This window comes from Triturus cristatus, chromosome 10 (genome assembly GCF_964204655.1).
Source record: "Triturus cristatus chromosome 10, aTriCri1.1, whole genome shotgun sequence".
NCBI classification, from domain to species: Eukaryota; Metazoa; Chordata; class Amphibia; order Caudata; family Salamandridae; genus Triturus; species Triturus cristatus.
This window is the reverse complement of record NC_140593.1, coordinates 1,163,636,957-1,163,709,045: the sequence shown is the minus strand read 5'-3', so window position 1 is coordinate 1,163,709,045 and position 72,089 is coordinate 1,163,636,957. Positions and strand designations below refer to the sequence as shown.

At 42.3% G+C, this 72,089-nt stretch overlaps 1 protein-coding gene across 1 annotated transcript; it reads right to left on the bottom strand.

The window, feature by feature from the left end:
• Window positions 1–62,613: 62,613 nt before the first annotated feature.
• LOC146796843 (olfactory receptor 1S1-like) lies at window positions 62,614–64,373 on the bottom strand. The gene is made up of 2 exons (XM_085631383.1): window positions 63,462–64,373; window positions 62,614–62,637 (listed from the first exon to the last, which is right to left on the bottom strand). The coding sequence occupies exons 1-2, from the start codon at window positions 64,371–64,373 to the stop codon at window positions 62,614–62,616; spliced, it is 936 nt and encodes a 311-aa protein (XP_085487509.1).
• Window positions 64,374–72,089: the final 7,716 nt, after the last annotated feature.

Below are 72,089 nucleotides of genomic sequence, written 5' to 3'. Positions count from 1 at the left end.
AAAACACTGATCGTGGCAACAAAAGTTATCTTGCCTTGTCAGAAAATAAGGCCGGTAAAAACCTTACAGAACCGGCGCAAAGGAGGGCAATCTGATGGTTTATTCTGTACCTTTTGAGCGTATTAATTGAAGTCTCTCATCATCCACCATTTTGAAACTTCTCGTTTTTTCGTCCGACGGGAATGCAGTGGTGATTCTGCTTGAAACAGTGCCTTCCATCAAGCTACGATAATACCATTGTGGCTGTGCTCCACACATCGGTGTTGTGGAGAAATCCGACCCCAGAGTGAGTGTTTGAAAAGTTTCAGCACTCCGTCCATCATCTCCTTGTGTTTGCTTTGTTTGCTCTAAGTTGGCAGGGTATGCCCAGGCGTGGGTACCTTGCTCACTGGTGTTATTAAAAACAAGTCACTACAACAACCATGTGGAAGAACATCTATTGGACCAACACACATATATGAAACTACCCACGAATCCCACAGATCAATTTTCAGAGGTTTTAAAATTGATCGTACAAAAAGTCTTTGAACAAGGGGTAATCAATGAAAAAACCAAAGGATATCCAGTATCAACCAATCCCAAAAGTCCAGTAATATATATGGTACCAAAAATTCATAAAGATCCAGTCAACCCACCCCCTCGCCCTATAGTTTCCACCAGAGGAAGCCTTTATGAGCCGGTAGGAAAATTCCTGGACCGTTACCTACAACCGACAGTGACAAAAATGAGATCTTTCATAAAAGAGACAACCAACTTTTTGAATAGGATTAACCAAGTAACCATAACTGAGAACGAGAATATACTTATGTGGTCAGTTGAAATGAAGTTCCTATACACCTCTATACCACACCAACTGGCAATTGATGCAATAGAACAAACTTTGCTATGCACAGATTATGATGAAGAGCTAAAAATATTCCTAATGGAGCTGCTACATTTTACACTTATGCATAGCTACTTCAAATGGAAAAACGACTGTTTTTTACAGAAGACAGGAACTTCTATGGGCAATTGTGCAGCCCCTTCATTTGCAAACATTTTATGAATCAGTTTGAGGAGGAGCAAATATTGTCAAGACCCACATTGAAAAAACACACTAAAATGTTTCTGAGGTTTATAGATTACATTTTTATCCTTTGGAATGGCCCAGCCATGGAACTTGAAAATGAACTAAACAAACTTAACGAAATTGATGGCAGAATACAGTCTACCCAAGAGGTGCAAACACATTCTATAACATATTTAGATGTGAGAATTACTAAAAAAGATACAGGGTTTGCCACAGATCTGTTCAGGAAAGAAACTGACAGAAAGAACACCTTACATTATGGAAGTTTCCATCAACCCGCATTAAAACATCATTTGCCTTTTACACAACTACTGAGAGTCAAGAGGATCGTGTCGGATCCCACGATAAGAACAGAACGCACAGAACAGATGATACAACGATTCAAACAGAGAGCATATCCAGATGAAATATTACAACAAGCCATAAATCCTAGCCAACAAATTACAAGGAAAGAGTCATTAACGTGGAAAGACAGTCCAACACAAGATTGTATAATTGTAGTGTCTAAAGTCATAAATAAATACACACTAAGTCATAAATACAAAAAGGATATTAAGAAACATTGGTCTGTACTGAGACTTGAGCCTGATTTCAACTACATATTTGATCAAGAACCCATCTTTGCTTATACACGAGGGAAGAACGTAGGAGAAATAATAAAACAAGCTAGAAATGAGCTCATCCCGAAAATATATAAAGGAACGGTCCCATGCTGGAACTGCAACAATTGCAACAATGTTATCCCAGGATCTAATATACCACACCCAATGAAAGGTTACAACATCAAATTAAAAGTGAACGCCAAGTGTGACTCAGCCAACGCCTTTTATCTACTGAAATACCCATGTGGGATGGCATATGTTGGACAAACAGAAAGGAAACTAAAATCTCGTGTACACAAACATAAAAGCAACATAAGAATGAAGCAAATGAAATCAAAAATAGCACACCACTTCATAGACGCAAAGCATAACATCTGGCAACTAAAATTTTTTGTCTTGGAGACAGTTGAAAAATATGAAGGCAGAGATAATCATACTCACCTGCTGCAACGTGAAAACTATTGGATCCGTCTTTTAAACTCACTCAAACCCAATGGGTTAAATGATTGGTTGGAGTTCCAATGCTATTTGTAAATCCGCAGCCCCCAAGCAAACTTTGACTGAACCAGCAGTCTCTGATATAAATATTCCTTGATTTATTCTTTGATTTACTTACCTATAAAGGTGTTGATGTAATGTCTTAGTTATGCTTCTTTAATAACATTACCTACACAATGCATATTCCACCAATACATTAACAATTTTCTTTTTTTCAAATGATTGCATAAAGAAGTGCCCACTGGCTTGTGGCTGCCGCTAATGTTTATAGTTTTTCACCTTCTATTGTGTTTTAATTGTGCACGATATTTCAAAAACACGGATACTAATCATTACACATGCATTGTCAATAGTCTTTCTTTCATGCTAATTACTCACGGGGTGGAGCAGGGAGAAGTCCGTCACCTATTTTTGGTAAATAGGGACTCACATAGAATGCAACAGCTGAAGAGACGTCATACGCGATGTGAGCCAAAGCTACATTGTCGAACTAGTAAGTAAGATAGCAAATTGCTATGTGGCATGAACAATTTTTAACCGTGCACAGTAGGCACTTCACCGTTTTTATTTATTGAATCAAGACAAGCACAGAAGCGGCATAGACAACTTTTAACCTAGCACAGTAAGCACTTTACCATTTTATTTATCGAATCACGATGATCACAGAAGCGCTCACAGAATAACATATAGTCAGGCACTTTGGGATAAGCACACAGTAACGCAGTAAACTTTCTTTATTGATAGTACCCCACGAGCCAGACACGTGCACATAGTTTGCTTTAAGATATATGGAGTACGCTAGATCACTAAACAGTTCTCACACAATCGATAACACTATGATTAAGACCACGAAGCACAATGCAATAATTCTTTTTCATTTAGCAAACAACAATTACGAAATGTGGTCCCTTCAGTATATTGAGCGAAGGTTTTCATTATTAATTACAGATTGTCCCCAGATGAAGGCCAGAATGGACAAAATGCACTGGGATTAATGAAATGTATTCTGGGAGATGTAGTGCCTAAACTACACATGAAGTTGACATTGAAATTGAATGTTATTGAACAAAGAATAAACCAATTCCAGTGAAACACTTGGTTTTATTTCTTCTTTTTTCACATTTGAAGAAATGGATTAACCTCATAGAGAGGACTACACACCAGTGCCCTGGGGACATACCCCACATCCGTGGGAATACAGCCAACTTATATTTGACTCACTCAAGTTCAGGGAGTGATACCCAGGAGGCACGGAACACATTAACTACACTAGGAATAGAAACATTTGGTTGTGCGCACACTAGAATCGAGTATATATCCCTTGCTCACTTTGCCACTGGATTCAAGCTAGCCTGGCTGATGAGGGTTGTTAGCCCGAAACCGGTCCCAGGATGCTTGTTTTTGGTCCAGGGAAGACATGGCTTGGCAGTTGGGCTGGACTGTTCCCATGAGGCACAGGGTCAAGACTGATTTGCATATAGCTGTGTCTGAACTGGGATGGCAAAGTGAGCTAAAGAATGATGATGGATTCAATCCAGATCTGTGACTTGGGGTGAGTGTCTGAAAATTTTCAGCACTCCGTCCATCATCTTGTGTTTCCAGAGCTCTAGCGGCAGCTCTAGTGGCTCCACCAGGAGGGGAAACTGGGCGTCACCACTCTAGGACCATGTGGCTTCTTCATTGCAGAGGAGGGAGGCAGGGCGACACACGCACACTTCAGGGAAAGAACGGTCCTGCAAGTATGTACGATGGCGCAAGAACATCAGTTTCAATCAGCCTGGGGGTGATGGAGTTGCCGATCATCCGAGTTGGAAGGCTCAATGCTGCTGAAGGGCGGAGAGGCAGTCGAGGTGGGGGACGTTGGAGCCCAGGAGGTCATTCAAGCAGGTAAGCTGCTTGGAAATATTTGATCCGGAATCAAGTAGCGTTAGATGTGGGTATGTTTGGGGGCGGATGGTAGGGTAGATAGGCGGATATCTACCGATTTGGAGATCCCCAACCCGGGAGTTCCTGAGAGGAGCTCCTACTAGGCGGCCATCTTGCCTTTGTATTTTTTAGGTTTATTCTCATATGTTCTTATTTAATTCTTTTATTCAGCCTCTCATTGGTATGGTTAGTGTTATTTTTTAACTAGTTGTAATTCTGTCCCGGTTTTCCCAAGTGTACCCGCTGGGACGATGGAAGGCTGCACAAGCAAACACTCGGAAGGCGGTAAAATGGATGATAACAAATAATAAGGGATAATACTGACACGATTGGGAGAGAAAACCTAACAAAGACAAGGAACTAGTTGGGGTAACTGGAAAGGAATTACAACTGGTTAAAAGATAACACTAACCATACCGACAAAACAGCCCTGAGTAAGGCGCGGCCACCTGCCATGGGCGACAAAACATGTGTTGGCTAAAAAGAGGCTAAAAAAAGAACTAAACAAGAACATATGAGAATAAACCTAACAAATACAAAGAAAGACAAGAATTGTTGATATCTGTTATTTATGTAATACATGTTGACATTAGCGTGGGCTGAGGAAACCAATTTTTTGTACAAACTGGGTGATTTTGGTCGTCCAACTGGGGAGTGGGTGATCTCTCCACCTCAAAGCAACGCACATAAATAGGTTGATGACAACTGTCAAGTGTACTTCTGCAGAGCACCACAAAACCTTCTGCAAACCTCACCCGCCCTAGCGTACCATTTGCAATAATCGTTTTTAGATTGAAAACGTTTTGACTACATACTGGATACTTTAAGGATGGGGCCTACATGCTGACATTCCAGTACACTCGTTTTGGAAAAGATGCATCTGTAACGGTAGTCAGGACTATACTAAATTGAGGTGGCAGTATGCTGGAGTGCCGGCGCTCTCAATCAATCGATCAGGGTTCCTATAGAGCATGGCTAGTCACAAATTAGGGTCTCAAGGCATGGGGAGTGTTTCTGAAGTTCATTTGAAGAGCCAGTTCAGTTAATGAGCCAGGTCTCGAGGTCCTTCCTGAATTGAGGCAGCAAAGGTGATTGCCTGAGAAGTGGAGAAATAGGGTTCCAAGTTTTCACAGCAAGGTAGGAGAAGGATCTTGCTCCTGCCTTGGTCTTGTGGATCCATGGGATCGTGCCCAGGGACTGCTGTGTCTGTATCAATTTAGTGGGTAAGACAAGCCAAAAAGGGTGAGGGGCCCAGCGGTGTGGTACCAAAATATCAGCTATAAAACATCATTGTGCAACAGTGTCAACTTCAAAATATCAACTTGCACATTATTGTTATGGGAAGAAGATGTCCAGCATAGTAACTCTGTACAGCCCCATGTATGATGACCGTAAATGATGTGGTTGCAAGGTGATATTTTTGTAATGATATTTTGATGTAGATCCAGCCCGGTGGCAGCAGGACATGGAATGGAGGTTCAGAGGTAATGGAGAGAAAAGATACGCAAGGCACATTTAGGGATAATCAGAAAAAAGCAGACAGGAAAGATAGACAGAAATGTGCTACGAAGAATCACAAGGGTCAACACTGTGCAGAAAAGAGATATGAGAGTTGAAGGAAAGGGAGGAAATATGCTTCTGCCTAATTGTTCTCCCTTGACAGACACATAAGATGAATACATTGTGTTGCCACATTATCCTATAGGCTTGGAATCTCTCCCATGTAGAACTCCCATGACTGGTGCTTTTATCTCTCCTTAGACCTTTGTTCAGTGCCTTCGTGAACAAAAGCGCTTGGTCTATGCGAAAAGAATAAGTATATACAAAATATAAAAATGTTACCCTTAAATGCTGAAAAACATTACAAACTGGCCTGATGAAAATAAACATTATTGTCAGTCCATGTATTGAGTTCACAGCCAATAAATGCATGTCAATTACTCAATGAAATTAAGGGATAATGTATATTTTGCTAAACAATTAGTGACAAAAAGGTTTCAAAATTGGATTTGCAGAAAGAAAATGCTAATATACGTGTTTTGATTTATTTCCACAAAGTTAGTGAAGTACCCTTATGAGCTTTTTTTTGCGTATTTTGATGGACAATGTTTCTGCAAAGTAGGACCACATCTCAAGCTAGCAGAATTATAATTTCACGCACAATTTATATTAATTTGCAAAAGTGACAGTAAATTCAAACATGGCTTACTGAGATGCATAGATCAATTGGAGCATGATGTTAATGTTCAGGCAGGTCTTTCTAAGGGCACTTTCGCTACATATGTATTCTCCTGTCACCTTGCATTGCAGTTTGTGCTTTGCTCCAGCAACATGATTGAATAAGGTGTCTTAAATACAACCAATTCTAAAATTATAGCTAACCTTATCAAGGTCCTGTCTGCTGCGAATTCCCAAGAAGTGATATCAGTAAACCAGTCAGTGCTGGCATGGCTGATGGCCAGCAGAGGAGAGGAATGCAAACCCTGCAAGGAAAAGTGGAAGAACAAGAGGAAAAGACTAAGAGGCTTCCAGCCTAAAATCAGCCAAGGGTTCTGAAAGGAACACAAGCTGTAAGCATCATGATAACATCTCACTTCATCTAACTCCCCTTCTCCCATCCTTTGCTCATATGAGGACATGGCGGCTGCAACTGCATGAACTCAGGCCAGGAGTGGGGCTGATTTAAAGGACCAGTCCTTGTCCCACCTCCCCACTTCACAGCCTTATTAGGATACCTCAAACTCACAAGGGTCTGCTACTCCCTGATGGATCCCTCTGGGTTGGAAATAAATTGGCCCCAGTGGAATTCCATGTTGTCATCTTATGAGTGGAATGAATCCCTCTGGAGAAGGGATGCAGAATCCTGAGTTTATACAACGTGCATATTCGAAAGATGTTATGAAAAGATATGCAAAGCAATTACATTTCCTAGTACAATTTAAAGGTAGGGCATGTAATTTTCGTCAGCACCTGATCTACAAAGTCCTTATGCGATTGCAAACTCTGTGCTTTAAAAGGGTGTTTTTACTAGTTACTAATCCACTTTTGTGAGTGACAAATGCCTTTCCTATTCATAAAATGGGTTTTACAAGTCAATGCAAATCAGAATTAGAAAATACCGTGAAAGGAATCATCACTCTTTATTCTGGGACAGAATATCAAGTATCGACAATGTGATGACCGTCTCCCAGGCTAGGGTGCTATCTGATTCACAAAGATGAAATTGCCATTTTCGTTTGATAATCATGGCAGGGCAGCCTCGAGGTCAGTAGACAGTTGTTGATGAGACCACTGGCTACTTCCCCAATGTCTTCACAAAAGGGAAACATTTTATTATTATTATTATTATTATCAAGGTTTTGTAAAGTGCATAGTAACCCTAGAGCATCCCAGCGCTGGAACCTGAACTCAAGGTGGGTCGGCGGTGGCGGGGGTTAAGGGTCAGGGAAGAGAAGAGTCTTCAGAGCCTTCCTAAAATGAAGGAGATTGGGTTCAGTTCTCAGTCTCCGGGGGAGGTTGTTCCAGTGTGTGGCCGTGTGGACCGAGAAGCGGCGGCCTCCGGACCTGGCTTTATTAACTCTGGGGACTGTGATGAAGTTCTCTCCGCTGGAACGGAGGGCCCTTTCCGTTTTGTAGGGGATGATGAATTCCTTGAGGAGGGGAGGGCCGTTGTTATAAAGAGTCTTGTGGGCCAGACAGAGGGCCTGATTAGCCCAGATTCTCAAAAAATCACACAACTCAGCACAGAAGCCAAACATTTTGCACTGCGTTGCGTGACAGGGCGGGTAGGAGGGCCACTATCTACAAAGATATAGCACTCTCCTCCGCTCTCCCTACCACTGGTACAACCTTCAACTTCCGTGCGCCAGACACACACCTTATGCCTGAGTCTTCCATAGGTTTTGTACAGGAAAAGCCCCCTCAAGTACAAAATACTATGGCTAGATAAGTTTAAAACCATTTCCTACTGTGTAAGTGTGCCGCACAGTGCAGCACACATGAAAAGTTGGAAAAGCAAGGAGAAATTTCTCCTTTTAATTTTAATTCCTGCTGTTCAGCGGTATTAATGTTTGACGCTAAACCCTGCCTATTAATATAAGTAGTTAGGGTTTAGCATCTAAAAGCATGGATGGTTGTATGGGAACACCCATGTTCCACCCATGTAACGCCCCATTGACGCAAAGTGAGGGAAAGCAGTGTTTTAAGTTTGAGTTACTTTTTCATACAAACCGATGCAAATACCAATTTGCGCTGGTCTGTAATACCCAAAAAGGTTTACAGTCGTTTAAGTGTTAGCAATGTGACGCTAAACACTTGTACCTTTTACAGTAACACCTTTTCCTTTAAGGGACAAAGTCTGCCTTTTTTTATTTGAGTTTATTGAAAACAGCAAAGAACAGATTATAAATAATGAACATAAGCCACAATAAGGAATAATATGAGTTAAACGTAAGAAAAAGTGAGAAAAAAAAAATAGATACAAATGCAAGATAGAAATTCTATGCTGGAAGCAGTTTTATAATGTTAACAGGAATATGGAGAGGCGCAGGGGAAAGGAAAACAATATGCAATTCACCACAAAAAAATAGAGAACTATAAAACCCACTAATAGACTGCAGATGTTTACAAAAAAGAAAACATCATATGCACAAGTTTATAACCTATTAATATGAAAGTCAGTTAGACATAATTCATGCTGGTCTCTTAACTTCATCTGATACAATAATATTTGTATTGACCCCTTGCCTGCTCATGACGGAACCACTCCGTCATGAGCCACGGGCGCCGTGTGCTCATGACGGAGTGGTTCCGTCATGCTGCGGCCGTTGCGGCTGCTCCGCCCACGCGGCGCTGATTCCCCGCCTGTGCGGGCGAACAATGCAAGTGGGCGGAGTCGTGACGGAACCACTCCGTCATGAGCACAGCGCGCCCGTGGCTCATGTCGGAGTGGTTCTGTCACGAGCATGGCGGCGCCGCGCTCACCCCGAACCCCCCCAGCACCGCGGCAAAATTCGTGCCGCGGCGAAGGGGTTAACAGATGCAGCACAATAGGATATGTATGTGGTTAATAGAAGCCATAAAAGATCTCTTTTTATAGCAAAATATAGAGGTGAGACATTGTTAGTGTCTAGGCAATGATGTAAGCCAATGGCATTCCACCAAGTTAACTTTCTGAGTGTGTTTACAATTTGAAGTAATTTAATGAAATTCGGTAGCTAACAGTAAATCTATTAACTTGTAACCTGAGATTAAGTAAGACTATTGAGGAGCCAAACTACCTAAGCATATATTACCTAAGGAGAAAGGAACATCAACATTAAAAATAGAGGGGGCATGCCCTGACCAAGCACCAAGATGGCGGCTTGATCTTGGAGCGCCGGAGCTGCCGCACCCGAATAACTGCCTGGCTCCATTCCAGCGAGGTGATCTACACCATTGACAGCAGCCGCGAGTCACTGAGATCGTGCGGTATGCGTGGAGACCTGCAAGAGGACTGAAAGCAGTGGGGAGCCCTGTGATGGCAGCAGCCTGACGCAGCCCCCAAAGGCCCCACGACAACAGGTGTTACGGGCGGGCCTGGGGGCGGCATGGTGCAGATTCCCCATAAATTGAGACCGGGAATACCAGGCCCTGGGGGACACGGAAACGGACCACTCCATCCCAGCCCCCTGCTTAACTGTACTGTGGTGAGTCGGTCCGCAGTCCTTGGGAGGCCTCAACACATTGCCCACCTTCTCTCGGCGACTCGCTTGGTGGAGACACCAGCAAGGGCCTTCAAACCTCACACAATGGCAAAGTTGACTCCATCCTGGACCATACGAAGGGCTCATAACGGCAAAGGGACAACATTAGGCTAATGTGTCCCATTGGTATACTGGTCTGAGCACCCTTCTTATCGCTTTCACTGGGGGGAGCGACTGAAGCCGCGCATGCAGTCCTCTTTCACAGCTTTCAACATTGACCTGGCCTATTAACAGCACTCCCAAGCTACAGGGGTCTCAATATAGCAGTCCAGTGCCAACAATCCCACCTCTCAGGCCAGAGATGGATGGGCAATATCCACTCATACCCCCAGAGGCTTGCATCACGGTCCTTCCACTTGAGACAATCCGCTAATAAACCCCATAATCTTTATTAGCTTCCTGCGATCCACAAATTGGGCGGCCATTACCAAACCACTCCTGCCTCATTATGGGTTAGGGGTACCCCTAGCAACGGCAGCTACCACTTGAATTTACCAAACCTCCTAGGTGGGAAGACAGCGACGTCATGGCGCATGACGATCCCTGAAGGACGTGGCCCGCTAGGTCCACGTGGGTACTTGTGACCACCTGCTATGCCTTCCCAAATGAAGAGTCGATCAGACAGTAGAGAATACAAAAAAGGAGTTATTACCGTTACTCTGCAGAGGAGTCCATCATAACCTGCACCCTGGAATGGCTGGAAAGTGACTGACTCCCCAACCTTTGCTAATACAAGATAAACCCTTCAGGAGACTTCGGCCATGCCCCTTGGTGGAAAAGTACCGGCCTGAGCCGGACACGAACAAAAGAGGCACAGAAAGATGAGCTAACACCTGCCAGATGGGTACATTCTCAGCAGCCCAAGGTTACTGTGCCGAGTTGCATCGCCTCTTAACGTGGGAGCAGGACTACATGTACACAATGGAATGCAGAGCAAAGTAATCATACTGTTAGCAAGTCGGGTTGCAGCCTTGAACATGAGCGGAAAATTTAACAAGATGCAATGTTCTGCTGAGGCAAGCGATTCTGAAATCTAAGGCCTAGCACGAGCATGACACTGGCAGTCTTGTAGGAATTGTGAAATATAAAATGGAGTCACAGTGGCTAATGGGCCTGCATACTGCGATGAATACTGGACGGGTTACTGAATACGAGCATGAATACGTGTAATTTAGCCACATACTCCTAATCTAAAAAAGCATGGCAAAAGCATCATAGGTAAGGGAATTTTAAATCCAACATCCCCCGGGCCCCACTGACCCACCAGATGCTGAACAGTCCCCCTTAGAGGGAGCGTCTTCTTATTCAAGTCTACAGTAAAGCCCATTTTCTTTACACCCCCATGGACGCCACTGACTTTTGGAAGCAGCACAAATCGAACACAAATCTGGCCCCTAGGAAATAATCTTTTTCTTCCCTCTTCTGATTAATGTACATGTGATGGACTAGTGAACAACACACCGATATTAGAGTCCCTATTATGTCTGCACTCCTCGATACCATGACAAATGGATGGGATGGAATATCCTTTATCTGAGTAACTTTGTTTTCTACTTTCCTCAATTGCAGTTACATATAATCTGTGCAATGTTTGTGTTACTCTAAGTGACCCATTCTGGGTGATACCTCCCCCAGGAGATCTCCTACTTTGTTGATTGTGTGGTATGGGGATTCACCGTTGGGTGGTTATCCGATGTGGGAGGGGAGTGTTGGGGGGAATTTATTTCTGTGTTTTAAAGTTTGATTGGAATATGCAGGATATCACACTACACAATAGTTGGCTACCTAGTAGTGTATACATAGACACCTTCATAGGTTTGATAATACAACTCCTGGAACAGGGTCAAATAGAAGGACGGGGCGATGGAACTGCAGTGCATGGCATGGAATGTGAGAGGTATATCGAAACCTTGGAAGGGGAGACAAGTCCTGTCCTATCTTACCCCACACAAAACACATATAGTTATACTGCAGGAAACTCACTATGCACCGCTCTCTGACAATCATGTTTCCGCTAACTGGGGCAGCAATAGATTTTTGGCCAGTTATAGCACTTACTCCCGCAGTGTATGCATCCTGATTCACAAAACACTGCCATTCACAACCCACAAAAGTAATTAAAGACCCTGAAGGAAAATACATATTAGTGGGAGGAAGCCTGTGTGTGAAGCAAATACTCATAATCAATATATACGCCCCTAAAGTAGACATGCCCGGTTTCTATGCTAGTCTATTCTCTCACATTTCTGCAATTCCCACTAACTCTATCACATTAGGGGGCAATTTCAACTTGACCTCACAGCCTTCTTCACACACTACAGGCGCTAGCCACGTTGCCAAGCCGCACTCCACGGAGGAGCTTAAACTTCGGCACCACCTGCTGGCTGACACCTGGCGGCAATAATAACAGTGGGAGGAGTACACCCAGGAGACAACTCAATGTCTCCAAAGTACTGCGAGAGGTGCACACGAAGGAAAGTTCTCCTTTCTTAAGAAGACCATTCACTCACCAACCTAGTTGGTGACATGCTTCATCATTGGGGTCCCACCCAAATAGCCGAATGATATCCGGGTGTGCTTCGACACCTGATTACAGTGGAGCAGGTTACTTTTTGTGGTGCAAGTGAGTGAAAAATAGTGATTTAAAAATTGGCCAGATTTAACTCCCTAAAATGTTTTTATACTGGAGCAACTGGACAATATTAAAAATGTTGGTCAGATGCCGTTCTTGGTTAAATTGACCTACGGTATCTATGCAGTGACAAAACGTGCATAAAAAATGGTCTACATGTTTCAACCTGAGGATGATAATACCAGGTTTTCATCAGGATCAGTGAACGTGACCCAGGCGGTACACACTCGCTAAGGTGTACCCTACCCTTGGTCACTACAACCTAACCATGTACTCACAGTCAGGATTCCTTTCGTCCAATTGTAGAAAGGAGGAAATTAAATACGCAACGTAGCATGCCTCATGGAAGCCGGGGTCGTGGTGCTTGCTCGGTTTCACGATTGCGTGGAGCCCAGTCACCGGCTGCTGCACCTACCCTAGGGACCCGCCACAGCTTCCCGAGGATCCTGCCTGGCGGCACCAACACCCGGCTAACACAGGGTTCTCCTTCTACTTAGCACCACACGGTATATGGCCCCGTATAGACCACTGGTATTTAACTCCGGACCTCCTGAAAAATGAGCAGGCGACAGACTATTTACCCTGCACGCTGTCTGACCACTCACCAGGGACATTGACATTAACTTGGCCTATTATTGCATGCCTATACAGGTCATGGAGATTCTCATCAGATGCTCTACTCGACGCGGCGTTCAAAAGAGAGGTGCAAGATACAATTGTACAATACTTCAAGATTAACATGGGCTCTGTGTCCCAGCATGCTACTCTTCTGGAAGCATTCAATGTGTACACCTGAGGCATTTGTATAACTAAGCAAGCAGGACATTTAAAGGTAGTACTTCACGTTTATCAGTGTTATGTGGGTAACCAGACACATGGAAAAAAGTGGTAACTTGCTGAAGAATAGGAGGGAGGAAAACAGTGGGATTTGAACAATATAGAAGAATTTCATCAGCTTAAACTGTGATCTTAATTTGTTGAGACCCAGTTTAAATACTTGAGAAAAAAGAGGTGATAGTGAACAACCTTGGCATACCGCTCTGAACAAAGGGAAATAGTCTGAGAGCATGCCACTAACAAAAAGTACAGTCTTAGGGCCTGTGTATAGCAAAGAAATTAAAACAACCAGCTTGGGTGGAAAGAAAATCCATTTTAATCCCTGAAATTTAAAATCCCAACCAATCCTATCATAATCTTTTTCGGCGTCCAAGGCAACAGCAACAATAGGATGGTCCAGAATAGTGGCTTTGCTTAAGATATTTAAAAAGACTTGAGCATTGTCAGGGGTCAAACGACCCTTAATGAAACCAGACTGTTCAGGGCCTATGATATTGGGTAGAATAGGGTCCATACGCAATATCGAAAACTTTCCATGAATTTTGCAATCAGAATTGACCAAAGAAATTGGATGATAATTCTTACATTTTGAGAGATCTTTATTATCTTTGGGAATTAACCAAATTATAGCAGCTTGAAAGAAGCCTTGAGAAGCACCTTTAGTAATAAATGAGTTCAAAAAGTGTAAAAGGTTGGAAATGAGAAGCTTTGCGAAGTGGCTATAAAACTCAATATTAAAACCATCACACCCAGGAGCTTTCCCTCTCCATAGTATTGAGACTGCATGGGTTATTTCTGAAAGTGAAATATTCCCCCAAAGGTAATATGAGGAAAGAGAGGGAATCAATGGACTGAAAATGTTAATGTTAATGTTAAAGGTACTTATAAAGCGCAAACAATCATCCCAGATAGGATATCACGGCGCTACTGTGGCAGTGAAGGAAGTGAAGGGTAAGTACAAGATGGTTAAATTTTAGTCAGGTGTAGGGAAGAGAAATGTTTTCAACTGCTTCCTGAAGAGCAGGGGGCTGTTTGTTAGTCTAAGATTCACAGGTAACTCATTCCAACTGGTTGCCGCCAGGTGGGAGAAGGCTCGCCCGCCCATCTTTGTTGTTTTCACGCGTGTGGTTCTGGCACTAGCTGTAGTTTGGGAGCGTAGATTCCTAGATGGGACATAAATTTTGACTTTGTTTTTTAGAATACCGGGGCCTGTATCATGTAGTATTCTATGCGTTATGTACAGTAGCTTAAAGATAGCTCTTTGTCTCATCGGCAGCCAGTGTAGTTCTCTCATACAGCTCTTGGCTGAGTCGTATTTTCTTTTGTTGCATATTGCCTTGGCTGCAGCGTTTTGTACGACCTGTAGTTTGGAAAAGAGATGGTCATCCATTCCTACAAACAGGGAGTTTCCATAGTCCAGCCTACTCATAAGTAGGGACTGAACCAAGATCTTTCTACATGCAATGGGAATCCATGGAAAGAATCTTCTGAGCATTTTTAGTAATGCAAAGCCTTTACCACAGATTATTGATACGTGGGTTTTCATACTTAAGGTGTTATCTAGTGACACCCCTAGATTCTTGGCCATCGATGTAGGGTTAGGGGGGGTGCCTAGTGTTGCGGGCCACCAGCTGTTGTCCCATAGCTGTGAATGTCTGCCAAACAGCATTATTTCAGATTTGTCTGCATTTAGTTTAAGACAGTGACTATGCATCCAAGTGGCTAATTCCGTAAGGCAATTGAGTAATCTATCTTTAGGGTCATCCTCCTCGTCCAGTGTGATCATCAATTGGGTGTCGTCTGCATAGGAACACATATCGACACCCCATTTTCGTCCTATTTTGGCCAGTAAGGAGACAAACACATTGAACAGGGTCGGGCTTAATGACGCCCCCTGTGGGACCCCATACTTGATGGTCCGGGGAGGGGATAAGAAGTCACCCATCTGTACTGATTGTGTCCTGTCTTGCATGAAAGACTGTAGCCACCCTAAGGCTTTTTCCTGGATTCCTTTCGCTGCAAGGATTTCCAGTAACCGATTGTGGGGTACAGTATCGAATGCCGCCGAGAGGTCCAGTAATATCAGGGCGACTGTTTTCCCTTGATCTACCTGGGTTCTGATGTTATCCATCACTGCTAGTAGAGTTGTCTCCGTACTGTTGTTAATCCGGAACCCTGTTTGAGATGTATCCAGTAGATCATTGACTTCCAGGAAGTTAGACAACTGTCTGTTGACTAGTTTTTCCAACACCTTAGATAGGTAGGGTAACTGAGATATAGGCCGATAGTTTGCCGGGTTGTTAACATCAGTCCCCGCTTTTTTTAGTAGAGGGGTGACTATGGCGTTTTTCCAAATTTTAGGAAATTCAGCGGAGTTTAGAGAAGAGTTCAATGCTTTTGTAACGGCAGGACCTATTGTCGAAGTTAATTGTGAAAATATGTGATGTGGACATGGATCTGAGGAGGAGCCTGATTTTACTTCTAGCATAACTTTGCACACCTCCTCCTCTGAGAAGGGGCCGAACCTGAGGCAATTAGCCTGGGTTAAAGATGGTACATAAGGTTCAGTATGTTTCAGATCGGTATTTGAAAAAGAGGCATAGATTGTGTCTATTTTCTCACAGAAATATTTGTTTATTTTATTGCAATTTTCTTGCGAGGGAGTGAGATCACTTGAAAGAGTCGTAGGGCTGCATAGTTCTTTGACTATTTTGAAAAGTTCTTTTGAAGAATTTTTATTTTCTGTTATTCTATTTGAAAAATAATCCTTCTTCGCTTTTCTAATGGCTTTATTATAAAGTGAAAGTTCTTTTTTGTAAGTGGCTCTAGTTTCATGAGTTTTATTGAGTCTCCATTTGTGTTCATAAAGTGTGCATTTCCTTTTCATTAACTTTAGTTCAGATCCATACCATTTCTCTGATCTAGTGGATTTATTTTTGTGTTTAGAGTGTGAGACGGAACAGTGTTCCAGTGCACTGCTGATGTTGTTCTGGAGTAGTTGTATTTCATCATTTGTGCTAGTGGATATTGTGTTTGTGTGTGAGAAATGTTGCTGAAATTTTTCTACCGAGAATCAATTCCAACAAGATAACCTTATCCGTAAAAAGAGTACTCCCTGTATTATTTCCCAAGGATTTAATTTGATCTATCTCTTCTAATTTTTAAATAGTTTGCAAGCAGTTTTCCTATTCTATTTTGACCTTTATAGTAATGCGCACTGCTCTTCAATAATGAAGAGGAAGCTGCATTTGTAGGGAATATATTAAAGGTGATCTTGGCATCAATAAAATGTTGTAAGGAGGGCTCATTTTTTTTAGTGAAACTAGGTATATATATTTTTTATTTTATTAAGATTTGATTGGGTTTCCATAGATTTTGTTCTTTTGTGAGACATTATTTACTATAAAAACTCTTGTTGCTGCTTTAAAGCAATCCCAAATCATTGCAAAGGAAGAATCAGTTATATTGTTTATCACAAAAGCTTCAAAAGCAAAAGTTTCAAATTGGGATGTGAATTTGGTGTCTAAAAGTAGTGAAATGTTAAAACGCCATCTACCTGCTTGTGGTGAAAAGGGGATAAGGTCAAGGTCTGTGCACACTGGTGCATGATCGGATATTAATACCAAACGTATTTCTGATTGAAGGACATGTAGGACAAATGGTTTACTGAGAAAAAGATATTCTGTGCTAGATTGTGAATGGTGAGGAGCCAAATAGAAAGTGTATTCTTGGAGATCCAGGTGACATAATCTCCAAATATCAACTAGTGACACTTGAGGGTGGATTTGAATTGTAAATGCATTTTAGTATGGACAAACTAAACCGTTGAATACCTATCCAATATAGAATCGTGAATTTCATTACAGTCACCACCAAATATAATATAATCACACAAAAGCAATTTATCAGAAATTGTGGTCCAAAAACTATTATCAACATAAACTGGACCATAAACATTAAAAATAGTTAAAGGTAGATTATCAACTAAAGGTTTAACAACAACCCATTGACCTTCAGAATCAGACACTTGGTTAATAATTGTAATATGTAACTTTTTGTGGCAAAGTTCCCCTAACCCGGAGAAGCAAACACACTATCTACACAAAATCTTTTTTTGGCAACCTTTATTTCAGAAAGGTGTGTTTCTTGTAGTAAGGCTACATCCACTTTTAGTTTGGCTAAATGAGATAACTCTCTCTGTTGCTTAATAGGATTACTTAACCCTGTAAAGTTCTAGGAGGTGAATTACAGTAACAATAGTATGTACAATGAATACATCTACAGAAGCAAGGTTCACTAAGAGATGAGTCAAATACTGGGGAGAATAAGATTTGTTTCTTAATGTGGAAAGAAATGGGGAAAAGGATGATAGGACAGGAGACAGAAAAGAAAAAAGAACAGAGTATGCCCATAGCAAGAAATATCACTGGGAGGTTTGGTGTTGGCCGAGTAACATATATACAAAACACAGAAACAAAAGGGAGAGTGGCAACACGAGAAGATGATGGCAACAACATCCAAGGATGGCCGGGTAGCCTTGACTTAGGTGAAGACATCATACAAATTGAGATTATGCAGGAACAAGACATATAGCTGTATCATAAGAAAAGAATCATTATGGAATTATACTGTGTTATAGTGAGAGGAAACAAACATCATAATAAATTAATCATAAGAAAAACAAATACTTGATTTTATTAAAAAGAAAATAGTCAAGAGAAACAGATAACAGTCCTGTGTTTTTCAAAGTATGCATATCTTCTCCTCCATGCAATTGAAGAAATCTCTTAAATTCAACAGGTTCCTCATTAGTAGTTGTCTGTTTTCCTGATATGTCACATTTAACAAGCAGAGTTGAAAGAGACCAAATCTAGCATTCATTGCTATCAACTGAGGACACATACACAAAAAATGTTTCAAGTGATCTGCAGTAGCTTTAGCTACACTCTAAGAGGAAAAACACTCTTCGACCAGCCCAGATAACTAGCTTTTTTGCTTAAACAGCAGACATAACTTGTAAGTGGTCTGTATATTTCAAGAAGAGCAGAATAACTCGTCTTGTAGAAACTCTAGGACCAAGACTATGCACCCTTTGTATATTAAGAGGAGTGGTTGTAGGCATATCAAGAGGTTTTGGTAGAAAAGAATGAAAGTAATTGGTCAGATCATAGCATTCAGTGTTTTAGGAAGCCCATATATGGGGAAATTATTCCTGAGATTTAGATTTTCAAGGTCCTCTGTGTGTGTTATAAGTAAAGACATTTTCAACTCCTGATGAGAGATGCGTGAAAATGCAGGTTGCAGACTTTCTATTTGGTTTCCTACAAAGAGGGGACCATTTAAATGTTCCAATGTCTTACTAGATTCTTCCATGAAGGGTTTCAATGCACAAACGACTTCACAAATCATATTCCTTGATGCCGGAGTAGATTTCACTGGAGATGGAGGGTCTTTTTCAGGTCTTTTATTTGGACCTGTCAGCATTTTATTTAATAAAGGCGTTTTCGGAGCGGCACCTGAATGAGATTCAGATTTCTGAGAGATTGAGTCATCCATTTCATTGTGAGTAGAATTTGAATAAAACAAAGTAACGCTGGTGCACTTGTTAGAATTGAAATGTATCATTGCCATATTACTCGTATTTTACCCAAAATTATGTTAGTATTTATGTAGCTAAATCATTATATCTACTTGCTGTGTGCATACGCAATTCGTAAGTGCAGATGTTACGTTAGTGAGGTTGACATCTGTGCCACCATTTTAGCTGTTGAAGACACCATTTTGTATTATAAATCAAAACTGTTACTTGATCATTATGATAAGTTAGTTTCTTCAAAGCTGAATCTTGCTCATTAACGCATGCCTTTTCTATTACATGGAGGCCTTCTCCCACCTGTCTAGTGGGGAGGACAAGCCAGTAGACCTTGAGCAGTAGATAACTTGTGCCAGGCTGCGGAATTGAAGCTTCTGTTCTGTACCCCCATTGTATTACGACAGCTACCAGTGTTTTTCCATGGTAGACAGGTCTTTATGGGCTCCGCAACATACATAATGTAACTCTATGATTGTTAAAGTCAGTACCTCGTTAGCCATCATAGAAGGCTGGTCGACCGAACTCCACTGCAGTGTATCTTGTGAATAAACTAGTTTGCTTGTATTCCCTACTGCGTTATCGACTCTTCATTATTGGAGGTCGAGAGTAACCCCGGTGGCCCTAATTGGGTGACTTTCTTCAGTTGCCGCCCGAACAGGGACTCCACCAGGTGACCCATCCGGCCTGCAGTTGGGCTGTGGGGTCGGGGTTGCGTCCGGTCGGATGGCCTGATCGGGGATCCCCATATGATAGAGCCTGGTTCTCGTGGCTGCCCCGCCTGTCTGATCGGGTGGCTCTTTGTCTAGTGGTCATCTCGGCTGGGGTCCTGAAGAGGCGAAACCTTTGCATCTGATTGTTTGGTTCAAAGAGTCGGCCGTGGAGAATAATTGACCTATGTGCACCAGGTGAGTTTATCTTGATTTCTGGTAAGAACTGCGCCATCTTGATTAACTTGGTGGGTCTGCCGACCCTTGTGATACAAAGCATTTTTGAACGTTCTGTCAGGCCACTTGTTGAATTTGGCTTATTCTTGAAAAGGCCTGGGGCTACAACCTATCTTGTCTTGGTGCAGTCGGAGGGCTGTTTGTGAGAGCTCCTGTTTGTGTGTGTGTGTACGTGCTGTGTGAGTGAATAGTGAATGTGTTGCATGCTAATATGCCTTGTTGGAGTAAAGTATGGTGCTTGGGGTGCTGCTGTTGCTTTGTTGAGGCACCTCTAGAAGGCACTCTGAGTTTCGAGATGTATGTGAAGCATGGTATTGGCCTATTATGTTTCATACATTATGGCACGAGTATATGGGGGACAATGCTGAGCGTCAGTGGCCACTAGATGGCACTTTTGATGAGCAAAAATTTAATTATTTACAGGACAAATTATTCGCTAGAAGAAGTAGACAGTCTATGTTTGATTCTTTGCAGGTTGGTACAAGAAATCTAAGCAGAGGTGTATATGAGCTGAGAAGGAGTGTAGGAAAAGGCAATGCAAACAGTGGTTCAGAAAGCTGTAGCTTATGAGACAACAAACTGAGAAGGGTATTGAGTGTGCAGATAGGAAGGTTTGATTACAATGTAATAAGTCCTACATTGTTCGAGAGGATGAGGATCCTTTTGTAGAGGATCTGCTGGAAACTAGCCCCCACTTCCGTTCCGTTGTCTAAGTCTTCTGTTGCTCCTCTGTCTTCCTCATATCTTTCTCCAGACTCAACAGCTTCGGCTCCAGCCCTGTCTGTCTCCCCTCCGGTTTCGTAACCTGCGAGTGTGGTGACAGCAGGCACCCCGTGGTGTCTGCTGTTTCTGCTCATGTTTCTCTTCTCTTACTCCTACCACTCAACCATTGTTGACATTGTCACCTATGTCTGTATTTCTTGTGTCCTCCCCAGACATTTCATCCGCAGTGTTGTGTAGTGTTGGAACGCCGGAGCGAGGGCCATATGGAGGGAATTAGGCAGCAGCACAGGAGCGAATGGAGCAGGTATTGATTCTATCTGATGTGGGTGAAGAAGAGAAAAGGATGGTCGCCCATCAGGCAGCCTAATGGGCTCAAAGTTCAATGTATAGTGGGCAGGATATATGGAGCATGATGAAAGAACATGCCCTTCAGCATATGTTGGCTACATTGATAGGATTGTGGGAACAATGTATTGGCGGCACAGCTCCTCAAATTATTTATGATATTCAAGATCGTGTGTATTCATCTGGTATGGTCCCTGCAGAAGTTCTTAGTAATGTTGGGACACTACTTGGTTATCAAGAAAGATTATATCACCGTACTCTGACTAGTGTGTCCCAATTTCCAATGAGGGAGGTGCATAATATTTTTCACCATGAGATTCCAGAGCAGCGTAACCAGAGAGGAGATTTGGTTCAATAATGTGTGGCGGCTCATTTTCAGGAACAGTGGGTCTATACCTCATGTAAGAGAAGTGAGGTGCTAGCTCTTAAGAGTCAGTTATCGGATCCTAGGAAAAACCCTACAGAGTATTATAAAGAGTTAACAGAGGCGGCTTCCTCGTCAGTCATGACCCTAGCAAATATTGAGATGTTTTTTGGGCTGTTGGTGCCGGTGGACCACTCTACAACATGAACTCTACTCACTGTGTATAAATTATTTGTGGAGTTCAACTATATTTTTGTCAATGCAATGTCTTTTTAAAACTCACTATCACTACTCACGTCACGCTTTCTTTTACTTAATGTGTGAGCACCTGAACACTAAGTACATTTGACAAATACATTTTTCTGCTCTTGACTGAATTTAAATCTCATACATGTAATAAGTAGTGCCCCCTTCTGGGTCACCATTTTCGTTCTGAAAATTTACTTCATTCAAACAACAGTGCCCCGCTCGGGGTCACCTTTTTCGCTTTGGACCTTTGAGGCCACCCCTGAACCATTGTTCTATAAACATATGGTGGATATATGGAGGCAGGTCCATACACAGGACCACAGGGTGGAATTGGGTGGCTCATGGGATGAGATTAAGGCTAAGGGTGGGCGCAGTGCTCCGCTCTGCCCGCGGAGTGTGCGTAGTACTGCCCACTTCGCGCTTCGCAAAGTAGGCGTAGCAGGGGCAGACTACGCACACCCTGCGGCGGAGCAGAGTTGCCCGCCGCCCGCCTCCCTCCCACCCTCATTTTACAATTACTTATAAACATTACATAAAGAATATTACTTACCTGAGCTGCCGCGTCCCGGGGCTCCATCTTGCTGCTTCCTGGATAACTTTTTCCTCACGAATGCGCATGCGCGGGCGCCCGCACATGCGCATTTCTCCCGAGAAATGAGCATGCGCGGGCACCTGCGCATACGCCTTCATGAGGAAGAAGCTATCCAGGAAGCAGCAAGATGGAGCCCCGGGACGCGGCAGCTCAGGTAAATAATTTTCTTTATGTATTGTTTATAAGTAATTGTAAAATGAGGGCGGGAGGGAGGCGGGTGACGCGTAGTGGGGCTATGCGAAGTGAGCGGGTGGGCGTAGATTTGCCCCCACTCCGTAATGCTTCACGTAGCCTCACTACGCCAACTACGCCCAGGGCTGATTAAGGCATGGGATAAGGAGCGAAAACCCAGTGAAAATCCTAGAGCCGAGATTCTGGCTTTGCCAAGTCGTATCATCACTTATATGCATTCTCTTATCCCACCCAGACAAGTAGACTAGGATAAACTGACGGCATGTCGTCAAAAGAAAGAAGAGAGTCTGTCTGATTTCTTTACTCGGTTTGAAGGGGTGTTCCTGGATTTCAGTGGACAGGATTTGTCAGTGGAAGGTGGTATTCGTTTGTTTGTTAACATGTTTGTTACAAACTAGCTTCCGGAGATTGCGGCTTGGTTGCAAGCTTCAGAGAGTACTTGGATTACCTCCTCCCCTTCGGTGATATTGAGTATGGCTCAGGACTATGAGCATCAAGAAAATGAGGAAAAGGACAAGGTAGAAAAGAACTGCCCTCTTGACGATGATTCCTTCCACTGCTAAATTCTTTTCTGTAATTGATTTGAAAAATGCTTTCTTTAGTATTCCTATCCATCCAAACAGTGGGTATCTTTTTGGATTAACTCTGGCTGGTAGAAGCTTCCAATTCAGTCGAGCTCCTCAGAGGTATACAGAAAGTCCCAGTATTTATAGCCAAGCTTTGAAAAGTCAATTGGACTCTCTCTCTCTTCCCACAGGTAATGTATTGTTGCAGTATTTGGATGACATTTTGATAGCCTCTGATACAGAATAGGGCTGTCGGGATGCCATGGTACAGCTGTTAAAGAATTGGGCGAACAAAGGACATAAATTGTTCCTTTCCAAATTCCAATATTGTCACAGCAGGAAACCTATTTAGGTCACCTGCCGTCTAACGAGGGTGGGCGGCTAACACCTGAACGAGTTGATGCCATTGTTAGAATGCCTGTCCCTGTGACTCAGAGGGATGTGGATGCTTTCATAGGCATCACCTCATATTTTCCACATTGGATACCCGCTTATTCTGCATTAATACAGCCTTTTCTTTGCCTTACAACTAAAGATGTGCATGAATTCTTGCCCTGGACGCATTATTGTCAGCATGCTTTTGAACTGCTAAAAGTGGCACTTTGCTCTGCACCTGTGCTTTGGATGCCTGATTATAACAAGCCTTTCGAGCTGTACGTACACAAAACATCTGGGTGGGAGCTTTCAGTGTTAACACAAGACTTTGGATGTAAGCAGAGGCTGTGTGCTTATTTTTCTGCAATGCTTGACCCTGTTGCCAGAGCCCTCCTGAGTTGTTTAAGAGCTGTGGCGGATGCAGTGGTCTCTATACGACAGTCGGCAGGGCTCGTTCTTAATCATGATCTCACAGTAATGGTACCCCATGCTGTGGATGTACTTTTGAACAAGACAAAAACGCAGCACCTTACCAGTGTTCATCTCACCGGTTACGAATTGTGCCTCATATTACTATCAAAAGATTTGCCATTCTGAATACAGCCACGTTACTACCCCTCCCTTTGGAAGATGCGGACACAGATGTCCATGATTGTCTGTTTCGCACCGAAGAAGAGAAGAAGGGACAGGTAGACTTGACTGACATTCCCTTATCTGACCCACAAGGGGAACTTTATGTTGATGGTTTTTGTTTCAAATTGTCAGATGGCACCACTACAGCGGCGTATGCTATTACTACGCTGCGCACTGTAGTTGAGACATTACGTATTCCTTACCAATCCAGGCAAGCTGCGGAGTTGATAGCCCTCTTGCGAGAATATGTGAACTAAGTGAAGGTCTGAATGTCAATATTTATCCAGCCTGCCAGTCAGTATGCCTTCAGAGTGGCCCATGATTTTGGACACCTCTGGGCAGAGAGAGGTTTGACTTCACATGGCACAATGATTCATAATGGTCCACTGATAGAAAGGCTTTTGACAGCCTTGACTCTTCCCAAACGATTGGCAATAGTGAAGTGTAGTGCCCACAAAGCAATCACTGATGATGTGGGAGGGGAAATGCTTTCACAGATCAGATAGCAAAAGAGAAAGCCAGGTCAAAAATTATGAAAATGTTTGTGGCAGGACCTGCTAGATGGGTACCAGATGTTACCATGTTTGAAAATTCGTTAGCGAGTGTCAGGGAAATGCCAAGTGAGGCATCAATTGAGGAGTTGGCAGCGTGGCAGGAAAGTACAGGGTGCTTAGATGACGAAGGGTGTTGGACTGATAAATCCGAGAAGCAGAGATGGATGTTACCTGATGCATATGTATTTCCCATAGTTACAATGGCACATTGTCCGGCACATATTAGCACTAAGGGAATTTGTAGGTTACTGGATCCTGTGAAGCAAAATGATAAAATCCCAAAGGTTGCTACGCACCTAGTGAAACACTGAATGATTTGTATGAAGCACAATCCTGGAAAAGGTACCCCTACACCCAACTAATTTGCACCACCTTCTCTCCCTTTCGAGGTACTCCAGATGGATTACATCGAGATGCAGCAAGTTAATCATTTGAAATATGTGCTAGTGGTTGTTTGTGCATTTAGTAAATGGATTGAGGCTTACCCAACGAAAGAAAACACAGCCATGGCGACGGCAAACGATCTTATTAAGAAGTTCTTCACGTGCTACGGTTGCCCCGTTTGATTTAGAGTGACAACGGAAGTCACTTTAACGCAAAAGTGATCCAATTGGTGTGCGATGGTCTGCACATCAAACAAAAATTCCACGCAGCAAATCATCCTCAGTCAACAGGTTTAGTTGAGAAGTACAATGGTAATCTCAAGCTAAAATTGGCTAAGATTAGGGAAAGTACTGGGTTGCAATGGCCAGATGCATTACCCCTTGCTCTATTATCTACCAGAATGGCAGACCAGGCCATACGAGGTGGTCTTTGGCCATCCCGCAAATGTGTGGGGCGTCCCTAGACCGAAAAAGTTTTCTTATATTGATTATCCTCTGCTTGTTGATTGTCTATATGATCTCACTAAACGCTTACGTTCTATTCATCAACAGATACATGAAGCTTTGCCTCCAACACCAGAGGGGCCTGGGCATACCATACAGCCTGGCGACTACATCCTTGTTAAGAATTTCCAGAGACGAGACAGCTTGGAACCTATCTGGAAAGGAGCATATCACGACAAGAACGGCAATGAGGGTGGGCGGCCGGAAGCTTTGGATCCATACCTCTCACGTCCGGCAAGTGCTGCTTCCCCTTCCCCTCCCCTACGACCACTGGGTTAAAGAGGGGATAGGGACCATGAAGCAGAGAAGGTTCCCTGTTTTGTTCCCTTTTCTGATGCCCAGCTGATGGAGGAAGAGAGCAAGGCAGTTCTGAAAGAGGCATTCCCCCAGAAATTAAGGCTGCCCAGGCTTCTTCTTCATCTGATCCGCAGGAGCCTAAGTCTCAGTCTCCAACACCCCCTGATTTTTAGATTCTTCTTTGTGATGAGACAGTACCTGGAGTAAAAAGGTGAAGGTTTTCCTCGACGGAAGGATAGTGCACCAAAAGAGAACTAAGTGTAGCAGTGGTTAAGATTAGTGAAAATGTCCCTTGTTTCTGCCGTTTCCCATTAGATTAGGGATCAGAGAATTCATGCACTGTCTGTGATAAGTTGAGGGTGTCTTCTAAGGAGGGAGAGTGCCCTATCCTGAGAACAGTGAACATTTGCTGATGGGCTGCAACAGTGTGGCTCCACCGTGAAGTGCTCAATAGCACCACTGAGGGATTGAACAATAGAAGCCTGCCAGGAAGGCTTGTAATGGACCCTGATCTTTTCAACGTTTTTATACATATTTTTTCTTTTTTTGTGTCCTTCCCATCGTTGGTTCCATTACATGACGTCTCTTTCTATGGTGATTCTATTTGTAAATCTATAGTGAATATGTATCTGTTTGGTCGTCCCATTGTAGAAGATGAACAGCCTTTTGTTGCCCTGCGACCGAGGCAGCTCAGTTTCAATTGGTTGCACAGAAAGAAGGTGCTCTGTATTGTGCTTATATTACTGCTTTTGTTGGTGGGAGGGGGGATGATTTGGCTCCTGGAGTGTTCTGGTGATACCCCATCATGTGCTTTATATTGAATTGTCTCGTCAGATTGTAGGAAAAGAGTTATGCAAAGTAATGTTTTCTTAGATACACACAGGAAGTTTTTCGGAGATAACACATCTGACTCTATTACAGGTTTATGGACAGCTTACCCATTATTGTTGGTGAATTATAGATATGTTCGTCCTCCCCATTTTGCAGTGGCAAAAAGTGAATTTGGAGTGGGATATCCTGGCCCTTGTTTGCATTATAGAAAACCTAGAGGGACAAGGTACCCAGGTTGTATGTCTGAAATGTATTGTGATAAACTGTATATTGATAAACAAAATATCACTCTGACAGGTTGGCATTATCAAGATCTGACAGTCACTGAAGGGGTAGGTATTTATCCTGCGTGTTGCCCAATCCTAAATAGTACTGATGCTTATCTGTATCTGAATTGTTCCGGATGGATAGTATACAAAAATATATTGCGTTTAGGAAAGAAGGATGACCCAAGTATGGAGGGCAGAAATACTAGATATGCTCCATTGGATTATCAGGGTCCACTTTATGCACATCCAGGTTTTTATTTTCTTTCAAATGGTACATATTCCAATATGTACTACGGCACGAGGATGTGGCCTTGGGAATGGTTTTACCTCTTGGGGTACCTTACTAGTACAGTAAACCAAACACAACATGGGTAAAAAGAACGTTGATCAAGGAATTTTGCGAAGGGGTTACTGATTTGAAAGTCAACAACTACAGTAACGGTATTACTTTCGGATATATCCTTTCCTCTAGTATCACATTTGGTGGCACTGCCATGGCCAGAGGCGAAAGAGCTAGAGATTATTTTGGGTGCAAACTGCAAATTTTGTCTAATTCTACTGTGGCAGCTCTACGTGACATCACCACCCAGCAAACGAGATATGCGGTCGATTTTATTTTAGCCAAAAGCGGTGGTGCATGTGCAATAATAGGAGAGCAGTGTGTGGTCGGTATCATGAATATGGAAAAGAATATTACACAACATATTTTAGATATTTTGGAAAATGTTTGAGGGACGGAGAGCGGTAATTGGAGCTGGTCTTTATTTGGTGGTTGGGGTTGGATTCTAGAAAAGATGATACATTTCATTGTCCTTTTAACCCCTTGCATGCCCGCCCCTTTCCCCGCCCAGTGCCGCGCTTTGCATTAGCGGGCGGAGTTCATGACGAGCTGTGTTCTGATTCAGTGTCTTCCCTTATGCCGCTCATACTGTGCTACTTGTCTCTCTCTCAAAAGGATTTCAGTTCATGATACAAATGCAACAATAATGCTTTAAAAAGAGCTTGATACAATTCTACAAATTGGTAAGGGTGTTTTTGGTTCAACTACTTCTCATGCGTGTTCTGCTCCTGATGTTACTTGTACTGCTAATGTTTAGTGTCATATTCTTCCATATTTTTTATTACGCATATAATACATATGTGCAATTATACCTGACATGTTATCACTTGTATTTCTATATTCTTTCCCATCCTTCTGAATTGTAAATATCCTTACCTGATAGCAAGAATAAAGGTGTCCATATTAGCCTACAAATGCTAAAAGGGGGGTCTGTTAGAATTGCAATGTATTATTGACATATTAATCGTATTTTAACTAATATTATGTTAGCATTTATGCATCTACTTGCTGTATGCATATGCAATTTTTAAGTGCAGATGTTACGTTAGAAGTGAGGTTGACATCTGTGCCACCATTTTAGCTGTTGAAGACGCCATTTTGTATTATAAATCGAAACTGTTACTTGATCATTTACGAGAAATGGTTCTTGGCAAGTTTAGTTTCTTCAAAGCTAAATCTTGTTCATTAACACATGCCTTTTCTATTACATGGAGGCTTTCTCCCACCTGTCTACAGGGGAGGATAAGCCAGACGACCTTGAGCAGTAGATAACTTGTGTCAGGATGCGGAATTGAAACTTCTGTTCTGTACCCCCATTGTATTACGACAGCTACCCGTATTTTCCCGTGGTAGGCGGGTCATTGTGGGACCCCCAACATACATAATGTAACTCTTGCTTGTTATAGTCAGTCCCTCATCAGCCATCATAGAAGGCTGGTCAGACCAGACTCCATTGCAGTGTACTTTGTGAATAATCTAGTTTGCTTGTATTCTCCACTGCGTTATCGACTCTTCATTATTGGAAGGCTAGAGGAGGTCGAAAGTGACCCGGGTGGCCCTAATCGGGTCACATCCTTCAGAAGTACCATAAAGTTTCGGATTTCCTATTTTCCCCATATATGAAAAACAAACCAGAGAAAAAGCAAAAAAAGGGGGATATTCCAGAAGACTGCTGGCATTCTATGAGCATTCAGGGTAAACATTGAATTAAAACATACTTGAGGTGTTGATGACAAATTGGAAATCTTGAAAAATGGGCGCAACAACCGAACTAAACAGCAATACGAATGAATTGAGAATAATATCAAGTATCTTCCTGTGAAAAAGACTAGTCTCTCATGAAAAGTAAGTCAATGGGTCCGGAAGCTGAAGAACATGAGAAAAAACTCAAAAAGTGGTTCAGGAAACATGAGAACATTTAGTATATATTCACACTGGAAATTAACAACCATAATTATAGCCCAGAGACCAGCTGAAGAGATTAAAAGTAAGCACTATAGTGAGGAAGCATGTTGGTGCACAGAAAAAACTTTCAAAGCACTTAACTGTCATTTCTTGAGGAGAAAAGCATGGAAAAAGAATATTATCATCTGCAGGGGCCAAACCAAAATGTTTATTCTAAATACAGTAGTGAAATATGAAAATATGAAATTAATAAAGGAGCGTGAGCTCCACATGTGGTGTTAGCGTTATGTGAGAAAACAGGCTGAAACCGTCACAAAGAAGCTGAAGGCTCCTGTGTCTGTTGGTGCCGAAACTAGGTCTCCACAAGATCTGCTTTTCAATTGAAAAGTGTGCGCAGAGATATTGATCTGCTGTCCCTTGGAGGCCTCAATCCCTGCCATATACAGGCATTTGGAATGGTTCTGAACAGCAACCTGTATATTTAATGTGTATTATTAGGTCCATTATGGGACCATCTGAGATGCACAGTTCACATCAGAAAATGACAGGGAGGTCACAAAATAGTTGTTGCTCAATTTGCATCCACTCTGTGTTATCAGCATGTAAGTACATCACACCCAAACAGCTTTAAAGAGGCACACAAATTCCTAGGTAGACGCAATGTGCTTTAAATTCTGCTCTTGTTGCTGGTACCAGCTTATACATTCCTCTATGTCACAGCTTTCTAAACTCTGGCCACAAAACCTCTCAACGCAGGCTATGATAAATTACAGCTGCACTGTGAAAGAAGGATGCAAGTATGAAATACTTTTGTCTGTATAAATTTCACCCACAATTTTACTGAATATGGAGGCTGAGATGTTATTGGCTATGTTAATACATGAACTATATCACTGAACTCCTATAAAAACTCTAACTAGCATTTTTAGAAACCCAGAACTTTTGCTCATTATATTTCCTGCTTTGAGATGTTGAGAATGCCTGGTTATCAAGTCATCCTTTGCTCAATCTCTGCTCCTATAGTACTTCCTTAGGCTGGTGTCTGGCCTCCCTTGTGCTCCATTTTGTGACCTTTATTCACAATATTGCATTTTGAGAATATAATTTTCACTATAATATCCACCACCTCCATTATCTGAATTTTACATTCTCAGATTTTCAATTCTCTGTCCATGTAAATTGTGGGCTAACCTGTTACTATTATGGTATTCCATGTCTCTCCTGTCTGAATAAATGACCGCCAAATATTAATAATTCATTTTCCAAACTGTATATGCCCTTTTTTAGTGGATAACTAACTGAAATCAACTTCAAAGTCTTTTTTCCAAGCATTTTGTCTCCCTCGTTCTTTTCATGTCCTAGGTTCATTTATTTGTAGTTGAATATTTGTCAACAACACGCAGCCACGTAAGGACGCTTTTGTGTTGCTTATTATTTTCACACTATCTTTCTGATATTAAGATATGGTGGATTGGGGAAGCTCAGTTAAATAATCAGTTTACCATGAGAAGAATTTTGGCCACCTTCATCAAGAAGAATTCCCTGCTGCTTCTACTCAATAGGACAATGGATCTTTGACACTGGCTGAGATTAACCAGGAGCTATATATCAACATTATGGGTCTTGTTATGATGTCAGGAAAGCCTCCGCCAGACAGTTAAATGTCCTAGACAGCGTCGGAGCCCTTCAGTCTGACTCGATCAGTTTACAATTCACCCGACCAATTACGATGTTCGCCATCAGATGGTAAACTGCGTGGTCCTTCCGAATCAGTTCTGATTGGCTCCCGGAGAAGTCGGTTGGTTGGAACCGCATCGTGCCGCTCTACGAACAGTGTTTCAGACTGACTGATTACGATGTCGATTTCCAACAGCCCTTCCGCCCTTCTGCCGAGTTGGCCTGTCTGACACAAAAAGGCAGTCGGAAAGTGACTTTTGGGGCCACTAGCAATGCCCCTTTCATCCTGAGAAATCTTGTTTGGGGTCCGAGGGGGTACCTAAGGGACCCCCCTGTAAAACTCTGCACTGTGTGGCAGGCTTCACAGGGTGCCTGCAACAGGGTGCAGGGTTTTACACACACACCCCACTTCCCCATTGGAGCCTGTGTTGTCGTTCAGAAAACGGGCTCCCATAGGGAAAAATGGGACTCCAACCAAAGAGTGTTCGGCGACATCGCAATTGGACGGACTGAACTGCCAACCAGGAGTTGGTCGTTTCACCAGTCCGAGATGGTTTTGGCCGGAAAGTCTCCTCCCGACATTGTAATGAGGCCCTAAATTGCCATTACAATCTTTAATTTAATTTTAGTCAAAAAATTATTCAATGGGATTTATTAGGTAAATCTTTAGTAATTCATCTTTATTAGAGTAATCATAATAGAATAAAGAAATCAATATCATTCCTTTGTTTTGTCAACAATCAATAAGTTATCAATAATTCACAATCAAATATATCAAGTGTGTTCCATAAACGAAAGAAAATCCCTAAAAAAGTGTAGGTTAGGAACCCATAAAGAATTCTGATATCAAGAGAAATCATAAAGCATAAAGCTTCAGCATTAAAGTCAGCTCAATAAATCAATTATCAAACAAAGTGGAATGTCTCATAAAAAGAGGTTCAGGAAACTTAGTAGAGTTTCAGAGCAGCTTAGAAAATGGGGGGTCAGTGAGTGAGTTGACTGCTCTAAGTCACCCACTTATTGCCTCTTCTGTCAGTTGACCAATCAGCTTCCGATGCACTCATTGGAACAGGATTACTCCTCGTCTTCTCATCAATAATACAATGAGTTTAAGCAGCAGTTTTGAGCAAAACATTTCTTATTAAATACAATGTTAACTCTCTTAGACTGTCACAGCATCCATTTTCCTTTTGTCCTGGTTTAATATATTACCCCATCCTTCTATCATAAACAGCAAGAAAACGACTTTTATAGATAGAAGTTCTTGCCATACGAACACAAGAGTTGGAGCTTGGTGTTCAAGACCTACAGGCTAAAGCCCAAATGAACAAATAAGACGTGGAGTGGTTAAAATATAGAGAGAGAGTCCTATCAGAAAGACTTGAAAGGCTGGAAAACAACTCCAGGAGAAATAATATTAGAATCCATGGTGTGGCTGTGGGGCTGGAAGGATCAGATATAAAATCATTTGTGATAAACTTGCTGAAAAGTTTATTCCCGCAGGAGTTCCCTCTGTTAAATTTAGAAGCAGAAATTCAGCGAGTACATGGAGATCCTTCCAAACTACATCCAGGTTGAAAAAAAACACGAAAGATAGTTCATATTCGGTAAAAGAAAAGATCTTGGGGTTAGCCCGAAAAGAAAAATCACTACAAGCAATGGGTGCTTCCTACAGAGTTAGGTTGGATATCTCAAGGGAGACAGCCGATAGACAGTGGGAACTGTGTAACAAAAGCATAAGCATTGAAACCCTTTCATGAAGCTTTTGCATTTGACTCGTGAGGGGCATCTAGTAATGACTAGTTGAACTGCAGCTCTTTGTAGAATTATTTTGATATTGGATACTATAATATTCACTGCCCACTGCTAATCTTGTCCCATAATCCTTTGTAGGGTGTTTGGTTGGGATTGTATTTTTGCCAATAACTGTGCTTGGGGTGGTCCTCAGAGGATGGGACCACCGCCAAATTGTTCAAGAAGATGTGCTTTTTGTTTTCAAGGCATCTGCTTGGTTCTCTCCCTAGGTTAGGGAGGATCCCAAAATCATCACCTCTCTCACTGCTTGCTAATTTATCATTTTCACTTTTGTGAAATGACTATCTGCATTTTAGTATATAAAGACAGAAATACTTATTTTATCATAACTTGCACTGTGCAAGATGCTGTTTGCAATTATTGTTTGGAGCAGAGAAGCACACAGTGCTATCAGCTATGCAGTTTGAGGAGCGTAGTTACGTGCAGTGTTACTATGCCCAGGGTTTGTAAAAATATGATAGACAATATTTTTAAAATTTATAGAGCTCAAACAGCAAAGATTCTAGTTAATGATAGTCTGTCTCTCCCTGTGCAAATTGAGAGAGGTACAAGACAGGATCGTCCTTTGCCCCCTGTATTATTTGATCTCTATATAGAGCCTTTTGCTCAAAGTTTGAGGTTAAATGAAGAGATTTCGGGGCAGATTTATGAGGTTTTGCCGTAGGGAAGTGCAGCAGGCCTTCCTGCTGCGCTTCCCTACGGCAAAAGAAAAGGGCAGGGATGCGCCGTATCTATAAAATGCGGCGCATTCCTGTCCTTTTCCCCTGCGCCGGCGCACAATGGGCTGCCTGCGCCAACGCAGGCACCTCTGCACCATGGTGCAAGGGTGCCTGCGTTGCGGAGATGAATACTTTTGTACAGGAGGGGAAACCTTTCTGTACAAAAATAATCACAAGAGGTTTTTCCTCTTTGTATGGGTGCTGCAGAATGCAGCACCCATAGAAAAAGGAAAAACGAGGAGAAATAAAGATATTTCTCCCCGTTGCGCCTCCCTTACGCCTCCCCTGGGGAGGCGTAAGCTTTTGGCGCTGCCTCAGATTTACGATTTCTCGTAAATCTGGGGCAGTGTCAAAAGGCCATGGATGTTGCTGGGAACGCCCCCAGCAACACCCATTGCATGCCCCTTTAACGCAGAACACTGATATTTATGAGGCAGCATTAAGCCACAAAAAGTGGCTCAGTGCTGCCTGATAAATATCACGCAGGCTTCTGCGCCACGGAACGTCACAAAAAGTGACGTTCCGATGGCGCAACGGGCCTCATAAATCTGCCCGTAAATCTTTTAAAATTGGGGCATACCCAACGAAGATCTTGCTTAATGCTGACGACCTAATGGTTTATACTTTGTATGTAGTACCTACCCTACCACACCTTATGGCGGAAGAGAGGGAATTTGGTGAACTGGCGTGATATGCGTCAAACATAGAAAAAACAGAAGTAATGATTTCGAACTAAGATAGTGGAGAAATAAAATGCGTGGAGGAATTGAAATATTTGGGGATTAAAATAATTAAATACCTTGGGAAGATAGCGGCTGTTAACTTGGAAAGAGCAGGAAAGTAGATAGATGTATTGTTAAAAAGATGGCAGAACCTTCCACTTACGATCTACGGTCAGATTAATTTTGTGAAAATGTCCATCTTGCCAAACCTCACTTTTCTCTTTGAGAATATTCTGTTGCACTTTACAAAAATAACACTCCTGAAGCTGCAGGGGAAGATTTCTTCTTTTGTATGGGCTAGTAGAGGAATACGCCTCTCATGGGAAAAGCTGGGATGGAAAGCGGGATTGGGAGTCATGGATCTCCCCGACCTTCAGATCTATTGCTGGACTTTCCAACTTAAAAACAATAAAATGCTTCTACAACGACCTGATAGATCTCTAATAAGTGTTATGTTTAAAACCATGCTGGTGGGCTTACATGAGGAGGGCTTGTCCTATAAGTATGGGGCTCCAACATTTTTCAAAAAGTCAGATTCAAACGCCTCCAGTCAGTGGCAAGAACTTGGTACGAGATAAGATTGATCCTAGGTGTACCTTATCACAGCAGACTGTCTCCCATATGGGATTCTCCAGGTACCCCAGAACGTCTATTAGATAGCCCAGCAAAACCAAAGAAACAACCAAATGTTAGGCAGTGGGGTCAACTGGCAGAGGATGGACAAAAGATAACTTGGAGCTACTGGCATGACAAGACAAAAGGGGCAATATCTATATCGCCGGGGCGCGTAACCATGCGCTTTACAAAATTCCATAATAAATAATAAATAAATAAATTTAAAATCTACCAGATCAATCCTTGGCTCAAGAGTCAGAATGGGTTAGACAGAGATTCAAAACAAACAAGCTGGAATTCAGATCACAACGGCAAGGAAACAAGAGGTGGCACTTTGGTATCAATTCCTCCTGGATGCAGAACTGGTGGAAATGAAATCACCACACAGTGCATAGGAGGGATGCTTGCCGGAAGTGGAGCTGGCAGATTTATGGCAGTATCTTGCACTACATTTTACCTGGTGGTTAAACCTGCTGCTTTAAAGAAGAAACACTTTTTTTACCTTGCATAGAATCTATTGGACCCCAAAAAAGTTGGGAAAGATAAAAGGAAGCACGGATTCAAAGTGCAAGTGATGTGGCAGCGGATACTGATGACGTGCACATGTTTGCCAACTGCTCAAAATTGGGAGAATTCTGGTCAGCAGTGGGTAAGACCATTTCACGCTCTGTGGTTGTCAACATAGAGGTAAGCCCATAGTTAATTATGTTCAGGATATCCCAGCAGGTTAAAGATAAGTACAATCTGCAACTAAACTGTAATTATTTGATTTTTTTACCAATTACTACTATCTAGAAGACAAATCTTCTAGCTAGTAATGCCCCTTCCTGGTAGGGTCTTTTCAAGGAAATGGATAAAAGTAGTCTCAGGTTTTGGAAATTGTTAAAATATTGAAGTCCTCTCTGTCCAATGATTACACCCTCTCAATTCAGCAACGGGGAGGGCAGTGCAAATTCCGAAACAACCCAGTAAATCTGATTGATCCGTAGCCGATTCTGGGCACCCATGAAGGGTGCATCAACTGCTGCTAATCGGTGGTGACATGAGGACTTTAAAAAAAGTAACCCTGGGTGTAGTACTACACTACACTCGCGGAGCGTGCGTAGTTTGCGCTACTACGCACTACGCGAATTGCAGGAAGCACAGTGCCAAAACGCGTAGCGCAGCGGGCTATTTTTGCTTGCTGGCGGTCCTCAACATCAAGTTGGCGACCGCGAGTGAGCAAAATCAACATCACGGCGGAACTTTTCCTCGTTCGCGTTAAGCAACATCAAGTTGCCGATCGCGAGCGTGGGCAATAATCCTCCCGGCGTGATTCTCAATGCGGGGAGGTGAGGTTTCTCATTGCGAGTGGTCGCGTATGCTCGCGACCGCTCGTGTTGGAAAAACTACCAGTCTGCGTTGAGAAAGCTGCCGCTCGAGTACAAATCTACACGAGCGGCAGAAAACAACTGCTTACACTGTGCAAGATGCCGTTTGCAATGACTGCACAGTGCGGACAAGCATCCGGCACTGTGCAATCAGTGCGAACAGCATTTCCCCACCAAACTACGCAGTTCGCGTTGCTACGCGTAGCGTGCGTAGTGCAAAGTGCACTTCGCGTAGCTGCGCGTAGCGCTACTACGCAAACTACTCCCAGAGTTAAAAAAAAGAAGAAAAAAAAAAGAAAACATCTTTTATGTAGAGTATTTGTTACTATTAAAAATATCATTGAAATATTTGTATATGATTCATATTAATGCACTTTTGTTTTATTTAGGGCTAAGGTTACATGACTTAGGATGTTAAATTATGAACAATTTTATTACAATTAAAAGGTTATGGTTAGTGTTTTAATGTCATTTTATAGCTCAAAATAATGCAAATCAATATTAATCAATACATGTGCATACAGCTAGGTTTATGTTTAGTATTCCAATAATAAAACAAAATCAACATTACAAAATTATTTAAAAAAAATTATGACAGCATAAACCAAACTGAAAATATATAATGGTGAAAAAGTGATTTATAGTAATTTTACTTTAATTTAATTTAATTTGGGATCGAGGAAATAACTACTTGAATACATAAATTTGGTAATTTGATAAATTATGTAAACCTAATTGTTTCTTTTACACCCTTTATGGTTTAATCTTATCAACCATACAACATTACCATGACTGTATATGTTACCTGTCACTGTTTATTTTAACAATTTAGTCTGAAGTTTTGTAAACGTCCTTGATGCCCCATGGTGTCTATCTTGCACTATATAAAAACCACAATAAAAAATAAATGTATTGTTTTATGGTTACCCTTAGTATTACTGCGGAGTTTAAGAAATAATTAATACAGATTAAAGAATATGGTTAGTTGAAGTGTTGTTATTGAATTTTTACAATAAAACATATGTTAATTTAATTTATTTAATTAGGATTAACACTATGGTTAGTGGTTGAATACGCTAACAAATTAATATTAGGAGTTGTAAACATATCGTTTAATTTGGAATAAGGTTGAGCTGAGGGTTGGTATTAACAACATCTTATTTAATTACATTTCAATCTAATATGGAAACTGTTAAAATAATAGCTTATATATGAGTGGCGGACAGATGAAGGTAAAATTTAGAAAACTGGCTAAAGAACAGTCATTTCACTGCTGTAAGTGGGTCTATGAAGAAAAGGTAGAATGAAGAACACTAGAAAAGCAGTTACTTGAAGGTGAAGGCAGGATATATGAAGCCTTTATTAGTACTCGTGCAGATGTTAGTGTTGTTTAGTGGACAGGACTTTTAAAATGTGCTTGGTAAGCATTGCCTATTGCAGTCCATTGAATGCTAAAAAAGGGTAATTGTCTTAATTGTTATTCTAGGAGTGTTTGACGTTCATGGTGAAAGTGGGATGTGAATGATGGACTGCCCACTGGAACACTTTGGGGCCAATTACAATGAGTGTCAGAACACCTCTGACCTCAGATCGGAGGCTTTCTGACACTCATCATCGGTTTCACTTCCGACCGCCTAATTACAATCTAGGTGGTCGGAATTGAAACTGGCTGGTCATTCAAGGAGCCCGTCTGGAAGTCGGAGACTGGCCCATAATCCCAATGGACAGTGTTTCCACCGTTGCAATTATGATGTTCGGTTTACAACAGGCTTTCCAAGCCGGTCATTACGACATGGAAAGCCTGTCGAAAAGCAACTTTGAGGGCCTATACCATGGCCCCCTTCTCCTTGCAGCCTCCGGTTGGGGGCCGAGGGTGCATCACACCTTGAGGTGCCTGCCACGCAGAGCAGGGATGAACACAATCTCTCATTTCTCTATGGAACCCTGTACTACTGTTGGTTTACAGCTATAGCACAAGCTTTCATTGAGAAATGGAAGTATGCGAGCGCACCATGTGAGGTCGCATTGCAATTGCACTGTCGAGACCGCTGACCAGAGGTCGGTCAGTCTGAGACCACAACGGTGTCGGTCGGAGGCCCTTTATGTTCAGAATTTGAAAAATGCATTCAACTTAGTGGTGATTTAATGATAACTGACGGCTGAACTATGAGACAGTTCCCACTCCGTTAAATAGGCTCATTGTGAGGCAGTGCTATAGGAAAAAAAATATCAGGAACAAAAACAGACAAAGCAAGATCTAACAATTGTCATTCCCAATAGTTCAAATTTTTACCTCATTCCTTTTCCCACGCCCATATTTTCTTTATTCTTTGCATTTAAAATTGGAATGCTTGGTGACATTTTGAGTCAATCAAAGTACTTTACGTTGGTGGTCTAGTAATCCTCTTATTGTTTGGAGCAGCATTGTTTCTGTTCCTACTCACAGATGGAGCCCTCACACCACTCTCAGTGGCATTTGTTGTGGCAGCACATCATGAAACCTTTTTTGCTACATGAACATTGTAGCAAATATTGTTGAATATTAATCAGAAATGCATAACTTGGTTAGAAGCCCCTAAATTCTTAAATGCGAGAGATACATACGTGATTTCCCATCTGGCAGTCAGATTTCACAAGCACATTGTATATTTGTCACACACTGACACAGATCACTCTTTGGCTATATTTGCTTTGTTGTGTAACTTTTAGTCGAACATGCACATACTCATGGGCAGAACTGGAGCAGTCTCACTCTGTTACACAACTCTCATGTCTTGGATACTAGGCTTCTAACTGTTAGAGTTACTGCCTCATACTATTGCTACATCTTATCCTGCCAGCCTGGTGATTGTGACATTTGCTGAGCATAGGTATACTTTTGTAGGAGCTCTAGCCCAAAAATACCTTTACCAAAATGCAGCAATTATATATATGAATATTCACAATAAGTGCAGTGCAATCTTATCACATTTTTTTTTTTTTTGTGATGTAATATGGTTGTGTTTATGCCTGCTATACAGTGGTGAGGGGAGCCATGGGCATTGTAAGTAAATCCACTGCTTCACACAGCAAGCATGTATTCACCATTGCTCTCATTTTGACTTCACCTTTAGAGAAAAAAGACAAGATGATTTTATCATGAGGAAATCAGGTATATCAAGAGTCTGTACCCCGCAAACCTGGGTTATCCCTCAGTTTAGCTTTATGTTGAATTTTGCATTTAAAGTTTGATATCTTGGGACCCTAACAGGCTAGCAATATTAGATCAACTAGTGCCCATCAAAATGGGACAGATCTTGGTTTTGAAATGGGCAGAGAGGGATGTGTCCCTCAGGAAACATTGTTGTGTGGAGTCACAGACAAAGTGGGCACAAACAAGGACTCTGTAGGAGCTCCTTGAGATTTTGGATTTGGCTATCTTGCAAGTTATCCTAGTGATGGATCTCTTCATAGACATACAAGAAGAGACTTCAGGGAACCAGTGAAGTTCAAAGTAGGGAGTTTTTTACAAAAATAAAATAAAAAGAAAGAAAACAAGGGATTAAGGACAGGGTTTGCTCATCAATCTGAGTTTCCACACATCTAACCTCGATCTGAAGAAGGAACTTGGGTAATCCTACTCTGCTGAGGGATATAGAGGAATGTTTGGTGCTTATACATGGAAGGTTAGAAGCAATAGGGCGGCCTGCAGAACTTTAATAGGGCTTCAGACTTAAGCCTAGCCTTGATAAAATGATCAGTATGCAGTTTAACAGTCAGGAAGCACAATAGGATTCAGGGTTAAAAAATCCAATAACATTGTTGTAAATTGCCCCTTCTTAGAAAGGATTCTGAGTAAACAGGTTGTGCTCTCATCACAGAATGCACTGTTTTGTCTGGGTTCTAAATTACACCAAGTAGGTGCAATTTCCAGGTGCCAGATCTGTTTGGAAATCTTGTCTATCCTGAGTCATGAAGAAGCAAGACGTGGGGATGAGCTCTCTCTGTTGTTTCTCTGTGGGAAGTATCCATCCTCCATCTTATCTTCACCCTGTATACAAAATGATGTTCAGGATCACCTAAGGGTAATCCTAACAAAACGTGCATTGAAGATTGTTTAACTTTAGATCCATCCTTCCGATCATTATCACTCATTTAATGTGTGCAGTTACTGCATAATAGAAGTCTCAAAATACTGTCACACAGATAGAATGCAGTAAAGAGGTTGATGAATGTACCTTTTGAGACTGCATTATGTAGAGACCTGTTTGAGATCCCTTTAGCCTGTAGTACTTGGATACACACAGGCTGACCCTAGCAAGTGTAGCACTGTGAGGTTTAGTACAGTAATGTGATGGTTACTTGAAAGAAAGGGCAAATTCAGACATAAAGTAACAATACAGAGGTACATCAGGGTGAGGCACAAATGTGATTGTGTAGGCCACCTGCACTGTTTTTTTAATATTATTGAAAACGTTGGAGGCTCAGCCTCATTCTATTTTTGCATGATCAGAGATTTAGCAAGTGATGCAATAAAAATATACTCCTGCTGTCAGATGGATAAGTTGAGTGTATCGATAATTCCTAAGAGAGCAGTATTCCATTCAGGGGCTACGTTTATTTGGAGTTTGTTGCTAAGCCAGTGAAACATTTGCTTCCAAAATGTAATTAAAGCTGGACAAGAAAATCAAATATGAAACCAGTCCCCATTGTAGCAATTACATCTAAAGCAGGCTCGCGAAACAGAAGGGTACATTTTATGGAGACGAGATGGGGTATAATAAAGTTGCCACTTGCAAAAACAAAGCCATGCATTTGAAATTGCCCCCCCTTATGGCTTTATGCACCCAGATATTATATACTCTCTATGTTTGCAAATAAATCCTACAGCCTACAGAGCTTTGAATCTTTTGTAGTGCTTGTGGTACGGCTTTAACATGCAAATGATCAAGCAAAATTTGGAACCAGTTTCCTACCCCTCCAGTCTCTTTTACATGGTTGTTAAAGTTAATCAGATTTGCCAGAGCGTCTGGGGGGAATTAAAAGTTGCTCAAGAAATTCTGGAATTTAAAAAAGGAAAAGAGTAATGAAGAAGGGAGTCCCAGATTAGTCAATTTCATGTTATTCCAAGATCTAATTATATCTTCTATAGGGGAATACTTAAAGCAATGTATCCACACCTTTAACAAAGTTGTTATACTTTTTTGGGTTATAAGGAGGCCTATCCCACTACTATGTGCAATTAAAATATCAGGGTGAAAGGCGATAAACTGATATTCCTCTTTCAATTGGAAGAATATATCTGAAATATTCTGAGGTGTTTTATATCTGCTAATCTTTGGGGGCCTAATAATTTTAATTTTCTATAGCATGTATTGCCATTGGATACCCCTCATTCTGTTGTTTCAAAGCTCTTGCATGCTGTCCAATTCTCTCCTTCAGGGCTCTGATCGTACTCCCTACATATAGATGTTAACATCTGCACTCAATAACATACACAATAAACTTAGAGTTGCAATTTATTTTGTGTCTGATAGTGTATTCCCTGTTGTCATGTCCATTGAATTTTTTTCATTTTATCGATAGCCCACCTACAGACACCACATATCCAACATCTGTGAAAACCCAATGACTTCTGCATGAGCCAGTTAGGCTCCTTTTTGTTCTGTGGAACGCCCGGACTCAAGATGGATAGCTCGAATAGGGGTCGGAACCAGGTAGTGATCTCTTGGCTCTTGATCTACAGGATCGTGAAATTAGGACAACTACCTTTACCCTAAAAGAGAAGAGCATTCATCTAAATTGACCATCCAGGTCGAAAGTAGAACTGACGCAGAGGTAAGGGACAGGATACTATGTTAATAAGGTTCCTCATATCAAGACTAGGCCTGGGCTAAAATTCCGTTCCGTTCGCGGAAATTGCGATAATTTGACATTTTCGCGTTCCGCGGAGAGCGCGAAAATGTCAAAATTTCCGCTTTCCGCAGCTTGGCGATAATTTGTTTCTTGCTCGCGCTGTAAAATAATACATTCTCGCGCGCGCGCGATCGCCTTACCTGAATCCCTGCGTTCGCCGACAAGTTTCTTGATCCGGTCGCGTTCTCCACGAGATGTTGTATTGTTTTTAGCCATTTGCGCTGTCTCGCGACAGTTCGCGCCCGCAGTGACATCATGCGTCGCGCGATCACGTCTTTCTTCTCGCGATCATGCACCGCGAGACAACTCAAAACAAGATGGCCGCGCCCGCGAGCAACCAGATGGGTAAGTTGGCGACCCGCAACCATGCAGAAAATCTCGCGAACATGCGGGAAATAAACTTCCGCATCTTTGCGATATTTCCGCTTGTTTGCGATAATTTTAAACATTTTCGCGATAATTTGCGAAAGTCGATTTCGCAAATTCCATCCACCGCTAATCAAGACCAATTTACTATGTTTTGTATACTTTATCACTCCAATGTAACTAAGGGCGTCTGTAGAATCCTTATTCTAGGAGAGGAGGGATAATAGGAGGAGAAGAGCTTGCCAGGTAGGGAGCCCAAGACTGACAACATGAATATTTGGTTGGTGCAAATCATGGGTATGTCTGGGTTGGACATATTTTGATTGTGTGTAATGAGATTTGAAAAGTGGAAGTGACACAACTTGCGAGAGGATGTCAATGAGAAATTCTAAACTGATTGTGTTGACAGGATCTGTCAATAGATTAACATTAGGAGAGGGTGCAACGACACTAAAAAGATTTTGAACGCCTCCTTTAGGGTCACCTCACATGGTACATACCGGGGACAGCAGATATATTTTATTGTTTTTAAGTTTGATCTATGACCTTGGATTGCATGGGTGTTCACAACTCAAAACAATATGTACACATATTATCTGTGATGTTGTACAATTCATTTGGGTTTCCACATAATGGTGATGTTATTTTCACCATGTATCATGTGTTGGACTTTGAATATGTTCTCAAACTGGCATTGTTACAATTCTTTAGCCCTGAAGAAGTCATGGGTCATCCCCTTTATGACAAAACATGTGTTAGCTGGGCATTGTGGAATAAAAGACAAAGAAAAGAACACAACAGATTGTTTTTCTTACTTAATGTGAAAATATAAACTTTGTGTTGAATTTGTGTGTGTGCAGAGGATAGGTAATAATTTTGTGTATGACCCAGGGTCAAAACTGTGGAGGTTCTAGGTTGTTTCCCCTCCCCTCTGGCACTGCGGGTAGCTTTAGCATTCTCTAGCAAATTGACAGAACTATGTGAGCGCCAGTGATATCCCAAGACTAATTTCACCCTAACAGTACAGCATGTATCTATGCACTGCTTAATCTAGATCACGCTATAAGGTTTTAGCAGTAATCCTCCTTAAATTGATACATTGAATTTATAAGATATTATCTCACCCCTAATTTAAGCTCTCCAAATAGACATGCAAGAGACAGACCCTTATTTATTTAAAAAAAAACCTTAATGTTAGCTCGCATATTCGTAACCCATTCTTCTTCTGTTCATAAAGTCTTATCTAAAGTCCACCGGGAATATTCTTGCCTCGCAGGATTTACTTTAATCTCTATCACTGGAACTGAATAGTCAGAAAATGGATTTGAAAGAATATAAGTCCTAACACGTTACCAGTGATGCAAACAAATTTATTCTTGAAGCAGGGTTGAATTGTTTAGAAAGATATGTATATTCGCATGTCTGAAGATGCTCGATTCGCCAAGGATCTAGTAGAGCGAAATCCTGTATTAAGATGGCCACACCTCTAGCTACTCTGGGTTTGTTTTGGCTTTATTCTTACGTGAGGAGTCTAGTTGTAAGTTCCTTAAAGGAAAACGGGATGCATTTAAAAAATAAAAAATAAACTTTTCACCTTCATTTTATTAAGGGCAGGCAGTGGTCCCTTGGACCACTGCCTGCTCATAAAAATATATTCTCACATACTCACACAGGGGAAGGGGGCCCATGGGTACCCCTTCCTGTTTGCAAGTGGCTTACCACCTACTTGAAGTGGGTGTTCAACTGCGAGTGTTTCGCGGCCGCAAATGCGGTCGCAAAACAATTGTACATGGCATGGTGACTTGCTATTAGAAAGGGATGCCCCTTCCTAATAGTGGAAGTCGCTAATGATATTTTGCGAGTCAGTGACTCACAAAATAGCATTGGTACAACCAAAACCTTTTTTTGCAATTGCATCTTGCATCTTGCAGTTGGATCTTCCGTAGTGGACAGTGGACTCAACCATGTCACCCTAGTAAGTGGGGACGATAGCGGAAATGTAGCTTGTAACGTCCCCCCTGTAAGCATGTGCAGAGTGGGTTGGCCCGGCGTACGCCAGGCCAGCATAGGGGTGTGAATTAAAAGCACGTAGCCCTGGGCATGGTTCTCTTCCAGAATGCCCAACATCTCTGCCAGGGGGGCGCCTCCCAGCCTGCCACGAGGCCGTCGCCGTGAGGGGTGTTGCCTGCGAACATGTGCACCTGCTGCACCCTGGGCCTCTGGTCCCTGACCCGCCATGCCCGCCTCCGCGCAGCCAGGCCTCTCTGCTCAGCTGCCGACACCGGCGTGTGTCAAGGAGGGCCCATCATGTGCCTGCGCAAGACCCAAGTCCTAGGCCCGTGAGCGTAGCAGCCTCCTCAGACCATTACAACCTCAGTGACACAGGCCCGCGGTGCTCCTTTTTCGTTTACATACTCCAGCGGCCTACACAGCTGCCAGTTCGGTCACACATTTGGAACTGAGTCTTGATTACGTAATGGCAGAGTACACACTTTATGGCTGCATTTATGTCACTATACTCCCTTCGATGTGGTGACATCAACTCTGTGCATAGCATCCTGCACGACACCTGTCTGTGGTCCCTTTCTGGCTACTGCCTTTGGCCTACACTGCGGTTGAGTAGGTCACACAGTTGGAACTGAGTCTTGATTTGTGTATGGCAGAGTTCATATCATTGAACGCATGGAGAGGAGTAAGAGAAAGACGTGGTGCAGTCTGGAGGAAAAAAGGATCCTCGTTACGGAGGTGATCGAACACTGCCAACAACTGCTCTGGTGTCACTAACTCTGTGCATCGCAAGCCAATGACACGTGGCTGTGGGCCCCTGCTAACCGCTGCCTCAGGCCTACACTGTGTTGAGTAGTTCACACATTGGGAACTGAGTCTTGATTTATTTATGGCAGTTTTTATTTAATTGTACTGGCCTCATCGCAGACTGTATACCACTACAGCTCCAGTGCCACTAAGTCTGTTACCCGACAGCCATGGACACTTTCTGCTTGAACTTTGGTGGCGACTGAGTCTATGGACTTGAGGTTGTCTTCATCATCATGTCGGTTATACTGATTTTTGGGTGAAAACGAGGCTGTAGCATTCCACTCCTCAATTTGCCACTTACGCGTGGCTTCTACCCTCTGCATCATGCCCTGGAGGACACCTTCCAGTCACCTGCAACTCTCTGCCACATTCACCTCGGACATCGATGAGGACCCGCTCAGCTTGCGTGGCCCATCTCACTGCACCGCAAGTCACCGTCCCATGGCGGTGTGCCTGTGCCAGCCGCAGTGCATCCAGGGCCACTAACTCTGTGCATCTCAAGTCAGGGACCCTGTCTGGTGGGATATTGGATGGCCTCTGAGATGATGGGCTTGGGGTCCTCTACGCCATGTGTCTGTGGCCCTGTGCTGTCTGCTGCCTTGGGACTAAAATGCGGTCCACCAGGGCTCACACATCAAATCGAGTTCTGACCGGCCTGGACGTCGCATCACCAAAGGAGACACACGCCACCACCGCCAGGACCACCTCCAAATGCCAACTGGCAGAGTTGAAACAGTCGTACTGGCAGACTAATGGAGTTGCTCACACCTGTTGTGGATGCCATCATCTGCCTGATACCCTGCTCAGCACTCCAGGTGCCACTAACTCAGTGCACCACGACTCATGGACCATTTCTGAATGAGTTGTGTGCTGTGATGAGCTCACGCAGCAATGTCACCTCAGGCAGTGTGGGAGAATTGGAACGATGATGAGGAAGATGAAGCATGTGTAACACACACCACAGCAGCTGCATCAGGAATAACAAAAAGGAACACAATCCTCGAAAACTATTTCACATGAGTACGCTCATCTCTAGTGCCCCAACCTCAGTGCACTGCAACTCACGGACACTTCTGTTTCCATATTGGGTGACCTCTCTACTTGCTCCGGCTACCACCATGATGCTGCGCAGTTGTCTCTGTGATGCTGGTGTTTTCTGTTTCCGTTTAAATGGTGTTCACTGTTCAAGTTGTAGCCAGCACCAACCACTCCTTGTAGACTGGCTTACACTCACCCCACACCCATCCAGCACAGGCGTCACTGTACATGTGACCCTGCCAATAAAGGGGCCGGGCGCACATACCCGTAGCCAGTTCCTCAAACTATCTGCGTGTGTCTGTGTTGTCATGATGTATGCATGAGGGCCCTGAGACCTCCAACATCACATTGTGCTGACGCAACGATGTCACCGCTGGCAGCAGGTAAGACCTTGGACATGTAGCTTTGTCGTCAGCCACTCAATGTGTAAGAGGAGTGGGCTGGGCCATCATATGGAGGTCCAGCATGGGGGTGTGAATGAAGATTCTGTGTCTCTGGGCGTGGTTCATTGCAGGAAATGTGCACATGCATGTGTCTCTGTCGTGGTGTGGGTCTCCTTTGTGGGGTGTAGGCGGTCCCTCACGTATGTGATCTACTTTGGCTTCCATGAGCTCTGTCTGACCCCACCCGCACCTGTTCGGCCACTCCTTTTGGCATTCTGACACCTGGCATTGGAATGCAATGTGTGCCTAGGTGAAGTGTTGGGAGCCAGCCGTGGGGGTGGGATGCTTTCTGCTGTGTGGTCTGTGCAGGGGCTGGGATCTCCTCTGTGTGGCTTGGCTGCCCTGTTCCTGGGGGTGGGTTGCCTAAGATGTCCATGGGCTGTTGTAGGGCATCGGTGTCGAAGGTGTGGTGGTCCTCTCCAGCATCACTGATGAGTGGTCTGGTCTGCTCTACTGGAGGTGTTGTTTGTCCATCTGAAATGTGAACGAGAGATGCATGTTGACATTGTGTTGAAATGTATGTTGGCACAGGCAGACTGTATGACTATGTACATTGTGACTGTTTGGGAGGTTCTGTATATTTGATGTGGGACAGTGGACATTTGGACTACATGACGGATGTGTGGTTGTACACGTGTATTTCCGTCTCACAGTTTCCTGCTAAGCTAGATGTGATTGGCCTGTTTCTGCGCATGTGCAAACCCAGTTGTGTCCTCTGTTCTGCAGTGTTGGTGCTGCACTTTGTGCCACATTGTCGTTGGATGTGCTGTTATTGCAACGTGTGTGTGCTACAGTGTACCATGGGGATCAGGGACATGATCCAGGGTCATTGTGGGTGTGCAGTGTGCAACACATCTTTGTGCATGTGTGACATTGTGCCTATCTCCCCCCGTCCCCAGGCCCTGGTCGTTACTCACCCTGTTGATGTTGTGTCTGGTCCTATCGAGCTGTGTCCGGACTCCCAACTCCTTGTGCCGTCTCCACCCTGATGACTGTGGCCTCTGTTTCCTCCAGCTCCTCCTGTGGTGCAGGACTCCCACCTCCTGTTGCCGTTGCTGCCTTCCTGTTGGCAGTGGGCTTGTGCTTGGTTTGGCTTTTCATATCATGCCAGCGCCTCTTGTCCTCCTCCATAGACCTCCTCGACACTCAGACTGTATTCACGTATGTCATTTTGACGTTCAGTGGGTGGTAGTGTTCTGTCACCTCCGTGACGCTGATCTGGTTTTCCCGTGGACTGCACCAGTCTGCCTCTTCCTCTTCTCCTTGGCCTTCCCCGACCACAACGTTCCTTGCTGGTGGTCTGTGGGGCTTGTGGGATTCACGTTGGCCTCTGCACTCGGTCCGGGTGCATCCATGGTGCTACGCAATTTCTTTTTTTCTCCCTTCTTTTTCTCTGCTTTTATAGTGCATTTTCCCGCATGACGCTTGGGAATTGCAGGCCTGTCGCTGGTTTTCGCTAATTTTTGTATCGCACATGGCCTCATCGCAACTTTTTTTGCGTTCATGTTTCGCATTTTTGCGGCATCGTGTTGACTTCATCGCGGACATTTGAAGCGTTATCATGAGCCTTTCGCATGGTACCGCCGGCTTGTGAAAACCATGTTACCACGGTGTTAATTTCCAGCGTAAGACTGCGATGTGAAGAGTTGCGTTAAGCTAATTTTGCGATGAATATCACACGTTCTTGAGAATACCCCCCTGAAAGTATTAATAAGTGCTTTTGCTTATAAAAGACTTCCACACATGCAAACAAAAATAAATCCTATTTAAGTGAAGAGAGGCGAGAGAATAAAAATGAGTTTAAAAAAAGGGAAGCAAAAAAACAACAAATGGAGTGGTCCGTGCTTCACCCCAGATGATGGCAAATGAAACATTTTGAAACTGACTAGTTAATCCATTTTTGGGCATGAGACTCAGACCTAGAATAGCAGTTGTTAGTTGGCGCCCAAGAACATTGAGTTTCTCTATCCCAAGCCAACATACAGTTGGATCACAGGTACAGGGATCAATGTTCCTTCAGAGCGTGGGACATGAAATTGGTTCCATCTGACTTGTTCACCCTGTGTTTTATTGGTGACATTTGCCATTTGTTTGAGATTGGGCTGTTCCCAATATCACACTCCAGGGTTATGGTAGCATGAGTGAGGTTTTCCACAAATTTCTTTCATGGGGATCTATTTTTGTTGCATTTATATCCAGTTCCCAGAGATTAGCTTCAAATGGGATTTGTCTTCCTGCCTTGCCATACACCAGTTTTAAAAATGCGTTATTAGAAGAAGTTATAGTATAGCAGACACGGCGAAAGTTATATTGTAGTGAGGTCTCAGATTTCTAAATTGCCATTTGAATATGTAAGGTCTCTGACAATGAAAGCTTTATTTTAAATTAGTTTCTTCCTAAATCCTATAATCATAATTTCCTGTTTGTTTATCCTCAGTCTATTTTCAAAGCACAATGTGTCCTTGTCTGTGAGGGGGGCCTGCAAACCTTTCAGAGCAATTTTCAATAAGGATCAGATCAGATCATCGGCATGCAGAGGGAAAGTACCCAGAAAACTTCTATTGTGTGCTCATCTTGGGATGCTTTCATGACTTCCTGGTAGATATCATTGGTATAGAGTGAGAACAGCTCAAAAGCAACACTGCCTAACACCAACTGTGACTGTTAACAGTCATCTCAATAGATCATTGAGGTAAAGTAAAATTTGTGATTTTGTATCAGTGCAGAGTATTTTTATAGGTGACAATATGGCTGATTGAGAACCATGTTTGCAAGCATTCCCCACGGGGAACAACCTTTACAACGCAACTGTTACAACGCACTACACTTACAACACATTTTTTACAACGCATAATCCATTACAACGCACTACACTTACAACGCATGACACTACAACGCATTTTTAAAAAATACCTTTACAACGCATACCATTACAACGCCTACCATTACAACGCATAATATTACACTACACTATCCAACACTTACCCTACTGTTGCACCCCCTGGAGTTAGAATAGTAATTTTTACCCCTATACTATCCAACACTTACCCTACTGTTGCACCCCCTGGAGTTAGAATAGTAATTTTTACCCCTATACTATCCAACACTTACCCGACTGTTGCACCCCCTGGAGTTAGAATAGTAATTTTTACCCCTATACTATCCAACACTTACCCTACTGTTGCACCCCCTGGAGTTAGAATAGCAATTTTTACCCCTATACTATCCAACACTTACCCTACTGTTGCACCCCCTGGAGTTAGAATAGCAATTTTTACCCCTAAACTATCCAACACTTACCCTACTGTTGCACCCCCTGGAGTTAGAATAGCAATTTTTACCCCTATACTATCCAACACTTACCCTACTGTTGCACCCCCTGGAGTTAGAATAGCAATTTTTACCCCTATACTATCCAACACTTACCCTACTGTTGCACCCCCTGGAGTTAGAATAGCAATTTTTACCCCTATACTATCCAACACTTACCCTACTGTTGCACCCCCTGGAGTTAGAATAGCAATTTTTACCCCTATACTATCCAACACTTACCCTACTGTTGCACCCCCTGGAGTTAGAAGAGTAATTTTTACCCCTATACTATCCAACACTTACCCTACTGTTGCACCCCCTGGAGTTAGAAAAGTAATTTTTACCCCTATACTATCTAATACTTACCTTAAATGCAATTAAATATTATGCGTTGTAATGGTATGCGTTGTAATGGTAGTTTTTAAAAATGCGTTGTAGTGTCATGCGTTGTAAGTGTAGTGCGTTGTAATGGATTATGCGTTGTAAAAAATGCGTTGTAAGTGCATGCGTTGTAAAAGTGTGCGTTGTAACGTCATACATCCATTCCCCACAGTTTTTGTCTTGGTACACGTATTGAAATCAGATGTTCCCTCATAAATCAGCATCTTCTTTTTTTAAAGTTCTGTGTATTAGCATTTTTAAGCTAGAAACACAACTGATTAGAGTTTGCTAAACAGGAAAAGCAAATACATTAAAAGATTAAATCACTACTGCTTGACCTAACCACCCACCTGACCACTCACCCAACTACAGAGTTCCATACAAACATCATCTTGCCTTTTGCAGTCTCTTCCAGGGCTTAACATGCTTTCCAATACTGTGTAATATTTTATGGGCTCCAGGGTCCTCTTTCTATGCTCCCAATTTCCATACCAGCAACTCTCTCCATTTCAGCCCTATCTTGAAGCCCAGGGCCCATCAGCTGTTCAGTTCCTGTGTTCCTGTGAGCTCACTAGATATGTTGCACTTGACATCGAGGAGGAGAATGTTGTGGTTACTATTCAGCCATTAATTTAACCTGACGTTTTCACAAGTACCTCAGCCTTCGGCCCATAGAGAATGTAGTCGGTGACTGTTTGGGCTCTTCATGCATTGTAAGTTGGCATAAAGATTTAGTAATTTTCAATCATATTGCAAACAGATCTCAGGCCTTCTGTTTCATAAAAATATTTTAAGGGGATTTTCTTTGTGTAAGTTTTAACAACCTGTGGCAAATCAAGCTTATGCCTAGCATATTTTCCTCATTTTCCCATCTTACAATGGAAGTTTCCACATATGAGGATGAAGGGCTAGTTTGCTCATGGCCTCTCTAATTGAGTTATGGAGTGTGAGATTGTCTTCTTTTTTTTCTGTGTATAGATTTATAAACCTTATGATGGTGTTATTCAAAAATGAAGATGTCACACATTTGTATGTAAAAAGAACAATTGATGGACAGAATGCAGACCAATGTCATACATACACCCCAGTACAGAGATCTGGGCCTAAATCCATCGTTTTTTTACTCACCATGCAATTCCAGTTTGGACCCAGCCATATGCAAATAAGTCTTGACCCTGCGCCCAATGGGAACAGTCCAGCCCGAACTGCCAGTTCAGGTCCTCCCTAGACTGGAAACAAGCATCCTAGGACCGATTTCAGGCTTTCAGCCTTCATCACCCAGGACAGCTTGACTCCAGTGGCATAGAGAGCACGGGACTCACGTTTGAGCATACCCGTCCCTCTCGGGGTGACAAATGCAAAAAGAACAATTTATGGACAGAATGCAGAACAATGTCATACATTCACCCCAGTACAGAGATCTGGGCCTAAATCCATCATTTTTTTGCTCACCATGCCATTCCAGTTTGGACCCAGCCATATGCAAATCAGTCTTGAGCCTGCGCCCAATGGGAACAGTCCAGCTCGAACTGCCAGTTCAGGTCCTCCCTAGACTGGAAACAAGCATCCTAGGACCGGTTTCAGGTTTTCAGCCTTCATCAGCCAGGATAGCTTGACTCCAGTGGCATAGAGAGCACGGGACTCACGTTTGAGCAGACCTGTCCCTCTCGGGGTGACAAATGCAAAAAGAACAATTGATGGACAGAATGCAGAACAATGTCATACATTCACCCCAGTACAGAGATCTGGGCCTAAATCCATCATTTTTTTGCTCACCATGCCATTCCAGTTTGGACCCAGCCATATGCAAATCAGTCTTGACCCTGTGCTTAATGGGAACAGTATATTTCCATGTAGATTTTACCTGTTTCTTGTTTTGGAGCAGTTGTCAAACATGCAGGTGATGAGTAGAATGCTTTTTTTTCTTGTGCCAATCAGCTGTATGGCACATTAATGTGATTGCTGCGTCCTGGGAGTGTCCATGGTAATATTGCCTAGGATTAATGTAGTACTAGGATTTCGTGGTTGGTCAAGAAACCTATTAGATATGAGTCTCCTAGCTTTTGTGGGATGATCACCATATTCCATTACAAGGCCACCGATGTCATTTACCGGTCAATTTTAGCTATCTTTGTCTCATCATTGCCAGCTGCTTGTCAGTCCTCGATTGCTTTTGAAAGTGCAGTTTTGGTACCTTCTCGTTAATGTGCTTTCTGGAATTATTAACTTGTTTCCACTTAGTGAATTCTGACCAAAGCAAGAGTAGGGAGCTCAATATTTGCATGTTCTGCAAAATATGGCAAAAAGGGAAACAATGGAATAATGGGACAGCTGCGGATCTATATAGAATGGGTCTACTTCTCTTAAATGTAAGTCTATATTGGATTTGGACCATTCACAAACAGTATGCTGAAAGGATAACAGCAAAAAGAACAGGTCCGGTATCGTGGTATCAGCCCTAATAAGCCAGGCTAGCTTAACTCCAGTGGCATAGAGGGCATAGGACCCATGTCTGGGCATACCTGTCCCATTTGGGGTGACAAATGCAAAAAGTACAATTGATGGAAATAATATTGAACAATGTCAAACATGCACCCCAGTACAGAGATCTGGCCCTAAATCTATTTTTTTTTTGCTCCCCATAACATTCCAGTTTAAACCTAGCCATAACTAAATCAGTCTTGACCCTGCTCCCCATGGGAACAGACCAGCTCGAACTGCCAGGCCAGGTCCTCCCTAAACCGGAAACAAGCATCCTAGGACCAGGGTATCACCCTTCATCAGGCAGGCTAGCTTGACTCCAGTGGCATGGAGAGCACGGGACCCACGTCTGGGCATACCTGTCCCACTTGGCGGAAGAAAAGATTGTGGCATTTGAGTTTATAAGACTGTTGTATGTAGATAGTCTCTTATTCAATCTGAGAAACCGTGATAATGAATTTCATATAGCATTAGATATTATAGATCAAGTGTCAGGTGAGAGAAGTATGGGGTTAATCTTTGTTATTTCTGCTACCAAGACTACAGAAGTAAGTAAAGAACACACCATTCTTTGATGGGCAGCAGATCTCTGGTCCTAAAAATGGGCAGATTGGACAATGATAAATTAATATACTATAATTATGAAATAGGCACACAGATGCACAGTTCTCACAGACTGACACTTTTTCCTAGAGTCACTTCATAGAGAATAGGATTAATAGAAGCACTTGTTATACCCTATTCACCCTATTCACAAAGTTAAGTTTTGGATAATATAATTGTCCTATTTACAAAGGTAAGTTTGCATGTTTACATCTGCTCACTTATAGATCCACAGCTAGACATAACTCTCCTCATCGATTGAATTAGCTGTTTCCCTGAGTAGACCAACATCAAGATGTAGACTTATGACTCTCCACCCCCCTCGAATGAGAAAATAGAGATTGCCAAGGCTGAATTTTTGATTGATTAGTTAGTTTAGTTATTTTTACACGTTGATGTGGAGATTTCTGGTGCATGTTATGTGTTATTTTGTCATATTGTGGAATCAATGTGCACAAAGAGACCCTAGTTTTCCAATAATGAACCTCAGTGCTCCGTCCCTACACCCCTCCTTTAATTTCACTTAACTGTACATAGTAAAAAATAATTATTCCTCATGTTCTACCCACTTGCCCTTATACTTTCTACATTTACTACTAAATACTGTACTAACATGTGCGAAGAAATCCTCCACTGAGGGCGAGATCTCCACACAGAAACAAAAGGGGAGGTGGAGGCAGAGATCTCCAGGTGGAGGTTGATGAACTGCAGTTTTGAGGAACTCCAAAATAGCATTTGTGAATGGCATCCAGGGGGTTTTGCTGATGTATTCTTCATTATTCACTAGAAAACCTGTAGAAAATAATTTGCAATCAAATATAGGTGAGTTGACATTGAATTATTGAAAATACTAGATATGTTGTAGTACTGCATAGAAGTGCAGATCCTGTCAAGGTCAATATATTGTGAATATAAAAATGTCAGGGATGGGAATATCAAGGGCAAGTATATTGTTTTTTTTACCTTAACATCACATTTATAGTAGTGATTACTTGTTGTCATATTTATTGTAAGTTTTGTATAGTATTTAGTTTTCTTGTTTTTAGAGATAAACGGTTAGTAATAAGTTAAAGTTAAAGTACCTTGTGTGGTGAAGTTTAGAGAAAAGTAAACATTTTTATTAAATATGGAAACAAAAGTAAAACAATTTTATGTTAAATATTAATGTAAACTACGTGCATATATTTATTTTAAATGTAGAACAAAAGGAAAATATATCAAATTAAATAAAAAAATATTTCTCAAGTTTAAATTAAAAAATACATTGCCACCTAAAGTAAAATAATTAATTTGTGTATTATGCATCAATTATTATTCAAAGTGGTGTAAAAAATTATCTAAAGAATAATGTAATTATATTTTAATAAATAGCCTTGTTACATTAATTTAGACATTAAAAAGTGTCACTAAAGTTTCTGGGTTTGAGGGAATTCAAGGTTATTTCCATGAGACATGCATGTTTGGCAGTAATCACGGCTGAGAGGGAACCTCTGGAAGTGTAAGACCAGAATCAGATTTTGAAAACACACTGTTTACTTATGACACAGGAAAGCTGGCTCAAGTAAGTTCTGAGATTAGCCTACACATTTTGGGGGTCAGCGAAAATAGGTTGACAGGATCTGGCGGAATGAAAACAAACACAGGAGAGATAGTACTGACGATGACCAATATCCTGAGGGAGTAGCCATAATTCCGAGTAAGGGAACAAAGAAATTCCTAATTGAGTGCAAGCCAGTCAACATCAGACTCATGATAGATAATTTAAAAATCAGGCACATTAACACCACGATCATAGACAGAAAACAGATGATGATAAGTGACACCTGGAGATGCTCATGGCCAACAGAAGTCTGGTTGAGTTGTGAAGCGATGTACGCAACAAAATTGAATATTTGAAAAGACCAGTAGTGAGGAGGATTCTGTAACTGAACAAATTTCAACCTCTACTACAACACGTGTTCAGCTGGTGCCACAAAACTGACAGACAGAGGATCTAGGCAACCACTGGAAGGGTGGGGGGGGGAGAACAAGAGTTTGAGGAAGGGTTCACCAGGACCATTCATGGCAGAATTCCTCTCCTTGGGTGACTAGGAGCAGAGACTGCTGACCACAGCATTTCCATCAAATGTAGTAAATGTTTCTAACTGCTCCCTGTCTGTGATGGATGAATGTGTCTTGAATATTGGACTCAGCGTCAATCCTACACCTGATCCCTTTGAGTTCAGAGTTGAGTTGCAGAAAGTTATGCAGAAAATAAGGCTTCTTAAAATTTTCTGGATAAACCTAGGGATCCACCTACATTGTTTTCGAATAATCTGCATAGACCATTGTCTTTTTTCCCCCCTTTCTCTATGGGATCAGAGGTGTGTGTTTTTGAATGAGTACTGGAACTGATTTCTGCACTTGAACAAACATCCACATCGCAGCTGTTTCAGAATGTATCAAGGGCTGAATGACTGGGTATAACATATTTAAAGGAACATCCTGATATTGTGATCAAACCTGCTGATAAGTGGGGTGCTATTGTTTGTTTTAAACACCACTGATTACAATGCTGAGATTATTCGGCATTCGAGTGTCCGGAGGGAGAAATCTTGGGATACCTGGAAGGAAGCAGAGTTTCAGCTCCATTCTGAACCCTGTGTTCTAGCATTTTATTTTTTGCTGAAGATCCATAAGTGTGGGAGACAACAAAATGCAGAGACCTTGGCTCATGTTTCGTTGCTCTCCCAACCATAAGGACAGACCGGTCCATGAAAAAAAGTGATGACAAACATGGCTTCATTACCTAATGGAGATATCCCATGTGGGATATGTAATATGTGCAAATTCAACTGTCTATTTCAATCTAATAAACTAAGTATTAGCCGTACCTTGTATGAGAATTAGGCCTGGGCGGTAAATTCCGTTCCGTTTGCGGAATTTGCGGAATTTCGGTAATTTCGCGTTCTGCGGAGAACGCGAAATTGCCCAAAATCCTGCTTTCCGCGTCTTCGCGAAATTTTTTCTTGTTCGCGTTCTCACAATGCGTGTTCGCGAGATATTTCTCCCTGAGCACGCAAACAGAAACTGTGAACAGGAAAAAAGCATCGCGAACATGCAATTCCGCGTGTTCGCGAAGATTTTTTACAGTTTCGCCGAGATTTGCTTAACGCGATTACGCAAATTCCGCCCACCCCTAATGAGAATATGATGACTAATTACAACACCACGTTTCTGATCTACAGGCTCCAGAGACCCTGTGAGCTTGAGTACATTGATTTTACTATTTGCATAGAGAAGACCAGAAGGCAGGACAACATCAGCATCTTGAAAGTGGGCAAATTCATAAGCCAAAGTCCTATGAACTTCCAATTGACTGTTTTGGGAGCAGAGGAGGCCCTATATATATGAAGGAGGTGCAATAGATTTTCTCTGAACAGACTGACAAACAGGGTCTTAATGAGATGGTGGAGTGGCATAAGGTTCTGTACTAATGGGTATTCCGTTACTTTGTGAGGTGAGTAACGCTTTGGTGTCAGAGCCCCTAAGAGATTTTGCTTTGGTGGAGGTCTATTTAGAATTCTATTTAAAATGTTGTTTATGTAAGGGGGTTTTGTTTTAAAGTTTTTCCTTACAATGGATTTTCCTTATCTTTCAATTAGGACCAATTACATTCTCTTTTCTGCTTTGTATGTGTTTTTTTTTAATATGTTTTTGCCAATTAAAAGATGTTTTGCTAGTTGTTGGCCCTTCTCTCACCCAACAACCTCCTATCTCCCTTTTTGAGCTTTTCTGGTTCTATTTTGAGTTGATCTACGTCTCCTACTCGTAATTTTAACTCGCAGTTGGCCATTTTGCTTTATGCATACTTTCAAGATGGCCCTACAGCCAACTTGGTTTTGTTGTTCTTTAAAGATGGCATCACATCTTGATGATGGTCTAGTGTTTGATGTGGTTGTTATGTAATATATGTTTGGGTTCCAAGTAGCATGCTACCCGCCAAAAAGCACACCACCGCTTTGTCAGGGTTAGTAAGCGCTGCATAAATTCAATTAAAATTAGTATTACCATATACGGGGGAATATTACATTCTTTAGTTAGCAGCCACAGATGGAGAGTCCTGCTGGAGTATTGAACGCAGGCATCATAGGTATGCATCGGGATTGGTTACTGATCTTGTGCGTCAAATATGCATGATTGTGTAGGCAGCTTTTCAATCATTGGAGAAAAAAATAGCGTTTATGAAAAGTTCCAAATCAGTTTGTTTTGACACGTTAATAAGTTGTGATATAAAGGTTCATTGGTACTACTTCTTTTTGTGTGGTTGAATAGCTATGAGGGGGGTGGTCCCTTGGTTGTGTCCTTTTTGCAAGTATATTGGCTGTGGTGTTAACTATTATGTTTTTTGTTCTGTTCTCAGGTGGCTCAGGAATTTTGTTCCTGAAATTAGTCACATTGCCCACTGGTATTGATTGATTGATAGTCTTTATTTCGATACATAAAGTATCTTAAAAGCAGTTCAACAGTTAAGAAAAACAGCAGAAAAAGGAAAACACTTTTCAAACAAGACAATAAAAACAATGCTTAATAAATACAATTAGTACAGTTAAGATCAGAATTAAATTGATACGGAAAGGCTTTTTACACGAATCAACCAGGACCACTTTAAAAATTTAGACACAGCACAAACCACCAAAGTGGATGTGTCGGACAATAAAATACGCAGGGCCACTGTGTGATTGCGAGTTCCCAACTGTCTACAAAGTGGTCTAAGCCAGTACCTCCTGGGAAAGCAATAATCAGGGCATTCAAAAAGAATATGTGCCACAGTCTCGACCCGCGTGGAGCAGAGGGCACAAAAGGGGGAGGGCTGGGGGGACAATTTCCACCGGGATATCAAATCACCTACAGGTAGGATCCCTATTCTGAATTTAAAATATAAGGACCTATCAAAAGGAATAGAAATCATATCGAGATATGGTTCGTAAGCTACCACGTCTTTAATCCTCAAAAAGGCTACAGTTGACTTGCATTGGCGTGGATCAACAGTAAGTTTAAATGAAACCCAGTCCCAATACAATTTCTTTAGAGTGGCTTTGGGAGGGGCAGATCGAGTAGCCCAAGCTTCACCTAAGCCCAACTCACCCAAAAGATGTTTAACGTCCCTCAACCATTTAATCTTACAGCAGCCCCCCATAGACATCACCTAGGACAGTCCCTCCGCATAGGAGGCTAGTTCAGGGACCCTCCACAAGCGGGCCCACAAGAGCAAGGGTCGTAGTCGAGCTTGATCCGCAATTGATCTACAGCCTAAGTCCAGCAAAACTGGAACTGTGGGTGTACTCGAAGGGAGAGCCATCAGATCTTTCAAAAATGTGCTCTCCGATTTTGCAAGCATGTCAAGATTGCCTATGCCCCACAACTCTGCCCCATACAAGGCAGCACTAACCCCCCTAGCTTTATAAATCTCCACAACTGGGGCAATAAATTGTTTTGTGGAAGTACGATGTTCCTTGAGCAAGGCACCACCCACCCTTTTGTGATTAAGAAGCATCTTGTTGATGTGCGGAGTCCAACACATAGAGTCGCTAAGGCGGATTCCCAGGTAATCAAACTCTGATACCCTCTCCAGGTAGGCAGAGTTCAACACGGGAAGGCGCCCCAGTTTCCCAGGGGGATTCATGATCAAATATTTGGTCTTATCGACATTGATCACCAATCCCCTAAGGGAACAAAACTCCTGAAAGCAATTAAGAAGTTTTTGGAGGCCCTGGGGGGTCTTTGCAATAAGGAAGGTATCATCTGCAAAGAGCAGTGTAGGGATCCGAGTGCCCGCCAGGGACGGTGCATCAGCAGGTTTTTGAAGCAAATGCTCAACCACCCCATTCACATAAAGAGAGAATAGGCTGGGAGCTAACACACATCCCTGGCGGACACCCCTACTTACAGGAATTCTATCAGTTTTCTCCCCATTCTTACCCCACCGGACCTGTGCATAATTGTCTGTATGTAGTTTTATCAGGAGTGATAGGATATAGGACGGCAACCCCAAACCCTGCAAGACCCTCCACAGTTCCTCTCTAGGTACCAGGTCAAAGGCAGTCTTGAGGTCAATGAAGGCCAAATAAAGACTGCCCTTGCCCAGCACCACCACCTTCCAATGCAGGAGCGCCAGTCTAAAGACTTGCTTGATAGTCCCGGTTCCAGAGCGAAAACCAGCCTGGAAATCAGATAAAATCTTATTGTCATCCACCCATTGGAGGATTCTCCCCAGAATCACCTTCCCTACCACCTTTTGGGATGAATCAATAAGGATTATGGGCCTATAGTTGGCGGGGTTGTCCCGACAACCCTTCTTGAATATCGGGACAACCTCCGTCCCTTTCCAGGACTCCGGTACAGATGCTCCCCCCATAATTGCATTCAATAGGGTGGAAACCAACTTCCCCCATTGCTTAGGATTAGCACGTAACAAGTCACCGGGTATCCCATCAGGCCCAGCAGCTTTTAGGGGGACCAGGGACTTGATTACGAGCTCCACTTCTCTGTCAGTAAAGGGATACGCCTCAGTGTCCACTGCCTCAACCATCAGAGTGAAGGAGTCGTTAAGGACCCCCTCGACAGGGGTATAAAGGGACAAAAAGTGGCTAAACCAATTCTGAGCTGGGATATTACATGTCAGCAAAGTGTCAACATGCCTATCCCTAGATCTTACCAAACTCCAAAATCCCCTAGCATTCCTTTCCATGCTTGCAGCCAAGAGGTCCGCCCAGAACTTCTCCTCCCCCTCTCTTTTTGCTGCCTTTAAAGTCTGGGAGTAGTCTTTCCTTGCCAGCCTGATAGCTACCTGGGATTTAGATTTAACAGCCCCAACCAGCGCTTTTTTTCTTAACTCTGCATTTTTTTGTAAACCAACCCTGCGATTTCGGCAGCAACTTCCTGTTGTTAGCACGGGAAGCCATGCTAGGGAGAATAAATAGGTTACTCAATGCCCTAGTTAAGTCGCAGAAGGTTAGCGTAATCTCCTCGGGCGATCGGATCAGCGACTCCGACTTGCACAGTGCTGCGGCCAGGAGTGCCCCTATATCCGCCACTTTCTCTTCGGACATAATAAGCTTTGCCCACTTCAGCCGTCTACCACAATTAGATGGGAGAACTTCGTGGAAAATAGGTGCTATATGGGACGATAATCCCCCCTTGACAGTTAACCACTGGGAAAAGAGAGTGAGTGAGAGGAGATTATGATCACTCTCAATGGTAGGTATGATCTCCATATCCTTCAGGATGCTCCATAGACTTGCGTCAAGAAGAATGTAATCTATTCTAGACGTATGATTTGGCCTATTATAAGTATGGGCACCCACTAGGTCAGACTTGGACCTCCCATTAACAGCCCTAAGATCAAATTCCATGTTAAGTGAGTTGATCTGTACCACCACTTGGGACCACCTCTTAATGGGAGGTAGCGCTAGGGCAGGAATACCCATCCTGGAGTCCTCCTCACCACTTCCCAATATATCGTCCAGGCCCAAGGGCTCAAACGTGCAATTCAGATCTCCTGCCACCAAAATGCGAGATTTATTGGGGCGATGCCTAAGCAGATCTTCTAGTAAGGATATTGTGGCCGATAGTATACCACCCTTCGTACCTCTGGCATAGACGTTAAAAATGTCCAGGAGGAGGCCGCCCCGTGTGCCCTTTATAGTAATATTGAGGAGGTCGGGAGAATTGGTAGGATGCTGAACCACCTGACAATCAAGAGCAATATCAACCCATATGAGGAGACCGCCCGAAGGGCGTCCCTTGCCTGAGACTGGGGGGACAGCAGGAACAAAATAAGTCGAATAACCTACCTTGTGGCAGGGTTCCCTGCACCATGTTTCCTGGAAAATGCAAATGGAGTAGCCCTCCACAAGCCCATTCCAGTCCGAAAGTCCCAGCTTCCTTGAAAGACCCGCGACGTTCCAGCAAAGAATCTTAATATCTGGATCCGCCACAACCGACTCCCTACAGTTAAAGTCCTGTGGTAAATTAGTGGCTTTATCCAACTGAGAGGGAAAAGAAACATTGCTTTTATTCGGCACGTTAGGCACAGGAGCAACACCTGGGCAATGATCCCTACAGACCACCCCATGGCACGTGTCGGTTCAATATCCCACTGGTAGGCTTTCACCCAGTTGTAATGTGGTAACTATGCCTTACTTCTTCTTTGTGATTACAGAACAGTTCGTTTTGCTCACAATCTCGGTCTGTGTTTCCCTTTCTTCCTCCCCAACTGCTTACTTTTGTAGGAACGGTGCACATATGGGTGACTTTTGGGTCCTAATGCTCAGACAAATTTGCCTGCAAGTTAAGTAGGGCAATGGAACATTTTGGCCTTTTTTTAATATCTTGATGAAAGCATGTTAGTCTGGTTTCAATAAGCCTGGACACAGGCTTTGAACTTTTTTTTAATGGATGCCATGTGGGGTCATTTTTAAGTATTTTTGTACAGAGAGAAATACATTGACACTCATAATTTGAGGATCAATTCTAAATAAAGGTGGAAGAATTTGAAACAAATGTTGGAAGTTATATGAATCTACTACTTACACACAGTACACATATAGATACACACACTATATGGGATCTTCCTGCCTCAACCTGAAAGTGCTAAGGATGACATAATTAACTAGTATGCTAGCAGTGGACAACATGTACCGGTGGTTGCTCCTGTGAGGCATTTCCTATTTATTTATTTATTTAGTTTTTTGCAAAATTCCCCATAGTTTGAGGTGTTGGTAATGCAGGCACTAGAGTTTTTTTATGTACACCCTTGTAGCTCGCTACACCCTGAGACTTTCCAGAGCAGATTGTCTCTCTAAAACTAGTTTTACTGCAGGGACCTTATTACATTGAGCTTATAGGAACTTACAATGTAGGGTGTGTAACACAGGGGCTTGGTTCTTGCTTTTCATTGGAGGCCGCCCGAGCATCTTGTTGTCCCTCTATTGCCCCTCCTTTTGTGGCTACAGTTAGTAGCTTGCCAAGCCCTAGAGAACAGCAGTCAATGCACTAAATTTAGTGACAGTAACAAACACTAAAACCACACCTTTAATTATCCTGAGTGGTAAATAAAAACTGTTTAGTTCACTGTATGCAGTACAACAAAAAATGATTGTCTCCATCATTCACTTGCACTAAGTCGGCCATTCCAAGACTGACTCATCTTTATCATATAGTGTGCCAGTGACACTATAGCCAACTCATTGAAGAACGACAGATGCAACAACCTGAGTGACTGAAAATTAAGTATGTTGTGACATACAGCTAGACTTCAAAGAATGTAATTTCTCCTGGAGCAGGGGCTCATTGGAACCAATCTGTGAAAACACAAAATAGAGTAACCTTGAAGGAAGGGCTATTCCATCTCAGAATTGCATAGGAGAGCCCATGTGAGTCCTTCTGAAGACCTGTTTAATTGTTGGCTGCACTGATAGTAAGGAGGGATTCTGAAAAGCATTGTGGTTCTTAGACTAGGTACATCATATGGGGCAGATTTACTGAGATTTTTCATCCAGGTTGTTTCACCGTTATGGAGTAGCACCGACAAAAAAACGTTTTGTTTTATTTTTCAAAGTACACCAAGACAGTGCATAGTGCTGCTTTGTGCTACCTTGCTTTGTGAAGGCATTTGCACCGGTGGGGCATGGGCATTCCTATTCATCCACCCATGGATTTTGGTCCATTTCCAGATTTACAAAGACTTGTAAACCTGGGAATGCATCAAAATGCTACACTATCCGCAGTAAGCCATTACCGCTTTCCACATGAGCTGCATTCTGCAGCACACATAGAAGGATGAAAACTCCTTTAAGAATTGTTTTTGTGCAGGACGGTGTCCCTTGCTGCACAAAATAATCCTGCCTGTAATGCATAGATCCTGTTCTCTGGTACTAGTGTGCCTATGTTGTGCTAGGCAGGACAAGGTACTCCAGCGCAAGGAGAGAGCAGAAATGCTCCATATCATGGTAAATATGAAGCATGTAAACAGTCTCACTTTCATGCAACACAGCACAGTAAGTTACCTTGCTCCATTGAGAGAAAGAATTGTAAATACATGCCCCAAGTGCAAAGCCATCTTAATGAAAAACCAGAGGAAGAGCTGAAAATAACTGCATGCAAGCACCTATGTATACAGAAAGATAGATAACATACATACTAATCTCACCCTAATCCATACCTGTCTAACTGATCACGCCACATTCTTTCGATAAATTAACCTTCTTAGAGCCTGTTTTACTTCATTGTTTCTGAGACTGTAGATAAAAGGGTTAAGCGTTGGTGCTAGGACATTATACATGAGGGTCACAAACCTCTCCTGGCCTAGGGAATAACTGGAGGAGGGTCGGAAATACATAAATACAAGAGTACCATAGAACAAGGTCACCACCGTGAGGTGTGAGGAACAGGTGGAGAAAGCCCTTTGCCGCCCTTCCGTGGTGCGTATCTTAAGAATGGCAACTACAATGCACACGTAGGAGAACAGTACGGCTGAGAAGGGGATCATCACAATAAGGGAACCCTCAGTGAAGATCACAAGTTCATTGGTGGATGTCCGAACACAGGACAACTTGAGCAGTGGAGCAATGTCACAGAAGTAGTGGAGAATTTGGTTGGGTCCGCAGAAGGAGAGACTAGCCATCAAGAGTGTATGCAAGAGTGCATGCAAAAAGCTCACTGCAAAAGTAGAGATCACCATCCAAAGACAGTTGCGAGTCCTCATAATGTCTGGATAGCGAAGAGGAAAACATATAGCAACATACCGGTCACACGCCATCACGGCCAATAGCACACACTCAGCAGCTGCAAAAAATACAAAGAAGTATAGCTGGGCAATGCAGCCCTCGTAGGAAATAGCCTTCTTGTTGGTGTAGATGTTGGTGAGCATCTTGGGGAGAGTATCTGAGATGAGGCCGATGTCCACAATGTTCAAAGCACTGATAAAGAGATACATGGGTTTATGGAGCTGAGGACTAAGGGCAATCACCATCATTATGAGCCCATTTCCTAGCAGCGCCAGAAGGTATACTATCAAAAAAGAGGTAAATAGTATGGACTGCTGCTCTGTGATGTCAGAAAGTCCCAACAAAACAAACTCTGTCACCGATGTTTGATTTCCCCCATGCATCATTCGAACTTTGAGACCTGAAAGGAACAATTATTAGAACTTAGAATGGTTGTGTTGCTTCCAAAGGAGCCCAAAGCACATGAAGCATTTGGAAATTGTATTTGGTGCAAATGACACAAAATCATGTATGCAAATAATACATATTGCTGCTGGGGCCCAATGAAATGGTGGTAAGAGGCTTCTTAGTACAAACAACTATTTAGTGTGATCCATATACCATACTGACTGTAATCTGACAAAGGGACAAAAATGTAGTACATTTACCTTGTAATGGGATGATATGCAGTGCCTAATTTGTGGCAGTTTTCTAAGACAAAGCACTGACACTTATTTCTAACCAATGACACTTTGTTTTGTTAGTCCAACACCTGGTGTGTGTTTGTATGGTTGCTGTTTGCATGTTTATTTGTGTGTGTATATGTATGCATGTAGTATTTGTAAAGAGCACACATTGTCCAAAGGCGTCAGTGAGTCAGTGATGTACAGGGTGAAATGCAAGTGCACAGTCAACAAGAGATAAAGGAAGTAGCTGGCTTGAGCATTGTTAGGGTATGGTGATGTAGTATTCTTTAGGAGATACATCTTCAGCACTATCCAAAATTGGAGCAGCCTTGAGGCATTCAAGGCAGAGACAGGGATGGTATGCCACATCCTGGGTGCAGAGCTGTAAAAGGCCTTCTGAGAAGGTGCTGTTTTTATTTTACTTCAGCAGCATGTTCTACAATTCCACAAACCTTATTAACATAATGAAATCAGAGCATGGAGGCCAACCTTACCGTTTGATTTAACATACAAATCTGAAAGACAGAGGAAGAGAAAGATTGAAAAACCAGCAAAAATGGAAAGGGGAGAAACAATGGGGCAGTGTCTGGGGCTGAATTAAAGAGGCATGATGTGGATTTAATATTATACAATCATGGCACACTGTGCGCCTGCCTTTTATTGCCTGGCAGAGGACTTCTGAGGAGATCTTCAGGCACCAGTACATAGTCTATTACAAATTAAGCACTGTAATATGACCTGTTGTACATTTTGCCATCTTCTTACAGAGGAACATTTCTTTGGTTCTTGCATGGTGGGTGTGGAATTCTACTACACATTGAAAAGAGCTGCCTGCCCAGCAAGGTGTAAACATGTTATATAACTAACACATTTACAAATATTATTAATCGTAAGAACATGCTTTTATTAAAGTTAAACTTTGATACAAAGATCAGAGTCAGACTGGAACAGAATATATATATTTCTTGGCACTAAAATAAAAGTGGCCCCCATTAGTGAATAACATAGCAAAAAACGTGACCCATATTTGGAAACTGGGGCTGTTCTAAAGTTGAAAAGACATGCTGTATAGGTGTTTTGTGAGGAATGGAAGATTTGATCTTGCTACAGGCAATGTTTGTTTTAATATCAGGTAAATCAATGGTAAAAACCAGCCCACCATACTGTACACAGGCCAACAAATAGCCAAAGAACGGACCCACACTCTGACACAGGAACATATTACAGATTGTGGGGGTGGGGGTCCCTGTTTAGAACAGCTTTGAATTGATGACACAATTTCAGCTCTATCATGTCCTCTTGGGCCAGGTCACTGACATACTGGTCCAACATCTAAATGTGTTTACATATGATATTGTGGAAAAGTGAATATTGTTTTCAATACTTAACACAAAAACTGGTTGCTGATATTACTGCAAAATATTTGGCAATGACATCATTCCATTTCTCATTTGCGAGGTCCTGTTTTGATCTATAAAATACTTTGTTATGGATGTTGCATTAAATATAAATACAGCATTTCTCTTCAAAATGTTATAAAAGACTCTCACAATTCACCCACCTTAAAAATAAATGGCAAGAATCTTCAGAACAGAGATGACTCTGTAAGCGCCCCCCCCCCTCACTTTGCCCATGCATTAAAACGCCTCTGGTCAGACAAGTCCACCGCCTTACTTCTTTTTTTAGATTGAATACATTTTTACTACATATTGGATGCTTTGTCAGTGTCCTTGAGTGCTGGCACGCTCAATGGCTGCAGTGTCTGTGTCAACGCAGTGATCAAGACAAGCCAAAAAGGGTGAGGGGCTCAATGGTGTGGTACTAAAATATCAACCATAAAACATCAATGTGCAACAATGTTAACTTCAAAATACCAACGTACACAATATTGTGAGAGTAAGAAGATATAGAGTTGGACTAGTAAATCTGTACACACTATGTATAATGACTGTAAATGATATTGTTGCAATGAGATATCTTTGTATTGATATTTTGATGTAGATCCAGCCCGGTGGAGCGGGACATGGGACAGAGGTACAAAGGTAATGGAGAGAAAAGATAAGCAAGCCAAGTTTAGGGGCAATCAGAAAGAAGCAGATAGGAAAGATGAGCAGAAATGTTTCACAAGAATCACAAGAGTCACAACTGTGCAGAAAAGGGACACAAGAGGGGTGGAGACCTGCAGGTACTGCCTTAAAGCCTTCAGCAAAGAAGAATTACATAAGTAAATTAGAAAATACATGAACAACCCTACAGAATAGAAGAGGAATGTTTGGATATTTCTGCTGCAGTGATCTGAGGTCTCTTGGTGGCAACAATTCACAAGGTGGTGGTTTAGCACTCTGATAGTTCTGCCAGTCTCCACCTTCTGGAGTTGGTTAATCATATTGCTCCTGTGGGCTGCCACTATTTTGTGCCCACTTAAGTCTGGGTTTCTGCTGTGGATCCCAGATATTCTATGTTTCACCCTCTTACTCTGTGCTTATTTGTTAATTTCTGGTGCAAACATTGACCCACTCTCCGCTCAGCTGTCATTTTTAGCTGGCCCACTAACCTCTTAGTGGATCTTCTTCCTCAGGAGGTCGTGTTGAATCTTTGTATTGAACTGTGGGCACAACCAATACGCCAAGCAGCCTCTTACAGTAAGATAGAGTAAATGTGGCTACACAATAAACCACAAATCCCAAACAATACACCTACTTCAGGTCCCTGCATTATCGGAGTCCATCAGTTAATTATTATATCCTGGGTGAGGCATTTTTAGTCATGCAGGGGACATAATAGTACTTATAACCTGAGAATATGCTATTATAAGGCAGAGGCACATCAAAGGATTCTAAGATCTTAAACAACGAAAACAAGCACAGACATAAAAGCAAACAGCATAATTTCAATACACAGAGAATTTAAAATGGATCTTACCTCATTGACACCCGAAAGTAAGGGCTGGCAAAGCGCAAGTAAATGTTTTCAATCTTCTAGGAAGAGGAATTCAACAGTACCTCTGTCACTGTAAGGTCAACATTATTTTACACCAGAATTTTCAAAAGCAGGCTACATAATATATGGCACACCACTTCCTCAAGACTTCAGGTCTAAAGTTATGTGTCAGGTCTAAACTCACTCTTCAGGTCTAATCTTATACTCAAGTCTAAGTTTACCTTTGGGAATCAGGCCCACAGTACTTACACTCCAGTTAGATTTATCCATCATCTGATATAAGAGAAAATATGCACAGTGAACATCTCTCCTGATTTCTGTAGTTCATATCACTCCTATGGTACGCACACAAATCAAGCAAACATAAGGAGATGATGGACGGAGCGCTGAAACGTATCAGACAATCACCCCCAGTCACAGATCTGGGTTGAATCCATCATCATTCTTTAGCTCACTTTGCCACTTCAGATCAGAAACACAAATCAATCCACACATCAACTGCAGTGCATAGTGGGGCTGCCTTCTATCAAGAAGGGTTGGGAAATCACAGTATAGCATATGCGGCGCACTCACCCTCAGCGCCCAACAGTAGGCATGCTGATAGGCATACAACATGTCTAATGTAAAAGATTTCAGGAGCTAAGACAGATTTATAACGTGTTCCATACCTTGAACACTTACACCTGTCTCTGAAGCACAAGACTGCTGATGCCTTCATATTTGGTGGCTCTTGCACAAAGAAGACATTTTGTATGATTGAGTCTATGTCTTTTGTATCTATCATCTCATATAATTTGCATCAAACCTCCAGGGCTCCAGAAACTGCCTCCACTCTCTTATTGTCTATTATGTGGACTCCATTGCTCAGTGAGATATGGTGAAGTGGCAAGAATGGCCAATCTATTTTAAAATATGCTTCTGTTGATTTCTTCCCACATGCCAGCCAACTATAGTGAATACATGGTGTTGTCACAGTGTCCCATGGGCTTGAATATCTCTACTGTAGCCCTATGGCTGGTGCTTCCCGATGTTTTGTCTCTCGTCAGACCTTTGTTCAGTGCATCATGAACATAAGTGCTTGGTCTATGCGTGGAAAAATGAGAATACACAAAAAAAAACATGTGGCTCTTAAATACTGAAAAACATTACAAACTGTGCTGATGACAATAAAGATTGTTGTCAGTCTCGGTGTTGAGTTCACAGTCAATAAATGCATGTCAAAGAAAGGGCTGGAAACTGCATGTTTCAACAAACTCCATGAAATTATGGGAAAATGTATATTTTGGTTAGACAATTAGTGGTGAAAAGGTTTCAAAATAGGATTTGTAGAGAAAAAAATGCAAATTTACTTTTGTTTTCTGATGGACAATGTTTCTACAAAATGGGACCACCTCTCGAGAACCATAATTAAAAATGATACCTTCTGTTTTCCTGCAATTGCTAAAATGATGAATCTCACACATTTACGGCAGCAGAATTATAATTTCCGACACCGCTTATATTAATGAACAAAAGTGACAAATTCACACATGGCATGCATACTTCCTTTGGAGCATGATGTTAATGTGCAGGCACGTTTTTCAAAGGGCACTTTCGCTGCACATGTTTACTCCTGTCAGCTTGCATTGCAGTTTCTGCTTTGCTCCAGCAACATGATTAAGGTGTCTTAAATACAACCAATTCTGAAATTATAACAAACCTAATCAAGGTCCTGTCTGCTCTGAATCCACAGGAAGTGCTGTCAGTAAACCAGGCAGTGCTGGCATGGCTGACGGCCAGTGGTGGAGAGGAATGCAAACCTTGCAAAGAAAAGTGGAAGACAAGACAAGACTAAGCAAGGCATCCAGCCTAAAATCAACCAAGGGTTCTGGGAGGAACAAGAGCTGTGCGCATCATGATAACATCTCACTTCATCTAACTCCCCTTCTCTCATCCGTTGCTCATCTGATGACATCACGGCTGCAACTGCATGAACTCAGGCCAGGAGTAGGGCTAATTTAAAGGACCAGTCCTTGTCCCACCTCCCCACTTCACAGCCTTATTAGGATACCTCAAACTCACAAGGGTCTGCTACTCCCTGATGGATCCCTCTGGGTTGGAAATAAATTGGCCCCAGTGCAGTTCCATATTATGGGTGGAATTAATCCCTCTGGAGATGGGATGCAGAATCCTGAGTTTATGCAACATGCATATTTGAAAGATGTTATGAACAAATATGCAAAGCAATTGCATTTCCTAACACAATTTATAAGTAGGGCATGCAAGTTTCGTCAACACCTGATGTACAAAGCCCTTTTGGGGTGCAAACTCTGCACTTCAAAATCACAAGCTTTGCAAATACAAAAGGGTGTTCTTACTAGTTAATAATCCACTTTTTTGAGTCAGAAATGCCTTTCCTATTCATAAAATGGATTTTACAAGTCTTTACAAATCACTATTAGAAAAGACCGTGAAAGGGATCACCACTCTTTATCGATAACCACCTCCCAATTTGGGGTTCCATCTGATTCACAAAGGAGAAGTTTGATAACCATGGCCTCGAGGTGAGCCGACAGTGTCTGTAGAGACCACTGGCTTCTTCCCCCATGAATGTATGACGTTACATTGCATACATTCACTGCAAGGTATTTTACATCATGTTTGTTACAATGCAAGTCGTTACAACGACTTGCGCTGGAGGACGCTGGACTTAGGAATAGTATGATTTACTATTCCAACTCCAGCCTACGTAACAGTAGGGAAGGTGTTGGAATAGTAAATCATACTATTCCTTAGTTTAGAGCGCCATCCAGCGCAAGTCGTGGTAACGACTTGCATTGTAATGACCGCGATGTAAACATACCGTGCTGTAACAACGGCATTGTAAAGGTCATTCTCCTTACCCGACGTCTTCTCAAAAAGGAAACATTTTGGCTTTTAAAGTAGCACCTTTTTCCTTTCAAGGACAAAGTCTTCTTTTTACATATATAAAAGTGTGCGCAGAGAAAGTGATCTGCTGTCCCTTACAGACCTCCATCCCTGCATTTGTGGCCATTTGCAATGGTTGTGAACAGCAAGCTGTATATTTTATATGTATTATTAAGGTCATTTGTGGTACCATCTGAAATATACAGTGCACGTCTCAAAATGACAGACAGGCTACAAAATGTTTGATGCTCAATTTACACCCACTATTTGTGACCGGCCTGTATGTACATCATGCCCTAAGTACTTTAAAGAAGCACAAACATTCCCAGGTAGCAGCAATGTGCTTTTTCTCCATTCTTCCAGCTGGTACTGGTGCAGTTCGGATTACTAAATTTCCCCCTGCTTCCACGGACAGAATTATTTCTCAATCACACGCACATACACACATCACACGCTGGTGGGGCTCATAACACCAACATTCATTCTCTCAAACTATCCGTGCCTACAAAGGGATATCAAATCCTAACCACAGCTGTTTGCTTTGATAGAGGAAACCACTTCTACTGAATCATCCTAACAATTCCTCCATCAAGAGGTCGGTCGAATCATTTAGTTGTTATTTAGTTTAATGACACTTTAACTCTCAAATCAATCAATAAACATTTCAATGAAATAATCACCTGACACAGTAATTCAAATAATGATTTTCTTTATCTAATTTAACTGCAGGTTAATTCTAATAATGCAATATTATCTTTTGTCATATTTACCTATTCTGGCTAATTGTCGTTTTCTAAGTCAGAACTGGTCCTCAGTAATTCATCAGAGTTATAAAGTCTCCGTCCTCTTCCGTCAGCATAAAGATCTCTGATCATCGATTCTCCGTCAATAGCTTTGGCACAAAGTGACGTCTAGCGAAGAGCAGCCTAATCCCTCTCTAGTCTACTAATATTTATACTAAAATTTACATATTAAAGTTACATTTTCTCATTTCCCAAGCCAACGATTGGCTGAATTCAAATACAACTCAATACTTTAAGAAACATTTTCACATTTTCCCGGATGTATGTCGTTACAACGCACACTTTTACAACGCATGCACTTACAACGCATTTTTTACAACGCAACATCCACTACAACGCATTCCATTACATCGCATGACACTACAACGCATTTTTAAAAACTACCTTTACAACGCATTCCATTACATCGCATACTACCTTTACAACACATACCATTACAACGCATAATATTACATTGCATTTAAGGTAAGTATTGGATAGTATAGGGGTAAAAATTACTATTCTTACTCCAGGGGGTGCAATAGTAGGGTAAGTGTTGGATAGTATAGGGGTAAAAATTACTATTCTAACTCCAGGGGGTGCAACAGTAGGGTAAGTGTTGGATAGTATAGGGGTAAAAATTACTATTCTAACTCCAGGGGGTGCAACAGTAGGGTAAGTGTTGGATAGTATAGGGGTAAAAATTACTATTCTAACTCCAGGGGGTGCAACAGTAGGGTAAGTGTTGGGTAGTGTAGGGGTTTTAATGTAATATTATGCGTTGTAATGGTATGCGTTGTAAAGG

Excerpts from the sequence above, each read along its gene's own strand:
- LOC146796843 (XM_085631383.1), bottom strand. The coding sequence starts at position 64,373 with ATGCATGGGGGAAATCAAACATCGGTGACAGAGTTTGTTTTGTTGGGA. Across the intron at positions 62,638-63,461 it reads AACAGGCTCTAAGAAGGTTA|ATGGGCTCTCCTATGCAATT; the intron begins ATTTATCGAAAG and ends AGAAGGACTCAC.